We start from the raw sequence: 72,089 nt of genomic DNA, 5'->3' as shown, positions 1-72,089 counted from the left end.
AAGACCTTGGCCCATCAAAGAATATGGATGGCTGGTTCAAAATGTAAGTATGCAGCTGAGTTATATTTACTTTACGGCTAAGTTATAAGTATGGTACAGCTGAGTTATATATTATCTGTGCAGCATATTGCTGCGTATATTAGAGTCCTCATTCAAAGGTCCAAACAAGATCCCAGCCCATTCTGGTCCAAGCGCGTTGCCTTTATAGACTCTTGGTTCCTTGAATCATGGGTTCACGATTATAAGGAGTTCGAAGCCAAACCGGAAATGGTCAAATTCAAAGGAAGTGGTTACGAGGGGGTTAGCAAACGGTTTGATCCCCACAGACATTCAGACAAAGTTGCGGTGGTTTACAGATGTAGATCACTTGTACGGAGTGCTTAATACTGGCGGCAATCATTGGGTGGGTTTTCACGTGGATCTGCATAAAGAGAAGGTTGATTGCTATGATTCAATCGTTGGAGAGCAAACACTCGAAAGTGATCTGAGAATGCTAAATTTCTTTAGGCTGCTTACTGGTATGATCCCTGCGATTCTGAATGCCCTTATTCCTGATGATATCCGAGTCCCTACCAAGAAAGAGTTTGTATTCAGACGAAGAACAAAATGTATTGTTCCACAAAACAACCTGAGAGGCGACTGTGGAGTGTATTCATTGAAGTTCGTCGAGTGTCTAGCGCTTGGTGTAGCTTTTGACGGGATATTAGATGAAAATATTCAAGGTCTGAGAATGAAGATGGCAGCAGATGTCTTCGATGAAGGAAGTTGTAGTTTGGTAGGGTCGTTTGGCGATGAATGAAGATGAGTTTTGTATGACTTATGGCTAGATATTTTGTACTTGACTTAAAGTTATGATTTGTCGTAACTCAGCCACCTTGTTTAAATTACGCTGCCGTTACGTTAGATATAGCCCAGCAAAACCTCAAACCATACCCTAAAATAGGAAAATATTTAATAAGTCAGCCGATTCGTCTTCATAAAACAGCCGTTAAAGTAGATATAGCTCAGCCAAACCTCAAACCATACCCTAAGATAGGAAAATATTTAATAAGTCAGCCGATTCGTCTTCATAAAGCAGCCGTTAAGGTAAATAAAAGTCAGCCATACCTCAAACCATACCCTGAATTAAAATAATTGATATGTTTATACTTCAAAATGTTATAACATTCCCTAATAAGTGAATATATAATCAACTGAACGTCTCTTATTTATTGAATTAACGAGTTTAGAATCGATCATGATCTTGAGGTATATGTATTCTTGCAGTTACTTAAAACTTTACATGTAGATATAGAGTGTGATCATAATACAACTCTCCTAAACTATATACAACGCATTTTATGACTAAATTTATGTTATTTGTTATATTTATCACACCGTTATTCCAAATCCTAAACATAAATCCCTAAATAAACAAACCTAAACTCTAAATACTAAACCCTAAATCTCAAATATTAAATCAGCCGTAATAGGCTATATAACTCGGATGCCACGTTTGTTAAATGTTGTCGTTTGGCGGGAAATAAGATAAATGAATTTTGAGAAATTTCAATTCCCGCCGTTTCACGTTCTATGTTTCTCTATATATAGTGCCCTCTCAAATACCCTTTCTTACGCCTTTATCTCTCTAGAAAAAACCTAAACAATATCTCTCTATCCCCATCAAAAGCCAAGCCGATTGTTCCTGGAAATTCAGAGAGGTTAGAGAACAGTGTTTTTGCGATACTAAGCTCTGCAAATCGTGAAAACCTCCCTGTTCTATACCCTGGTCCGTGTGACTTGCTTGACACAACCAGCCCTACATGGTTTAAATTTTTAACTGATCTCTCCCGGGTCATCCCGACGATTCTTGCAGAAGGATGGGTTCATGCATGGCCGACATACTGCGACATTCCCGATCATTTTAAAGAACACTGGTTTCTTCAACTCGCTGTAAGGCCCGACATTTGTTCATATATATTAATATATACCATCGGTCTGTAATCTTTGTATTTTTTGTTTGCCGTAGCGGACAAACACATGGGATCAAAGCCATCATTTGACAGTTTGGCGTAATTTTAATCTTGTGGCCAGAAGTCTATTTCGTTATCAGATGCGCCATTTAAGGTGGACTTGGTCGGAAGGAGGCGAGAAGCCAACTTGGATGCTAACCAGCGTTTGGCTTGATCTCTGCCACATGTTTGAAGAGTCTGGTCCAGATAATTTTGGTTCCTGAAATTCTTTTCGTGTCTGTATTTTTAACTTCATTATTTCAGCCATAACTTGTTTCAATGATTCAGCCGCAACTAGTTTGAATGTAATCTCGGCCACACATTTTATATAATTCAGCCATAACTTGTTTCAATAACTCAGCCGTAATTGTATTTTGAAACGCATTATTTCTGTTTGTGAATGTTATCTCGGCCACATATCTAATATAATTAAGGTATAACTCAGCCATTATTTTATTTAAATAAGTCAGGCATATCGTATTTAAATAACTCAGTCATCATTGTATTTAAATAACCCAGCATCGATTTAATTTTAAGAGGCGGTATATGGGAAGTTCCATCATTATGCGCGTGGGAAAATTTGGCTGCCATGATAATATCGAGACTCATTATTACGAGTTTTTATATATATGTTTCATTTACAATATCGAGACACTGATATTATATTGTATTTTATATATTTAATAGTATTATTTCTGTGATGTCGTATCTCTTCTTACAAAGTAAAACAATTTTTAGTTTCCAAGGACTTTGAAATCTATTTTAACAATGTCTTCCTCATCCTTCACCTCAGGAAATTATTACAGACGACGTAGGAATACGGAAAGAGAAACGCCGAAAGAGGGTTGGTGTGGTGCACCATCTGACATTTTTACATCTGGAAGCGAAACAAATCCAGGAAGATTGTACTATTGCTGTGCAAAAGGATATCATAAGGTTAGTTCTGGTTCTTATTTCCCATGTTCGGAAACGTAATACTTAGATCTGATTACATTGGTGAAAACAAAGTCATTTATTCAAATGGGCGGATGAGTGCTTGGTGGAAGAGGTTGAAGATATTAAGGCAGTGATAAATGGCATGAATAAAGACATCTCGGAGTTGCGAGTTAACGTTGCTCGGTTGGCGAATGGAGTAAAGACAGAATCTGAGAGAAAAGGAGGCGAATGTTTGAGTGAGAGTCGGTGTTTGAGGAATGTGGTTGTTTGTGTGGCTGGAATGGCGATACTTTGCTACTACTACTTCTCTGTTTAGTCATGTTTTGTCATCATAAGTCAGCTTTCGCGTGTTATGTAACTCAGCCTTTATTAACTTTTAAGTTGTTTTAATTCAGTCGTATGTAAACAAAACTATGTGTTTATTAATATATAACTCAGCCGTTAAATCAAATTGATAAAAGCGAGATGTCCGACGAAAAGCTTGAAACAGGTCGCTACGCAGCGACCGAGCGATCGTCCCACGCGGTCGCTACGTAGCGACCGAGCTCGAGCCAAAGCTCGGTCGCTACGTAGCGACCGAGCGCTCGTCCCGCTCGGTCGCTAGCTCAGCCAAGCTCGGTCGCTACGTAGCGACCGAGCTCAGCCAAGCTCGGTCGCTACGTAGCGACCGAGCTTCGCTACGTAGCGACCGAGCGATCGTCCCGCTCGGTCGCTACGTAGCGACCGAGCTCAAGCCAAAGCTCGGTCGCTACGTAGTGACCGAGCATTCGTCTCACTCGGTCGCTACGTAGCGACCGGGCTCGAACCAAAGTTCGGTCGCTGTGTAGCGATTGTACCTTTCCGAACATCGATACGACACCAGTCCATGCATTCTCGTCAAACCTTCGAATGCTATCTCCCGAAGACCGTAGCAAGCTCAGTCCATGTTTCCCGCTATTCTAATTCATCGATCAAACTTCGCGGATTAGAAACCGCGGAAAACTCATAGTAAACGTGTCGAGTCGGAAGACGGCCCAAAGGGACCTAAAACACGATTCGAAGCCCATCCTACGATTTTCCTAACCAAAAGCCCGTAAACCACAGCATGGTTTACGCCTGGCCCACGAAGAAGGATAAATGTCAAGTTTCCGCGGATAAATATGGAAGTTTTGAAGATAATTATGAAGATCGGGAAAAATGGAAAATCTCCATTTTATGCTATGACGGCTTAAGGGCAGAAGAGTAAAAGCGTAAACCGACCTTGGAGCTAGTATATAAGGAGTCCTAGGCGAGGAGCAGAGGGAGAATTTTTTCAGAGCAAACTTAGCACTTAGAGCAATTTAGGCAATTTTCCGTTTTTGTTATTTCGAGCTGCGACTCAATTAGGTTTAGCCGTCTTAGGGTTGCTAGAACTAGGAATCTCGCCGACAGCTCTCGAGCCCAGACTTATACCTTGTTGTAAACGCTCATACGCAGATTCGGAATAAGATCTTCTTTGCTCTCTTTTCGATTTCTTATTTTTATCGTTGTTGTTCTCGTGTTCTGATTGTTTGACGTGTGGTAATTAACAGATATCCGGGTCCTCTGGGAAACTAGGGTTTTCTTAGTTTCCTTATTTAAACGGAAATCGACAGTGTGAATTTCGGTTCCCACAGTTTGGCGCTAGAAGGAGGGGGACTTACGGATCAATCTAACCCGTAAAAGCCACTCAACGATCAGGAACGATGTGCGAGATTCGACGTGCGCGAACGTCATCTCATTAAAGGGGGGAGACACGATCGATCGGGCCAAACCTCAAAACGATCTCCTTGTTATCGAGTTGACGATTCGAGATATCGACGTCGCTAGAGTACTAATCGATACCGGAAGCTCGGCCGATATCATCTTCAAAGACACTCTTGAAAAGATGGGGGTCAGTCAATCCGAAATCGCGAAATACCCAAGCCCATTGCTAGGACTTTGGGGGGAAACGACCATGGCCTATGGATCGATTAGACTAGCTGTCAAAGCCGGAACCGTGACTAACATCACAGAGTTTCTAGTCGTTGACCGCCCCGCATCTTACAACGTTATCATGGGGACACCATGGCTAAACACCATGCGCGCAATCCCATCAACCTATCATCTTTGCCTCAAGTTCCCGACCCCTAACGGAGTCGAGGTAATCTGGGGAAATCCAAGAGTTTCACAGGTTTGTTTCGCCGCGGAACTAAAACGAAAGAGACCGATCCTCGAAGTTACTCCTAAGAAAGCGGAGAAAAAGACCTCCAGCAAAAATACGCAAAGTCAGGATTCAGCGGAATTCTTCTGGCAGTCTCGCAGCATCGCAGCTCTAGATGAAAAACGCGAGCCAACATGCGAACCCGTGGTAACGATCTGTCTCGACGAAGCCTTCCCAGAACGCTGCGTCGAGATTGGAGCCAATCTCCACGAGCCTTTAAGGACAGAACTCATAACCTGTCAAAAAGAACCTTAATACTTTCGCATGGGCTGCGGAAGATATGCCAGGAATCGACATTAACATAACATGTCACGAGCTGAATATCGACCCGACATTCAAACCCGTCAAACAGAAAAGACGGAAGCTGGGACCCGAACGTGCTACCGCAGTAAACGATGAGGTCGAAAAACTGCTTAAAGTTGGGTCGATAACGAAAGTAAGATACCCGGACTGGCTCGCCAACCCCGTAGTAGTCAAAAAGAAAAACGGGAAGTGGCGAGTTTGCGTAGATTTTACTGACCTAAACAAGGCATGTCCAAAGGATAGCTTCCCTCTACCACATATCGATCGATTGGTAGAAGCAACAGCGGGCAACGAACTCTTATCCTTCATGGATGCCTTCTCAGGTTATAATCAAATTAGGATGAATCCCGACGATCGTGAGAAGACTGCGTTCATTACCAATCGCGGAACTTATTGCTATAAGGTAATGCCCTTCGGCCTCAAAAACGCTGGAGCAACTTACCAACGACTCGTAAACCGAATGTTCTCCAAACAACTCGGAAAAACGATGGAAGTTTATATCGACGACATGCTCGTCAAATCCCTCAGAGCAAGAGATCACGTATCACATCTCGAAGAATGCTTTTCACAACTAAACTCCCATAACATGAAGCTCAACCCGACGAAATGTAGATTCGCCGTGGCATCAGGAGAATTCCTCGGCTACTTGGTCACCAACCGCGGCATCGAAGCAAATCCAAAACAGATCAACGCACTAATCGAGATGGCTTCACCAAAGAACAAGCGGGAGGTCCAGAGACTGACCGGCAGAATCGCAGCACTTAACCGATTTATTTCACGATCAACAGATAAGTGTCTGCCCTTCTACGACGTCCTGCGAGGAAATAAAAAATTCGAATGGACGGAAGAGTGCGAAAACGCCTTCCAACAGCTGAAGTGTTATTTAGCTACTCCTCCAGTCCTCGCAAAACCCGTGGAAGGGGAGCCTTTATTTTTGTACATCGCGGTGTCGGCAACGGCCGTAAGCGGAGTCCTGATCAGGGAAGAACGCGGAGAGCAGAAACCTATTTTTTACATAAGCAAAACCTTGTTGGATGCCGAATCTAGGTATCCGTTGATGGAAAAATTGGCATGCGCGGTCGTGACATCGGCCCGAAAACTAAGACCATATTTTTAATCACACACGATTGTCATCCTCACGACTTTTCCCTTACGGACAATTCTGCATAGCCCAAGTCAATCAGGTCGATTGGCTAAGTGGGCGGTCAAGTTGAGCGAGTATGACATCGAATACCGACCAAGGACGAGCGCAAAATCACAAGTGCTCGCAGACTTCTTGGTCGAACTCCCGACGGGAGCAATAACCAATGAGGAACCAAATTCCACCTGGCTCCTCCACGTCGACGGATCCTCATCCAAGCAAGGATCGGGTATCGGGATCCGTCTCACATCTCCAACGAGCGAAATCTTGGAACAATTGTTCAGACTGGAATTCCATGCCTCAAACAACGAGGCCGAATACGAAGCATTGATCGCAGGTCTACGTTTGGCTCACGGCTTAAAAATACGTAATCTCCCGCTTACTGCGACTCCCAGTTAGTGGCCAGTCAATTCAGCGGAGAATATGAAGCCAGAGACGAACGGATGGACGCGTACCTCAAACTGGTCAAAGGTCTAGCTCAAGACTTCGACTGTTTCACCCTTACCCGGATCCCCCGTTCCGAGAATGTTCAGGCGGACGCCCTCGCGGCCTTAGCATCAAGTTCCGATCCAGGACTCAAAAGGGTAATTCCGGTCGAATTCATCGAACATCCGAGTATCGGACCGCCAGTCGTTGTCAATCTCATAGAGGGACAAGAAGACGAGGAAGAAGAAATTACGATACCACCACCATCAGAGCAATCTGATTACGGCTGTGATACCCCATGGCTTCAGACGATTCGAGACTACATTATCGACGGGCAGCTGCCCGCCGAAAAATGGACGGCTCGCAAGATCCGAACACAGGCCGCACGCTACGTAACTGTGGACGACGAAATCTACAAATGGAGATTCTCCGGACCACTCCTGACGTGCCTGGAAGGAGAAAAGGCGAGGAAAGTAATGGAGGAAATACATTCCGGCTCATGCGGCAACCATTCCGGTGGAAGATCACTAGCCGTGAAAATCAAACGCCACGGATACTATTGGCCAACAATGATCGGAGATTGCGAGAAATTCGCACGAAAATGCGAAAAATGCCAAAGGCATGCGCCAACCATCCGACAACCGGCCGAAGTTCTTTCTTCCATCACATCGCCTTATCCTTTTATGCGCTGGGCCATGGATATCGTCGGACCTCTGCATAATTCAAAGCAAAAGCGTTTCCTTCTAGTCCTTACCGATTTTTTCTCAAAATGGGTAGAGGCGGACTCATACGCAAGTATAAAAGAGGTCCAAGTCGAGAATTTCGTATGGAAAAACATCATCTGTAGGCATGGAGTTCCTTACGAAATCGTAACCGATAACGGGTCTCAATTCATTTCCACCCGATTCGAGGCATTCTGCGAAAAGTGGAAGATACGACTCAACAAGTCAACTCCCAGATATCCGCAGTGCAACGGACAGGCTGAAACAATCAACAAGACCATTCTCGACGGGCTAAAGAAACGCTTGGAGGCCAAAAAAGGTAGATGGGCCGACGAACTCGAGGGAGTCCTCTGGTCTCACCGTACCACCCCAAGACGAGCAACGGGAGAAACTCCCTTCGCCCTGGTATACGGCATGGAATGCATGATTCCCGCAGAAGTAGAATTTCCCGGTGTTCGAAGAAGGTTCTTACCTGAACGAGAGGAACTCAACAATGCTATGCTCTTGGACGACCTCGACCTCATTAACGAACGCCGGGATCAAGCGCTCATCCGAATTCAAAACTACCACGCCGCTGCAAGATACTATAATTCCAACGTACGGAATCGTAGGTTAAATCAGGGAGATCTGGTCCTTCGAAAAGTCTTCCAAAACACCGCTGAACGAAACGCGGGAAAACTCGGAGCAAACTGGGAAGGTCCCTATAAAATCGAAAAAAGTCGTCCGACCGGGTTCTTACGAAATAGCCAACATGCAGGGCATAAAAATCCCTAGAACCTGGAATGCGATGCATCTCAAAAAAAACTATCACTAAACAAACCAACTCGCAATCACTGAACTACGAGACGGCTTGATCTCCGCAAGGAGTACGTAGGCAGTTTGCCGAAAGGCAAATTCAGCTGTCCCCCCTCATTAAAAAAGGGGGGGGGGGGAGTGGGTACGTATACTCATATACTCCCAAAAAATCGAAAAACGTCTTACCACACTTTTGGTGTTTTCGACTTACCAAAACATCCTCACCCGCAAAATCGCGACAAGGTCTTCGGAAATCAGCCGGCCGCTTGGGAGAATCAACCTTTAGCATCGCGAGACGTCGCAAAAGATGCCTCAAAGCTGGTTTCTTCCGAGCAAACGAAATCTCCGCAAAAAGACACACACATGCACACATTAACATTTATTTTGCGCAAAATAATCAAAACAACAGCACACGCCACCAAGTCCGATGCTGATCACATCGAACTCATAAACGTCCTAAACAGACATAGACATCTCATGGAGATGACTCTCTTACATCCGACACAAGGATAATAGTGCTATAAAAGAAATCCGAAATTTTGGTCTAGCACTTTTGGTCTCCGGAGAGATGCTCGATTCGCATCAAACAAGTCGTGTAAGCCGAGAACTTTTCGCGGACTTTACATCGATACGAATCAGGAAGAAATCGCGACAGGAAAAACGATAGCCGGTTAGTCACCGCAAAATCCTTAAACCGAAAGTAAACCTAGGTCTTGCCCTAAACCCAGCGCTCTGGTCTCTAACATCTCAAAGGCATGATATCGAAAGATAGGAGATTCTTAAACCACGCCTCTATGTTTACGTTCGATACCTTCAGCACCCCCGCAGAGTTCACATCTCGCGGAAGAACTCTCGAAACAGGTCTCGAATAAAACATTTCGCAATTGAAGAAGGATATGAGACGACAACTCATCACCTTCCTCCCCACTGTTCACGAATTCGCATTAAAAGCATTATCCGATTATCGTACCATAAAAATAAAGCCGCGGAGCGGCAGAGATTCAAAGCCACACACGGCCAGTCCCGAAATACAAACAAGGCCATTCAAGGCCGAAACATAAAAACATAAAAAAATCTCTCGCAAGAGATCTAACCCAAGTCACCCTCAGAACTTACGCCCCCTCTTCACCCGCTGCCTCGTCCGAGCCTGGAGCCGCGTCGCTTCCGTTCTCTCCGACCATCGGATCTTTCCCCTCTGGGTCTTCTGAACACGTCGGAAGGAAGCACGCGGATTTCAGGTCGGCCAGGATAAGATCGAAATCTCCATCCTCGGCCTCCATATCTCCCTTGCAGCCGGACAGCCGGCCTCTTCGGCCTCCAAGGTCGGGGGAGTCTCACTTTGGAACGACCGAACTACGGCCATCCCGCCCTCAATCGTCGCCAAAGAAAAATCCCTACTCCGGATACACTCGAGGGAACCCAGGGAAGCAGAAATCTTCGCCAAGCGAGCTTGAAACTCCACGCGAAGGGCATCCGTAGCCTCTTGGATCCCGCGGCGCGCTAGTCCAGCATCACTCTCGATCTGACGCTGGAGTCGACGCACCTCCGAGGATTTGGCCTTCCTGGCCTTCTTTTCCTTAAGCAAGGAACTCGCCGTCTTCCCGAGGTCCCTCTCAAGCTCTCCTATCGCAACCTCGACCTTCGACACTTTCGCAGAGTGAGAGTCCTTGACAGCCGTCAACATAGCCTCGGTTTCGGACCATCTGCCCTGAAGCTCCACCAACTCCCCGGAAAGGCGACTGGTCTCAGAACCACATTCGCTGATCATCCCATCGATCAACGATATGAACTGCAAACGGTAAAATTGGTTAGACTAAGTCCGTGAAAAGAATACACGAAAGACGATCGAGAATTCAAACAAGAAACAAACCTTTCCGCGAAGTCCCGACGCTAGGCTCGACCCACCTCGCTGCGAAGTCTCCCCGTCACCGCTCTTGGCAAGTTTCCTCTTCCGACTCTTAGGCTGAGTAGCCAGGACAGCACTAGGAGCACGCAATGCCAGAACGATTTCTTTTCTGGCCGGAGGCGGAGGCATAGAGTCAGCGGCTTTCTTTTTGTCTTCGACGAGGATCGGAGTCGTGGAAGATCCCGCAGGTAGGACTTGCGGGAGAGGAGCCGCGACGTCGGTCCCATGACACGGGGCAACGACCTGCACGGAAGAAGACGGAAGCTCGGACCCAGTTTGAGCTAGTTCTTTCTCGGCTTGACGACGAACTAGTTTCTCTCGGAAAGAAAGATGACCGGCAACACAAGCCGGCACTTCCGCCGGAGAAGTTGGAATCGGAGCCGGAGAAGTGGCCTCGCCCATCTCGACGTCGGAATCTTTCTTATCACCTTGGGAGGAAGACATGTTGAGAGGAAAGTTATGAAACTAGAGAGGTTTTTGAAGGAATGAAGAAGGGAAGGTGTGAAGAAAATGAATGACAAGAGCTCACTACTTATAGAAGTATGGGTTCGGAATGTCGTCTCGACAACTTTTTTCCGCGGAATTTTAAATATAAATTTCGTCTAATACACTTAAACTTGTCAAAATCACCTATCCGCCCGCTAGAGTCACAACTCTAACGGGCTGGGGGGCTAACTGTTGGGGTCAAAAACGGTTACGACAAATTTAACATTCAAAACGTCCGAGGAGGAAAATAAGAATTTCTCTGAAGAGTATTTTTTGGAATAGACTCTTTCTTACGAAAAAGCTTTACGGAAGAAAGAATCGAGATGTCCGACGAAAAGCTCGAAACAGGTCGCTACGCAGCGACCGAGCGATCGTCCCGCTCGGTCGCTACGTAGCGACCGAGCTCGAGCCAAAGCTCGGTCGCTACGTAGCGACCGAGCAATCGTCCCGCTCGGTCGCTACGTAGCGACCGAGCTCGAGCCAAAGCTCGGTCGCTACGTAGCGACCGAGCGATCGTCCCGCTCGGTCGCTACGTAGCGACCCAGCGGTCGGTCGCTACGTAGCAACCGAGCTCAAGCCAAAGCTCGGTCGCTACGTAGTGACCGAGCATTCGTCTCACTCGGTCGCTACGTAGCGACCGGGATCGAGCCAAAGTTCGGTCGCTGTGTAGCGATTGAACCTTTCCGAACATCGATACGACACCAGTCCATGCATTCTCGTCAAACCTTCGAATGCTATCTCCCGAAGACCGTAGCAAGCTCAGTCCATGTTTCCCGCTATTCTAATTCATCGATCAAACTTCGCGGATTAGAAACCGCGGAAAACTCGTAGTAAACGTGTCGAGTCGGAAGACGGCCCAAAGGGACCTAAAACACGATTCGAAGCCCATCCTACGATTTTCCTAACCAAAAGCCCGTAAACCACATCATGGTTTACGCCTGGCCCACGAAGAAGGATAAATGTCAAGTTTCCGCGGATAAATACGGAAGTTTTGAAGATAATTATGAAGATCGGGAAAAATGGAAAATCTCCATTTTATGCTATGACGGCTTAAGGGCAGAAGAGTAAAAGCGTAAACCGACCTTGGAGCTAGTATATAAGGAGTCCTAGGCGAGGAGCAGAGGGAGAATTTTTTCAGAGCAAACTTAGCACTTAGAGCAATTTAGGTAATTTTCCGTTTTTGTTATTTCGAGCTGCGACTCAATTAGGTTTAGCCGTCTTAGGGTTGCTAGAACTAGGAATCTCGCCGACAGCTCTCGAGCCCAGGCTTATACCTTGTTGTAAACGCTCATACGCAGATTCGGAATAAGATCTTCTTTGCTCTCTTTTCGATTTCTTATTTTTATCGTTGTTGTTCTCGTGTTCTGATTGCTTGACGTCTGGTAATTAACAGATATCCGGGTCCTCTGGGAAACTAGGGTTTTCTTAGTTTCCTTATTTAAACGGAAATCGACAGTGTGAATTTCGGTTCCCACAATCTCCAACCTTAGAAGAACCTCCTCACTCTCTTTAGACCCGCTCATCAAGAAGTTCTGATATATCTTCTTGGGAGGTATCGTTGGTGACTCTTCGTCTTCTAAAGGAGACTCACCGTATGAGCTGAAGTTATCATCTTCAGATGACGCACCGTCCGAGTCGTCGAACATATCAAATCGGCTATCAAATTCATCATCTTCTCCGCCTACGTTCTGATTTTCTCCTTCCACAATACTAGAGCAATCAATCTCATTGTCCTCTTTTTCCTTCTCTGAACTGCAACCATCGTAACTCCCACTGTAATTATCGTCTTTGGACTCAACTTCTGACGCTTCTACTTCTGAGCTAAAACTGAAGTTTGTTTTAGTCTTCTATCTTTCTCTGTCGTCCTTGTTCTTTGTAATCTCAACACAAAGACGTAGTTGTTCGATTTTTTTAGGGCTACAAAACCTTGCAACTGCCGAGTCTTGGACACGTACACTGGTGGAGTGTCGTGCGCCATTGTTTTCAATGATTTATTCGAGAACATGTAGCTTAGCTGAATATGATCACTCATTTCATTCAATCCGTAATCAACGAGAACAGACTTTGCGAAATCTTCATGTGTAGAGTTCTCATCTAAATGGAGAACTCTACACCCTCTACTATCAGCGTTGAATACATATTTGTTTTTCTTAATCCAGTTACCAAAAACAATAATAACTAGATCCATAACCAACTGAGATAGATGAAGAAGAGAAATAACGGGTATGAAAGGGGAGGAGAGGAATATGAACAGGCTGATTAAAACCTAGTTTTGAAGTTCTTTCGTTACTGATGACATGGCAAATCCGAATTGATGACATGGCAGCTGACATGGAAATTTGGTTTTTCAGCCACCAAAATAATATATAACTCAGACACCCTAAGTCAGTCCACATGTAGTAAGTAAGTCTGCCGAAACGTGGATACTAGTTCAGTAATTAATCTTTTTCGATAACCCAGCTGTGAATAGGATGAAATACAATAAGCCAACCATATCGTTTAACAATTCAGCCGTAAAACAATATTATTCTAGTAATTAATCTTTCGCTAATAACTCAACCACAATATAGCTGAGTTTCATGTTAAACCATCCAGTTTCGGCTGATTTAAGATAATCCAGCCGTCAAACATCCCATAACCCAGCCATTCGGTGTTCATTAACTCAGCCGTGGGTATATAACTCAGTCGTGTCTTTACTACGACTCAACCAAATTTTCCAGAAATCAATCCATCGATGATTAAGTCAGCCGTAACGTCAGTACGTAAGTCAGCCGTTGTCCAATAACTCAACTAGATTCATATAACTCAACTCTTACGCGTGGTTTACTTATCGTCTTAAATCAGCCTTTTTTACTAAGTCAACTATTTTATTATAAGTCAGCCGAAACTTATACATATACCAGCCGTAACGAAAGACGTATTCTTTTACGGCTAACTTAATGAAAACACGGAAGCGTATTCCTATGTGTCGCCGGATTTTTGCTTACGTGGCGTTAAAAAGTAATGGCATTCTCGTAAATACGTTTTTTCTCATAACGTGGATAAAGGGCACGCTTGGCATTTAAAAAATGCCAGTAATAAAAAAAAGATTTGTATGGTTCTGGTCATAAGTCCTAAAATATATAATATCTGAGTCAACTTTCCATTTTTTTAACTATTATCTATGTTGCCAAACAAAAGCTTAAAGTACTTCTACTTTAATAAGATAGATTATTATACGTGCAATTCTTTCAAATTACCCATTTATAAGTTTTTATCATAAAATAGTCCTCAAAAAATAAAATGGCTAAAATAGCACCTTTTTTGTTTTGAAAATTTTAATATTTATTTTTTATTTTTTGAAATTTGAAACTCATCCCCAAAACTCACCCCTTAACTTTAAACTATAAGTCAAGATTAGTTAATCCAAAGGATATAAATGAATATTTTACCCTTTAAATAAATAAAGTAAAAAAGGGCAATCCAAGTGAATTTCTCTTATATTATATTAGTAATAAACAATTAGATAAATAATAATAAATATTCATTTTTTTAGTTTTCATAGGGTTTTTATGGGATCATATGAAGCAAAATTTTAATCCTCCTTCATCTGACACAAAGTCAGATGAAGATTTGGATCTCCTGAAGGAACATTTCAATGTTTGTTTCCGTTAATTTTGGTATATATATATATGCAGTTTCTGTTTCAAAAAAAAATGCAGTTTTTGAAGTCGTGTTCAATAATAACAAGTAGACTTTATTAATGGGTCAGGGTTAGTACTAATCAGGGTTACAATTTCTCTATCCTCTCTATATAGGAAAAATCATCTCTCTAGTTTTAAAAAAATATTTAATAGTTTGCGGATAGTTGTATTGTTGTGCATCCATAAATTCCACTTGACTATGCTTTAATTTTGTTGCGTCTTCACCAGTTAAGCAGTATTATTCCATTTATTCTAATGTTTATGATCATACCATCCAAATGGGAACCATGAAAGCTTTTGATATCTTTGATTTTGTCCAATTAAATAAATTAGATGGTTGTATTGTTGTGCATCCATAAATTCCACTTGACTATGCTTTAATTTTGTTGCGGCTTCACCAGTTAAGCAGTATTATTCAATTATTGAAGAACCTCTCTCTTGATTTCTCTCCACTTTCTCTCTACAGAACAACCCTTTCCGATTTGATCTTCGTTTTTCCGGCCGACGATTGTGGGCTCTCACAGTCACGTCTTTGGTTGGGCTTTGTTTTCTTCTGTCTCTTTTTTTTTGTGTTTCAAAACTTCAGGAGTCTACAAAATCAGATCTTCATCTTGATTCCCAGATCTTCTTTTGGTGGAAAAGTTTCTAACGGTTTTGGATCAATCGGCGTCTTGCATGGCGATTCAATTTCGTTGATCTCTCTCTTTGCATGTTGGATCTGTAGCTGTTTCAAAAGTTCGCTTTTGTCTCCCGCTCTGAACTAACTTTAATCTGGGATGTTCGCTCCGTGTTTGCTTCTGGTGGTAGTTTTCTGCGATCTGAGAATTCGCTACTCCTTGCTTTGCTTGCAATGGGTTTGTTCATTTTGTTTTGTTCTTCATCTTTGGCCTTTTGGCTAGGGTTCTTCGATCCGGCTTCTTCTCAAGGAGTAGAGGCTTCGGCCCTCTAAATATCTTGGCGTAGGTCGGCGAATGGTAAAAACATAAGGTTTTACCTCGTCTTCCTTGGTTTGTTCACATCATCTTTTGACTCGTGGCTTCTTCTGCTTAAGAAGCAATATATGATGAGTTCGTGTGTAGTGTTAACCGGAATAAAGTTTGCCTGAAAATATTATTCGTCTTATCTCTCTCAAATCTCAGTCAAAGCACTTGCTAGGGTGTCTTGTTAATATGATTTAGATCTGTTTATTTTGTTTTCTCTTGTTGTTTTTTATGGTCTCCGGGGATTCTGGTTGGTCCACCGGCTTTAGTTTCCAGGAAAATCTTTTGTTTTCTCTGGCTCTGGACTCTGGGGTTTTGATAAACTCGCCAGCTATGAGATGTTTCCTTGTGTATGATCTTGATGTAATATGGACTCAATATAATCCTTCAGTGTTAAAAAAATAGTATTATTCAATTTATTCTAATGTTTATGACCGTACCATCCAAATGGAAACCCATGAAAACTTTTGATGTCTTTGATTTTCTCCAGTTATATAAATTAGATTTCTTGAATTTTGGGTCTTGATTTTTGAATTGAAATTGGATCATCTGTGTTATGTTTTGATGTTCTTCATTTTAATATTTAATAGGTTTTGATACACAGGTTAAAAGTGCAAAATTATTTTTTATTCACTAATTAATTTTAAAAAAAAATTATAATTTATGGATCTTAAAATTTTATGCATGTACATTATTTATGTAAGATATGTTTTATGTGTAATATATTTGTGGGCCCAAGGAAAACATTATATTTGCACCATGGGATATTTAAAATATAAATATTAAAAATCAGATGTGAAATAAATTATTAAAAGTGTCATTTTTAGTTTTATTTTACCAGTAGATACTTAATATGTTTACTTTTTCGTATGAATTTTACTGATGAAATTGAAAAAAATACAAGGTTGAAATCTAACAACCGGAGGAAACAAATTAAAATCCCCGGAAACATAGCCAACACAAGGGAATCTCGAGTCCAAACAGAGAGCAACACATACAACAATTACAACAATCACTTATATTACACTCCTACATTTGAATCCGTAGACAATCCTTGAAAAAGGAAATGTCAAACAATCATACAACTGCCGGCACTCTTGTGCCAAGAACTAACCAAGCACAAGAGAGAGTAAGCGATTTAGTGGCCAACACAACAACAAGACCAAACATACATGAACCATCAGTTCAAGGTACCAAGCCAGAACCAAAACGCCTATGCCTCTCTCCTTTTAATGAAATGCGAAATGACAAAACTGGCCTTTTGAAAAAAAAAATTAGAAAAACAGAAAATCGGGTGGAATTGATTTCAATTGGGTTTATGAATTAGAATTGCGGTATGATTAAATCCACATCGGTTTGGTTGGGTATCGAATAATAAAATTATATAATTAAAAGGGGAGGAAAAGGAAATTCCGATTGGAAATCCCGTAGCTCCTCCTCCATCAATCCATCCCGCAGATCAGCGTGGACTGATCTCTCTTGAAGCTTATCGACGGCGTAGAACAATCGTTTCACAACGTCTAGCATTTCGTCGGTGCCAATCAATACAACCCGCCCGTGCGGGTCGGACCAACCAGCCTGCCTTCGTCCCATACCCGTAGCTCCCTCTTTCGTGATCAGATCGAACTAACTCTCATCTTGCCTCGATCGGAGTCACGACCGAAACTTTATGGCTTAGAAACCACAAAGATTTGTTCTCTCGTAGAACATTCGGATCGATCATACAAAACGGCAACAGTTAACTGAGCACCTCGAATTGCCAACGCCATACGAGGAATCTGAATGTTCCCCGGAATTGACGTCGTTTCGAAAGCGCTCTTTCTATAAAATCGCAAAAGCGCCTAAAGTCGGAAGACGGCCCGAAAGAACGCAGCTAAAATCCCCCATACGATTTTATACGAGATCGAGGCAATCGTTATGATGGTTTACCATTTATTTCGCAAGAGAAGATAAATGTCAAATTCAGAAGATAAATGCGAAGTTTCCAAAGATAAATATGAAGATTGAAGAAAAATGGAATATTTTCGCGAAGTGATTGACTTGACCGAGGGCAGAAAAGGGAAAGAGAAAACCGCCTCTAGAGGAGTATATAAGGATGTCGAGGCTGAAGATGCAGGGGGACGCAATTTTTCTACTCAGACCAAAACTTAGCACTTAGGACATTTAGGCAATTTTCCCTTTTTTTGTTATCGAGCTTGTTGGGGCAAAAATCAGTCACGACGGAATCAATATCTGAAAGTCCGTAAAAATCGGCATGAACGTTTTTACGAAGAATCTTGCGGAGAAAACACATTCACGAAAAATTGGAGAAAGACTCGAACAAGGTTGCCGCGTAGCAACCAGTGCACAAGCTGGTCGCTACGTAGTGACCGAGCTCTCCCCGAAGCTCGGTCGCTACGTAGCGATCGAGCTCTCCCCGACGCTCGGTCGCTACGTAGTGACAAAGCTCTCACCAAAGCTCGGTCGCTACATAGCGACCGTGCTTTCTTAAAAAAATCGATACAACACGAATCCATGCATTTTCGTCTACTCTTTAATGCTATCTCCCGAAGACTGTAGCCAACCCATTTTGTGTTTCTCGTCATTTGAAGTCATCAATCGAACTTTACGATAAAAACCGCGGAAAGTTCATTTTTATCGAAAGAATCCGTAATAAACGTTTTGAGTCAAACAATGGCCCAAAGAGACCTAAGACGTGACTCTAACCCACTTACGATTTCTTAACAAAAATCCCATTATGCTTGGTTCGCAAGGAAAGATAAATGTCAAGTTTCCGCGGATAAATACAAAGTTTTCGAAGATAATTACGAAAATCGGGAAAACGGAATATCTTAATTTTTAAGCTATGACGGCTTAAGGGCAGAAGAGGAAAAAGCGTAAACCGACCTAGGAGCGAGTATATAAGGAGTCCTAGGCGAGAGGCACATAGGGAACTTTTTAGATTCAGAATTTTCTGCACTTAGAAACTTGAGGCTTTATTCTCGACAAGTTCGGTTTCTATGACTGACACTCAATTACTAGACGAACTCGCCCAGGCAGTTCAATCTCTTGTCCAACTCTATCAATTGAACTACTTTCGGCTTGATCCTCGAAAGGGGTACGTAGGCAGCCTTTAAAAAGGTTCAGTCTGAAATCAATCAAAAACCTTTTCTGTATCTTTTTCGTCTTTTGTTATCAAGCTGCGACTCAACTAGGTTTGAGATTTTAGGCCGCTAGAACTAGGTAACTCACTGACAGCCTTTGCGGCCAAAGCTTTTATGATCTCTTGTAATGATCGCAATGCTCTTACGCGAACTCGAAATAAGATCTACTGTTTTCTCTAAACACGTTTGTTATCTTTTCATGATTTCCGCATATATTTGGTCACTTATCGTTGGCTCTCGCAGAGATTCGAGACCTATGTGATATTAGGGTTTTCCTAGTTTCCTAATTTAAACGTTAATCCACAGTGCAAATTTCAGTTCCCACAGTTTGGTGCTAGAAGGAGGAGGGGGGGGGGGCTACGGATTACTCTAACACATAGCCGCAAAACGCTTGACCAAAACAATATCTGGAAATACTAAAGACAAATCGCAGTTCGGAACAACGCTGGTAAGAAAACTCCAGCCGCCACTGCGTCTATGGCCAACGCTTACGCAAACGCCACAGTTCTTGACAAAATCGAAAACCTTGCCGCGACTTTTCGCCAAAGGAAGTGCAATAAAACGAGCTCGCGATTTCTCTTTTCAAAAATAAAGGGAAACGATAAATCGTATCAAACCCCATAAGTTTGGCTCATTACTGAATAAAATAAATCTCAATGCGTAAGGATTTTACCAAAAAAACGTTTTCCGAAAACATTTCGGAAGGGTAAAACTGGTTCTCCCAAAAACCGCAAAATCCCCCTAGGTTAATCGCGGAAAAAGGAAGCGCAACGAATCGATTACATAGCTTGGTCGTTACGTAGCGACCGAGCACCCACACAGCTCGGTCGCTACGTAGGGACCGAGCACGCACACAGCTAGCGACCGAGCATGCATGATACCACTCAAATTACCCTAAGGAGTGTTACTCTCATCAAAAGAGGTTCAGATGTAGTACTTAGGGATCGAATCCACAAGGAGCTAGGGAACAATTAAATCTAGTGATCATTAATTCTAGGAGTTGTAAATGTTTAAATGAAATAGCAATAGTAACAAGTGAAGTAAATAGTAAATGTAACTTGGTTGGAAATGATATTAGATGCATGGCCACTATTCAGGTGTTGGAGATATAATATATATATATATATGCCTATTTGTTGCATGCATGATATGTTAGAGCTCAACCGCTTAACTCAGTGATCAGCGGTCGCATGTTTCACTGGTTAACAAGCTAGATCTCGTGTCTCAACGGTTAGTATGTTGACAACGAAAGAGTATCGATCGATGGTCCTATAGGGACGTCGACCGATACACCTTTACCTACGTCGACCGATAGTCAGTTGAGGACATCGATCGACGGGTTCTAGCCAGGCCTATGCGCGAGTATGATATGCCCTATTAAGATATTAAATTGGCGGTTAGCCCTCTCTAGCAAGCCTAATATGATAGATAGATAGATGTCAGGATGGAATAACAAGGGTGCTTGAGTATTCAATCCTATGATCATGTTCTAGTTAGCAAGGCTAAAACAAGCAATGAATACAAATCTATCATGAATATCACAACAAGGCAGATCTATAGTTTGGGGCTAATCCCACAAACCTATCTGAACCCTAGATCTAATAAATGAACTACTCAAACATAGCAAAGCAATTCACGACAATGAAGAAATGAGAATTCATAGTATATATGAAAAGAAATGAAAACAAGGAGTTTCAATCACCAGTGATCTTCTCTCCAAAACTCTCTCTCTCTCTCTCGAAGTAAAACTGTAACAAAAAGCTCTCTCTGCCATCAAAACACTTAGGCAGTATATAATCTACTAGGTTAAAAACTCGTCAGGGCATTTTCTTAATTTAGCTTGGACTTGGGCTTCAAGTCCGCTGGATCCAAAATGTCGCATGTCCAATGTCTCGACATCGATCGATGGTACTTGTGTACATCGATCGATATTAATCTTCATTTGTTGAGGCATCTCATGGTTTCGATCGACAACACTGGATGTGCATCGATCGACAACACTGGATGTCAATCAATCGATTGTTCTTCCTCTCGTCGACCTCTACATGGTCAGCTCGGATGAAATGTCCTTTAAGCTCCAAAATGCTCCAAAGTCATAGCTTTACTCCGAAATGCACCTGAACATGAAAACATACCTAGAAGAGTAGAAAACATAGATATATATATAGTAAAACACCTATATACCATGGATAAAAACGGGTTAAATCCAAGGTATATGAATGCACACAGCTCGGTCGCTACGAAGCGAGCAAGCACACACACACCTCGGTCGCTACGTAGCGACCGAGCACACACACAGCTCGGTCGCTACGTAGCGACCGAGCTCAAGCTAACTCTCCACTCGCTATGTAGCGACCTGTAAGGCTTCAGAAAAGTCCTCCTCTGCGTTCTATTTTGAATCCTCATCGGAACGCTTTTCGTTTCGTCTCAATCGGAGTTTCCGTTGAGATTTTACGACGAAAACAAGTAGGACTTTTCTTGTCTTGCTTCTACTCGCTACGTAGCGACCTGTCAGATCTCCACTCGCTACATAACGACCTGTCAGGCGTCAGAATGGTCCACCTTTGCGTTCTCTTTTGAATCCTCATCAAAACGCTTTTCGTTTCGTCTCAATCGGAGTTTCCGTTGAGATTTTACGACGAAAACAAGTATTACTCTTCTTGGTTTGCTTCTACTCGCTACATAGCGACCTGTCAGACCTCCACTCGCTACCTAGCGACCTGTCAGCCTCAGAAAGGTCCTCTTTCGCGTTCTATTTTGAATCCTCATCGAAACGCTTTTCATTTCGTCTCAATCGGAGTTTCCGTTGAGATTTTACGACGAAAACAAGTAGGACTCTTCTTGGCTTACTTCAACTCCCTACATAGCGACCTGTCAGACCTCCAGCTCGCTACATAGCGACCTGTAAGGCCTCAAAAAGCTCCTCCTTTGTGTTCTCTTTTGAATCCCTATCGAAATGCTTTTCGTTTCGTCTCAATCAGAGTTTCCGTTGAGATTTACGACGAAAACAAGTAGGATTCTTCTTAGCTTACTTCAACTCGCTACATAGCGACCTGTCAGACCTCCAGCTCGCTACATAGAGACCTGTCAGGCCTAAAAAAAGCTCCTCCTTTGTGTTTTCTTTTGAATCCCGATTGAAACTTTTTCGTTTCGTCTCAATCAGAGTTTACATTGAGATTTTACGACAAAAACAAGTAAGACTCGTCTAAACTCCTTCGCTTGCTCCTACTCGCCCTTACCTCCATCTTTGTGTTCTCCTTCAAATCTCGATCGAAACATCTCTTGTTTCGTCTCGATTGGAGTTAACATTGAAACTTTACGATTAAATAAAAACCCGCAAAGACTTGTTTTCTTGCATGGATTCAGATTAATCGTATAAAACGGCAACGGTTAACTTAACACCGTAACCGCCTCAACTATACGATTACGTTGAACATTTTTATAAGAATTGACGTCATATCTAAGGAGAAGATAACAGTCATGTTTGGAAGATAAATGTCAAGTTTCAAAGGATAAACACAAATATCGAAAAAAGGCGAACATACACGAGAAGAAGAAGGGGAAATGAGCAAGCAAAACTGGGAAGAAACAAAACTGCATCTTCGAGAGAACTAAGGTATTTCCGACTTGAAATTTTTGAAATCAGACTTGGATTTTTCGTAGGAAATTAGTAAGAAATAAAAACGCCTTTGAGACTGCCATAGAAATTTAGGGAACGTAAAACCTAGGTGGATAGTCTAGTGAACTAAGTCTTAGGCAATTTTTCCTGTCTCGATATATTGTCCCATAACTGTTCATCCAGATCTTGCAAACTGACCTAAACTCTCCAAAAATCGAGAAATGATCGCCACACATATCAAGCTTGCTTCCTAAAGAGAGAAAACACTAGAGACATGAACGTCATCTTAAAACCGATTTGTTTCTAGCGATTTTCTCAAAACCAAATCACAGTCCCAGCGTCGTCTTTAAATCGACCCGGATTATTGATCATTCTAAACCTCGGAAGAAGAAACGTACACAACCCTTCGAAGTATCGGTTCAAACGTTTTCTTTCGTTAAAAAAGGGGGGGTAGGTACATATATTATACTCGTATACTCCCAAACTTCAAAATTTTTTGCCTTGTCATCAAGAAAACGCTTCCGTCAAAGCAAACTCTCGCAAACAATAGGCAGAAAAACATTTAGGCAATACGATGCCTCCATAAAATCGTCCCAAAAAGGCAAACAGCAATCTAAAATTCGTCTAAACGCTAGCAACATATCCAGACGATCATGAACATAATCTCAAAAACTATACAACATTTCTTGTCGCAATCATGCGTATAGAAAACCTGTACCAATATCAAATTGAAACTCGACGATTAGCCAAAGCCTTGAAGCCCTTTCCGGCTTTATAAAGCCAGTTTCGTATAAAAATTTCTACGAGAAATCTTCAAGCATCAAAGCATTTCGTTCAGTTTCCTTTGAACCAAGTACGTCACAGAAAAGCATCGAAAACATTTGCGACGAAGAAAACTCGATAATAAATGTAGCATCGAGCACATTAAAGGGAACACTTTCTTCCCAATCGTTGGCTAGATCTACCTCTTGGTTACCAATTCGTTCAAGAAACGAATGTGTCATGAAAATCCTCTCAAAAAACCTATGACAAACATTCTGCGACTAGATCGTAGTGAAATAAACTTCGGTAACAGTCCATGAGTCCAAGCAACTTTCACCTAAAATCAAAATCACAGCAGAAACGTTTCTCGTAAAACCCGCGGAAACAACGCTACTTTGACATGTGTCTACATATCACCGATTTATAATCTTCGTAAAATCGGTCCCCATCACTTTTGAAAGTAAACATAACTGGTTTTACGAAGAAGTATATTTTGTATATCACACACAAAGCTGTAAAATCTGACTTTGGATGACCAATCTAAAGAGAGATCCCTTCGCATTATGATTTAACAGATCTCGTATTTTACCCATGCGGCTCACTCGCTTCTGCGTTTCGTTCCCCTTGTACATCCGAGCAGGCAATCATCCCGCAACTTACTCCGCACTGGTTATGTATCAAACCTCTTAGGCTATGTCTTCCTCAGACAAAAACGAATCAATTTTCATAAGACTATAGGTAAGATTATACGAAACATTCATAGTATAATTGAAACCTAAAGCATAGAATCGTTTTCTACGACTATCCGCCATTTTAACACGGATAACTCTGGCAAACTTGGCCTATCAATCTCGACAAGCGCTCTTTTGCCCTCGATCAATTACGCCTTCCAGTAAAGGCCCAAACCAGAACTTTTGTTGTAGGCACAGGGGGGTAATCCACGAATTGATAGAATGGTGGAACCAAGGTTTAAACCTGAAAACAAAGAGAACCGATTTTTATGAGTTTTTAGAGTTTTATAATGCAAACAGAAACAAATATGAATATGAATCAAAATGATACTATGAATAAAAAACAAATAGAAAAATGATAGATTGATGAATATGGGATCTTTGTTGCTGGATGTGTATCACTCTCAACAAGGATCGATGGATGGAAGATGAATGAAGATGGAACCGGTCTTGCTGGATGTGTATCACTCTCAAGATCGACTGGTGGATAGAAATGGGATTATGGACGCCACAAAGCTCTGTGAAAGGAGGCTTTGATAAGTCTGGATGCTCAAGAGCTGCTTCTCACAATACTCTAAGACTTAGAACAATAGTTTTGAGAAACTAGAAAAACTGTATTTTCATTCATAAAAGTTCAAGGGTGATTTACAATGAAGAAACAAATTGAGCTTTATAGGCTTGACTACTGGGACTCTCTAACAGTCATAAAATGAAATAAGGAAACTAATAAAGTCGAAATAATAAACTTGGAAGCAAAGGAATTGATGGCTCCATGAAAACTAGCCGTTGGAGGCTTTATGATGAGAATCTTGGCCAAATGAATGTAGATGGTGTTCTCCTTGTATCTGGACGGTTTTAGGGGATAACTAAGCTTCCTGGGAACCTTCTTTATGGTTTGGAGGGTGCTGAGGTCGTGCCTAATCTGAAGGAAAAAGAGCTGTTGGAGCTGGATGGCAAGAAGCTCCAAATAAGGCAAGTTGGGGTTAATGAGGATCCTCCTGATCCTATGTGGGCTGGTGCATGGAATGAACTTGTCTGACTCTTCTGGACCATTAGATAGACTTCCTGAATGCATAGATATATCTCCTGATCGCCAATGTCTAGTTTGAAGCTGATTGAACCGGTTAGCTTCCAATTGAGGCAAGTGTAGAACTGGTTTGACCGGTTTTGGAGATTGGATCATAACTTCAAAATTCCGGGGCCATTTCTCCTGATCTTGGGCTTTCTGGAAACCTGAGAGATCCCTCTTGAATCCTAAGATGGGCTTTGGTTCAGGCCGCTCCTTTCTTGGGCTGGAATTGCCTTCTAAAGTCGGATACTCGCAGATGGACGGGCTGGAAAACGTCTGACTTGTAAAATTCATAACTTCTTTCTCCATGAATAGTTTTGCTCGATTCTAATTGGGCTGGACTCCTTCTTTAGTGTAGAATCCAATAAAATTAGTTTCATATTTAAATTCCTTCTGGTTGTAGAGATATACGCTTTGGCTGAACCTCGGTCGCTGGTACCTCCTAGATGGCCGGTTTGGACGGTTTGGTGAGACTCTGGTTGAACCATGGATTTCGTGACCACAACATCCCCTCCCTCTTGACAAGGTTTCGACCTTGAAACTATGTAACCTGCACCAAGATAGAGCAAGTCAGCTTTCATCCTCTTTTGAGATTCTAAAACCTTACCTTGGAACTGTTTCGGTTTGGGAATGGAATTTGTATCAGGTGGTTCTCCTTTGAGAAAATAGGAATGGATCACGCCTCTGCTCTGGACATGGTCATTTCTTATCCTCTGGAGTTGATGGTCCTTCAAATTTTTGGTGGCCACGTTTCTGATCATCTTTGGAGTTGATCCTCCTAGCAACATAAGATAATCTGGTGGGATTTCTTTGAAGCTTTCTTCTTTGCAACCTGAAAAATTCTCAACATTCTGGACAAAAAGCAAGTGCATTATATCTGTCATTGAAATATTAAGAACATTCTGATCTAAAAGGAATCTTACCATAGGTTTTGGAACTTGAACAATGGATTGTTCAGATTTCAGTTTCCACTTAGAAGTGGGTTCATGGCTGAGCTTAGGGTCTGGTTCTTTCTTTGGAACTACAATAAGCTTATAGCTTTCATTTTTTCTCCCTGTACCAAGAACACACACGTCAGTACTAGTATCCAAAGGTGGTGTTAGAAACTTACCTTGGTGGGATACTTTTATGACCGGTTTTGCTTCTTTAAGCAACATGGACAGCTTTGTGTCTTGAGCCATCTTCTGGTCTATCACAAGGGTGACGCCTGGTGATTTCTTTCTTTTGAATTCTTGCTCCTTAAGTCCTGTTACATCACCTTTTGACAAAGACAAGTGCATTACACAAGATCTTGGTACCAATAAATCAGATTGAATAAAACTATCACTTTTCATAGATAAATCTGTTTTCTCTTCTAGTGATGTTTCTATCAATGCTTGCTTAGTAGGACAAACTACAGCATAGTGTCCTTTCTTATGACATCTATAACATGTCTGATATTTCAAATTCTCAGAGTTAGAAGACTTACCTTGGCTTGTTGGCTCTTCTTTATTTGTGTTTAAAATTTCCTTGTCTTTTGGACTTAAATCATGGACAACTTTTGATCTCAACAAGGATGTTGAGTTCGTCTCTTTCTGGACCTCAGGACCTGTCTTAACATTCTTAACCTTTACTTGGACAATAACAGGTTCTGGCTTTTCTTTGGAAACATGAGTTAGATACCTCCTTGGGTATATCTTTCAGATCTTAGAACTTGTGAGTTCTGGTGAAAATTCATCCCTCATGACTTCCTTAAGATCTCTCCACGTTTTGATAGCTGGCTCCTTGTAAAACAATCTATCATCTTCTTCTTGTACCCACCATTTAAAGGCATTACCTCTTAGTTGATCAATGGCATAAGATAGTCTCTCTTCTTTCAGAATGTTGTTGTAGTGAAACCATTCATCAAGGTTCCTCTCCCAAAATAGGTAGCTTCTTCCTCCTGAAAATGTAAAGAGTGCAATTTTATCAGCAAAAGATTTATGATCAAAACGAGAATTAGCAACATGATGAGTATGGGTTTGAGAAGTTGGATGTTGATTGATCCTTGAAGGATCTGGTGGCTTGGGCTCAACATAGACAGCCTCTGGTGCATCTCCAAATCTCCTTTCTCCTTGCTGTGGACGTTGGACTCGTGCCTTGTTTCTTTTCCTCAACTGAGCAATCCGATCATTGATCTCTTGCAAAGCTGTCAACTGTTGGTTCTGTTTGGCCATCTGACTTTGGCCGTGTGTTTTTCCTACCATGGCTTCCTGAAAACACTCTCAAAGATCAAGTGAAGGTATGGAAAAATCCTGGTCGAATCAAAATAAGAACCAAAAATGCAAGCTAATTAAAATTAAACCGAAAAAAAATTGCAATTATGAACCGAAATGAAATAAACTATGCTAAAATAATTTTTCTTTTGGTTTTCTCAATGCAAAAACGAAATGAATCAATATGAAATGACAATTAACACAAGTGAAAAGAAAATATGGAAAGAAAACTAACACTTATTTTTTTTTTGAATTTTCTTTATGCAAGAAACAAATATGGAAATGCAGATTGTTTTTTTTTAAATGAATGCACAAAATCTAAATATGGCAAGTGGAGCTGGGGGAATGAATGCAAACAACTAGACAAGTATTTCAAAAGAATTTCGTGGATCAAACTAGACAACTCCTTCTTCTTTAGTTTTCTTTTCTTAAGAACAACAATAACAATGCAAAAACTGTTTTTGTTTTTTAAATGAAAACAAATGCAAACAAATATGAATGATGCAAGGATAGAGTGACCTGATTCAGGAGCTTCAGGTCTGATACCAAAATGTTGTAGGCACAGGGGGGTAATCCACAAATTGATAGAATGGTGGAACCAAGGTTTAAACCTGAAAACAAAGAGAACCGATTTTTATGAGTTTTTAGAGTTTTATAATGCAAACAGAAAAAATATGAATATGAATCAAAATGATACTATGAATAAAAAACAAATAGAAAAATGATAGATTGATGAATATGAGATCTTTGTTGCTGGATGTGTATCACTCTCAACAAGGATCGATGGATGGAAGATGAATGAAGATGGAACCGGTCTTGCTGGATGTGTATCACTCTCAAGATCGACTGGTGGATGGAAATGGGATGATGGACGCCACAAAGCTCTGTGAAAGGAGGGTTTGATAAGTCTGGATGCTCAAGAGCTGCTTCTCACAATGCTCTAAGACTTAGAACAATAGTTTTGAGAAACTAGAAAAACTGTATTTTCATTCATAAAAGTTCAAGGGTGATTTACAATGAAGAAACAACTTGAGCTTTATAGGCTCGACTACTGGGACTCTCTAACAGTCATAAAAGGACATAAGGAAACTAATAAAGTCGAATTAATAAACTTGGAAGCAAAGGAATTGATGGCTCCATGAAAACTAGCCGTTGGAGGCTTTATGATGAGAATCTTGGCCAAATGAATGTAGATGGTGTTTTCCTTGTATCTGGACGGTTTGAGGGGATAACTAAGCTTCCTGGGAACCTTCTTGATGGTTTGGAGGGTGCTGAGATCGTGCCTAATCTGAAGGAAAAAGAGCTGTTGGAGCTGGATGGCAAGAAGCTCCAAATAAGGCAAGTTGGGGTTAATGAGGATCCTCCTGATCCTATGTGGGCTGGTGCATGGAATGAATTTGTCTGACTCTTCTGGACCATTGGATAGACTTCCTGAATGCATAGATATATCTCCTGGTCGCCAATGTCTAGTTTGAAGCTGATTGAACCGGTTAGCTTCCAATTGAGGCAAGTGTAGAACTGGTTTGACCGGTTTTGGAGATTGGATCATAACTTCAAAATTCCGGGGTCATTTCTCCTGATCTTGGGCTTTCTGGAAACCTGAGAGATCCCTCTTGAATCCTATGATGGGCATTGGTTCAGGCCGCTCCTTCCTTGGGCTGGAATTGCCTTCTAAACTCGGATACTCGCAGATGGACGGGCTGGAAAACCTCTGACTTGTAAAATTCATAACTTCTTGCTCCATGAATAGTTTTGCTCGATTCCAATTTGGCTGGACTCCTTTTTGAGTGTAGAAGCCAATAAAAATTGTTTCATATTTAAATTCCTTCTGGTTGTAGAGATATACGCTTTGGACTGAACCTCGGTCGCTGGTACCTCCTAGATGGCCGGTTTGGACGGTTTGGTGAGACTCTGGTTGAACCATGGATTTCGTGACCACAACACAAACCAGAACTTTCCATCCCCTTTAAGGACAATCGTAAATTTACGTAACCTTATATGTTAAAGTACCATGGTCTAATCCTCGACCTACAACATCCTTGGCTATCTGAGTGAACACATCCTTCACGCCAAGCCAAACTATTTGAGAAACCATCGCTCCATCACTTAACGGCTAAACGACAATCTACGATTTGTATAAAAACGTCGTGAGACTATTAAGAGAATAATTATCGTATAACCCACGGTCGTAAATCATATGAAAAATTCTTCGTAACGAAACTCAGTCCTAACAACCAAACAGTTAACGGAAAACCAAAGTTTGACACATCCCACAATACACTTTAAGCCCGCTATGTTTTACCCATAATACGCGGTATGTACGGAAAAATTCGTAACAAAGCTTCTATAGCTATACGAAACATCCTCAAAAATGCACGAAATATATCTCGGAAGGCCAACACTTCACAAAGAACTATGAAGGAAAATGCATCTTCCCTCGGACAAATTTACGCGACACCTCAGTCCTAATTTCTCGATCGTAAATCAAATTATTGGCATCCAAACAGGAACAACAATTTTGGCTGCGAACATCCATAGTCAAACCAGAATGTTTCTCAAAAGCAGGGCTAAGACGAAACCCTTGCAACATCACGAAACATCTTCAAGCCCGCGAACATTTCAACACGAAACGCGGCATACGAAAGAATAACGAATCTTCAGCATTGCAAGACGTCGCAGACGCCTGATGATTCATTCTTCGACAAAATTTCCTTCCTCGATAAAAACACCTTCTTGGAAGACCAGACAGTCATACGCACTAACATCTTCTCAAAACATATCCTTCGCAAAGACTCAAATTGGTAATTTTTACCATTAAGTTTGTTGCTGATCACAACAAATTCTTAACGTCCTAAACAGACTTAGCCATCTCGTAGAGATGACTCTCGTACATCCGACACAAGGATAATAGCGCTATAAAAAAACCCAAAATTTTTGGTCAGCACTTCCAGGAGGCTTAAAAATTGTCCTTGGAGAGATGCTCGGTTCCAACCATACAAGTCGTAAGCCGAGAACCTATCGCGGATTTTAAATCGGTATGGAATCAGGATGAAACTGAAACGGAATACATAAGTCGAATTAGTCATCACACCCTCTAAAACCAGGAGTAAACCTAGGTCTTGCCCTAAACCCAGCACACTTGTCTCTAATATCTCTAGGCATAGTATCAAAAACCTTGATACAAGATCCCAAAATTTGTCTCTTTGCCAATATTCGAGCGTTTTCAGAAATCCCGCAAGTTTACACACTGCAGAAAACTCTCTAAACAGATCACAAATATAGCAGTTCACACAGAGTTATATTACGAGATGACAACTCGTAGTCTTCCTTCTACACCCATATAAAATGCCATAACACACCTGATAACCTCTACATAAAAACTAGACCGTAAAGGTCTCGCTGGAAAACTAGTCATAAGAACCTTAACTCTAAGACGAACTACGAAAGGCGTGATCCCTTCAACAAGGGTACGTTGGCAGCTGTCGTAAGGTGCAGCCCCAATCTTATCGCGTTCTACTTTTAGAAGAGCGAGAAGACCACTTACCACAGACCTTTTCGACATTAATTCCGCCTAGCTCACCTAAACTTCCCTAACTTGCCAAGCCACTCGCTAGAACCTCACGCTAGAATCTCATGGTTCTAACGAGCTGGGGGGGCTAACTGTTGGGGTCAAAATCGGTCACGACGAAATCAATGTCTGAAAGTCAGTAAAAATCGGCATGAACGTTTTTACGAAAAATAAATCTTCGAAAAATATTTATTTTACGGAGAATCTTACGGAGAAAACACATTCACGAAAAATCGGAGAAAGACTCGAACAAGGTTTCCGCGTAGCAACCAGTGCACAATCTGGTCGCTACATAGCGACCGAGCTCTCCCCGCAGCTCGGTCGTTACGTAGCAATCGAGCTCTCCCCGAAGCTCGTTCTGTGACACCCCCGATCGTAGATAACCGGAAATGACACGGTCGATGTTCCTCGATGGTCGATCCGAACTTCTCAGAATACCTCCGATCACCTTAGACCAACAGTCAAAGAACACCAACGCTCCTATCGAATATCACTCTAGGCTTTTCAACCCGAAAAAGAAATATCTGATAGTTAGTTCATCCGGACAAGGACTAATATCATATGGAACTCATACTTTACAAACAATCTTTATATATATAATTTAAAAGCATCTTACAAAATTTGTTATAACTTAACTTCGAGGTTTTCGGTCAACAAATCTTATACCTAAGAAATATCAAAACGCCTTTGCAAGAATACTAAAACTACCGCTGGCTAATGTTGTTCCTTCTCGTCCTAGAGTAAGGTCTCATGTCTACTGGTTAACTGCATCACAAATGAGTCATGAGTAACTAATTTACTCAGTGAGCCTAGTCCCTCACCCCAACATATATTAATAATATTCTCAAGCAATCAGCTTTATTTGTATGCAGTGGAAATATATTCCATAACTGAATATTTATATATAAGGCCTATCCTTCCATCATAGTGAATCTAATCATATACCTCACTTCCTATTCTCGTCTCTCATATCATTCATATAATCATATATATATACATATATATATATATATATATATATATATATATATATATATATATATATATATATATATACCAGACCCGATAAACCACAAATGCTAAAAGAGTCTAGCGAGTTAGCATCACCATCATCGCCATCAGATATTCAGAGATCGAACATCTAACGCTGCATGCAGTTACGCGGCCTCCAGGGTGCGACCCCATCATCGTGTCTTCGTGACCTTGTTCCATGTTATCGGTCACGACGGAATCAATGCCTGAAGGTCCATAAAAATCAGCATGAACGTTTTTACGAAAAAGTAATCTTCGTAAAGATATCTTTACAAAGAGCCTTGCTGTAAATCTTGTTCAAATCTCAATCGAACCACTAAATACCGATTTTCCGAAGGAAACAGACATGTATCCAATTCGGCCGCGGACACGCTCGAGTAAAGGCAATCAAACCACGGACAAGCCAACCTCGATCGATACGCGGCGACCAAGCATGCACACAGCTTGGTCGCTACGTAGCGACCGAGCGTCCGTCCCGCTCGGTCACTACGTAGCGACCGAGCGCTCGTCCCGCTCGGTCGCTACGTAGCGACCGAGCTCGAGCCAAAGATCGGTCGCTACGTAGCGACCGAGCGCTCGTCCCGCTCGGTCGCTACGTAGCGACCGAGCGCTCGTCCCGCTCGGTCGCTACGTAGCGACCGGGCTCGAGCCGAAGTTCGGTCGCTGTATAGAGATTGAACTCTTCCAAACATCGACAAACATCAATCCATGCATTCTCGTCAAACCTTTGAATGCTATCTCCCGAAGACCGTAGCAAGCTCAGTCCATGTTTTCCGCTATTCTAACTCATCGATCAAACTTCGCGAATTAGAAACCACGGAAGGTTCGTTCTTTATCAAAAAGATATCGTAGTAAACGTGTCGAGTCGGAAGACGGCCCAAAGGGACCTAAAACACGACTCGAGGCCCATCCTACGATTTCTTAACCAAAAGCCCATAAACCGCAGCACGGTTTACGCTTGGCCAACAAGGAAAGATAAATGTCAAGTTTCCGCGGATAAATACGGAAGTTTTGAAGATAATTATGAAGATCGGGAAAAATAGAATATCTCCATTTTTATGCTATGACGGCTTAAGGGCAGAAGAGTAAAAGTGTAAACCGACCTTGGAGCTAGTATATAAGGAGTCCTAGGCGAGGAGCATGGAGGAGAACTTTTAGACTCGGAATTCTCTGCACTTAGAAACTTTAGGCTTTATTCTCGACAAGTTCGGTTTCTATGACTGGCACTCAATTACTAGACGAACTCGCCCAGGCAGTTCGATCTCTTTTCCAGCTCTATCAATTGAACTACATTCGGCTTGATCCTCGAAAGGGGTACGTAGGCAGCCTTTAACAAGGTTCAGTCCGAAATCAATCAAAAACCTTTTATGTATCTTTTTCGTTTTTTGTTATCGAGCTGCGACTCAACTAGGTTTGAGCTTTTAGGCCGCTTGAACTAAGTAACTCGCTGACAGCCTTTGCGGCCAAAGCTCTTATGATCTCTTGTAATGATCGCAACGCTCTTACGCGGACTCGAAATAAGATCTATTGTTTTCTCTAAACTCGTTAGTTATCTTTTCATGATTTTCGCATATATTCGGTCACTTGTCGTTGGCTCTCGCAGAGATCCGGGACCTCTGGGAAATTAGGGTTTTCCTAGTTTCCTTATTTAAACGGAAATCGACAGTGTGAATTTCGGTTCCCACATTCCATATCGCAGGACCAATTCACGGTAATCATCATTCATACGGGAATATTTCGTGACCTTGTTCCATACAGGTTTATAATAAGACTTCACATGATTAATACTTCCATACTTGATTATATTATATACTAGTACTTGAGAACAAGTACTGTAGCTCGGGAGTAAACCTCTATGAACATTCATGAATATTAAATAAGCGTTTACCCTAAGTAAACACCTCACCAATTCAATATTGATCAAGAGACAAAGCCTATCAATCTTCTACAATCAGTACGTTCAATCAAGAAATATTCATTCACTACTCATCAATCATCTATATAGACTCACCTTTGATTCCATGAGATTGGCTAGGGAAGACTAGACTCGAGCTCAACTAATAACACTCCATTTCACTCCTGATTCAGAATGTGTGGATACAAGATCAGTCAGGTCGATTCCAACAGAAACTCTACTCAGCTTAGTTCAAAGCAGTTCAGTTTGGTTGAAGGATAATTCAGTTCACCTAAGCCTTTAATAAAATATCTAAGTGACATAACTGAACCAAAATCAATCCACATACAGGTTTAAAAACTAATCTGGACAGGAAGCTTAACAAATCAGTCCACTTGTTCCAAACAAAACTTCTCTGAACTAGTAGCTATGGCTTACCGATTTCCTCAAGCTTTAAGATGAACTTGGTTGATATAAACTTCAAGCTGAACACACGTCTAACCTGATCAGGAAAAGATATCCATGATAGGTTCAAGATCAGAAACAGACCAAATCGTTTTGGTTACCTAACAAGAACTGAAGCTCAAGCAAAACTGATCTCATCAAACCCATATGTTCTTACCGATAAAATCCAAGGCTAAAGAATTTGGGTGATTCTAAACTCTTGGACGCCAAACTTTCAGCTCTTAACCATACTAGAACACACTGGATAAAGTCACAGGATGGTGAGAAAGGTTCGTCCATGCTCAATTCTCTTCTCTGAATTTTTTTCTGAATTTTTCAACTAATTTTTCTCACAGATTTTTCTCTCTTCTTTATCTCTTTCTCTATGAATTTTCTCTGATTTTTCTTGCAGTAACAGGACGTCCAGAGGAGAGAAGAAGATGTTTTATAACATATGGGGTTGCTTCAGCTCAGGATTTTCTCTTTACACAAAGCAAGGCTGAGAAAGGACATATAGAGAGCAGCTTCAGCACTTCCAACAGCAACCTGCTGTCCTTTCCCTCCCAAGAAGAAAGCTGCAAGCAGCTGGTGACAATCATGTGACTGAATCAATTAGCAAGCACAAAAAGCAGCTTGTGACTTGCATGTGCTGTTACTGAAGGAGCTAGGCAAGCAGGCAGGTGCATAACATGTGATTTAATACTGAGCAAGCAGGCTGGTGGAGAATATAACTTAGTTCTGAAATTATTTAGAATGTTGGTCGATAATTTTTAATATTTTTCAACCAAATATTCCTTGTCTTCGGCCCTCGTTTTGCTCTCGAAAAATCTTGTCCAGTTTAAATAAAAAGAATTCGACCAAATATTTAAGACTCGACCAAAACTATCAAGGGATGGTCTTTCGACCACAAGACAGTCCCGTCGAAGCATTAATTTACTGGTTCGATTTTTATTTTTAATTCTGGTCGAACCAACTCCGAACTGGTCGAGCGGGATATTTCTCGACCAAAATCCTATCCGCTCGTGAGGGTCTTTACATTCTTCCCCCCTCAAAAGAATTCGTCTCTGAATCCTCATAACATAGATGTACACACTTTCCTGAACACTGGAAATTCTGCAAAGATTTTGGATATCAGCTCTGAACTTATCTTCACTGCCTATGTTTAAACAACTGACTGTCGAATCCCCAACTCTTACAATCAATCATTTCTTTTCTGAGCGAACACCTTGAGGAAGAAACAAATTCATTACTGCTACACAACTCTTGTCAACTGCGGTCTGGATACTTTTCTAACAGTCACGAGTAGCTCTAAAGACTATAACTTCTGAAACTTTTCTATTTGGCTTTCCCTCATAACAACAACATGAAAATGTGGAACGTTAGGCGATGTGCCATACGTGATGGTAACATCTCGAGTCTGGTGAATGTTAACTTGATTAACCGTGCAACAATCAAACAAGAACATGCACAATCAATCACACCAACGTGAATCAGACCAAGCGTGCTACTCTCAAATACACACACTCACCCATTCCAAGATTGATTTCCCTTGCAATATTCTATACACTGCTGATCTAATTGAGACCCTCTTCATAATCTTCTGAACAACTTAATCTCTCCTATGTTTCCCATTACCAAGTTTGGTTCTATAGCTTTCTGATTTCTTTCTTATGCCCATCAACCGAGGATTCAACAGGTCCGTCTATACCAAGCTCGGGAGTAAACCTCTATGAACATTCATGAATATTTAATAAGCGTTTACCCTAAGTAAACAACTCACCAATTGAATATTGATCAAGAGACAAAGCCTATCAATCATCCACAATCAGTACGTTCAATCAAGAAATATTCATTCACTACTCATCAATCATCTATCTAGACTCACCTTTGATTCCATGAGATTGGCTAGGGAAGACTAGACTCGAGCTCAACTAAGAATACGCCATTTCACTCCTGATTCAGAATGTGTGGATACAAGATCAGTCAGGTCGATTCCAACAGAAACTCTACTCAGCTTAGTTCAAAGCAGTTCAGTTCGGTTGAAGGATAATTCAGTTCAGCTAAGCCTTTAAAAAAATATCTAAGTGACATAACTGAACCAAGATCAATCCACATACAGGTTTAAAAACTAATCTGGACAGGAACCTTAACAAATCAGTCCACTTGTTCCAAACAAAACTTCTCTGAACTAGTAGCTATGGCTTACCGATTTCCTCAAGTTTGAAGATGAACTTGGTTGATATAAACTTCAATCTGAACACACGTCTAACCTGATCAGGACAAGATATCCATGATAGGTTCAAGATCAGAAACAGACCAAATCGTTTTGGTTACCTAACAAGAACTGAAGCTCAAGCAAAACTGATCTCATCAAACCCATATGTTCTTACCGATAAAATCCAAGGCTAAAGAATTTGGGTGATTCTAAACTCTTGGACGCCAAACTTTCAGCTCTTAACCACACCAGAACACACTGGATAAAGTCACAGGATGGTGAGAAAGGTTCGTCCATGCTCAATTCTCTTCTCTGAATTTTTGTCTGAATTTTTCAACTAATTTTTCTCACAGATTTTTCTCTCTTCTTCTCTCTTTCTCTCTGAATTTTCTCTGGTTTTTCTTGCAGTAACAGGACGTCCAGAGGAGAGAAGAAGATCTTTTATACCATCTGGGGTTGCTTCAGCTCAGGGTTTCTATTTACACAAAGCAAGGCTGAGAAAGGACATGTGGAGAGCAGCTTCAGCACTTCCAACAGCAAGCTGGTGTCCTTTCCCTCCCAAGAAGAAAGCTGCAAGCAGCTGGTGACAATCATGTGATTGAATTAATGAGCAAGCACAACAAGCAGCTTGTGACTTGCATGTGCTGTTACTGAAGAAGCTAGGCAAGCAGGCAGGTGCATAACATGTGATTTAATACTGAGCAAGCAGGCTGGTGGAGAACATAACTTAGTTCTGAAATTATTTAGGAAATTGCTCCATAATTTTTAATAATTTTTCAACCAAATATTCCTTGTATTCGGCCCTCGTTTTGCTCTCGGAAAATTCCGTCCAGCTTAAATAAAAAGAATTCGACCAAATATTTAAGACTCGACTAAAACTATCAAGGGATGGACTTTCGACCACAAGACAGTCCCGTCGAAGCATTAATTTACCGGTTCCATTTTTATTTTTAATTCTGGTCGAACCAACTCCGAACTGGTCGAGCAGGATTTTTCTCGACCAAAATCCTATCCGCTCGTGAGGGTCTTTACACGGTCGCTGCATAGCGACCGAGCTCTCACCGAAGCTCGATCGCTACGTAACGACCGAGCTCTCCCCGAAGCTCGGTCGCTACGTAGCGACCGAGCACGAACACGGCTCGGTCGGCTCTCACCAAATCTCGGTCACTACGTAGCGATCGAGCACGTACACGGCTCGGTCGCTACATAGCGACCAAGCTCTCTCCGAAGCTCGGTCGCTACGTAGCGCCGAGCACGAACACGGCTCGGTCGCTACACAGCGACCAAGCTCTCTCCGAAGCTCGGTCGCTACGTAGCGCCGAGCACGAACACGGCTCGGTCGCTACGTAGCGACCAAGCTCTCACCGAAGCTCGGTCGCGACGTAGCGACCGAGCACATACACGGCTCGGTCGCTACATAGCGACCGTGCTTTCTTAAAAAATCGATACAACACGAATCCATGCATTTTCGTCTACTCTTTAATGCTATCTCCTGAAGACCATTGCCAACCCATTTCGTGTTTCTCGGCATTTGATGTCATCAATCAAACTTTACGATAAAAACTGCGGAAAGTTCGTTTTTATCGATAGAATCCATAATAAATGTTTTGAGTCAAGCAACGGGCCAAAGACACCTAAGACGTGACTCGAACCCACTTACGATTGCTTAACCAAAAGCCCATAAACCGTAGGACGGTTTATGCTTGATTCGCAAGGAAAGATAAATGTCAAGTTTCTGCGGATAAATACAAAGTTTTCGAAGATAATTACGAAAATCGGAAAAAACAAAATATCTCCATTTTTAAGCTATGACGGGTTAAGGGCAGAAGAGGAAAAAGCGTAAACCGACCTAGGAGCGAGTATATAAGGAGTCCTTGGCGAGAGGCGCAGAGGGAACTTTTTAGACTCAGAATTCTCTGCACTTAGAAATTTAAGGCTTTATTCTCAACAAGTTGGGTGTCTATATGTTACCACTCAAATTACCCTAAGGAGTGTTACTCTCATCAAAAGAGGTTCAGATGTAGTACTTAGCGATCGAATCCACAAGGAGCTAGGGAACAATTAAATCTAGTGTTTATTAATTCTAAGGGTTCTAAATGTTTAAATGAAATAGCAATAGTAACAAGCGAGTAAATAACAAATGTAACTTGGTTGGAAATGATATTAGATGCAGGGCCACTATTCAGGTGTTGGAGATTATAATATCTATAGATGCCTAACAGTTGCATGCATGATATATTAGAGCTCATTCGCTTAACTCAGTGATCAGCTGTCGCATGTACCACTGGTTAACCTACTAGATCTCGTGTCCCAACGGTTAGTATGCCGACAGCGAGAGAGTGTCGATCGATGGTCTATTAAGACGTCGACCGATACACCTTTGCCAGCGTCGATCGATTGTCAGTTGAGGACATCTTGGTAATTTGGCTTGGCCTTGGTTTTTAAGTCTGATGAATTCAAAATGTCGCGGCTGGTGTCTCGACATCGATCGATGGTACTTGTGTACATCGACCGATATTAATCTTCATCTGTCGAGGCATCTCCTGATATCGATCGTCATCACTGATGTGCATCGATCGATTGTTCTTCCTCTCGTCGACCTCTATGTGGTCAGCTCGGGTGAAATGTCCTTTAAGCTCCAAAATGCTCCAAAGTCATTGCTTTACTCCAAAATGCACCTGAACCTGAAAACATACCTAGAAGAGTAGAAAATATAGATATATATATATAATAAAATACTTATATACCATGGATAAAAATGGGTCAAATCCAAGGTATATCAACTCCCCCAGACTTACCCTTTTGCTTGTCTTCAAGCAAAACATACAGGCAGTCTCTCTGAAAGAGGTTTGAAAATATTGGGGACTTAAAATTTTAAAGCATAGAAATCTTTCCTCAACAATTTTGCAACCACATTTAAAAAGTCATAATCACAAAAGCACACTATGCAATATCCTAGCTTAGCAACCATTTCTAACATAACAGAACTCATCAATTCACGTCTGACATCCGCTCTACTGATTTCATTTCTTAGCATAAATATAAAGTGAATGCTTTACCTTGGGAGTATCGATCATAGGATGCAAGGATTTCAGACAGGTATCTGGAGCTGCAGGTAAAAGTTAGTTCCTAGTTTCTCTCTCTCTAAATTTCTCTCTTGAGTCAAAGTCTGCTTCCATTGCAAGATCAGTGACCAAGATTGGACAGGCTTCCATGAATCAAAACTTAATGGTGGTTGCCACCAAGTTATGTTCACTTTTTTTTGACCTATATCCAAGAGTTCTTTGCGAAAGCGAGCCTTGAAGATTGCCGCCTCCAAGTCCCGTTTCGAACTCTTTTATTTGACTCTTTATGAATCAAGCCTTAATGGTTTTAGCCACCAAGTCCTGTTCAGACTCATCCTAATTAAACAATAGATCTTATTTATTATTATTATTTTTTTTAATAGACTCACTAACGAATCTAGGGTCGAAATTTAGAGAGAGAAAATGTGATAAATAATCTAAACCAGCCGTTACCTTCCAGACCTGTCTGAAGAATCCGATCCCATGTATACCAAGCCCCAAGACAAGCGGTTATGTCAGGTTTAGTGTTGGAAATCAGCTTTGGTTACTTCATACGGTTCAAGGCAAGTGTGTAGTTGATAGGTTGATCCGCTTTAGCATCTTTAGTGCTATCTGCAATCAGTAAATCTAAAATGGTGCTAAAGATTGGTTAGATATTCATGTTTAAATGAATATAAGGTTATAGTCCTTATTTTCAATAGCTAAGCATAATTTATTAAAATTCCTTTTTATATAAGAATAGAATAAATTATATCAGTAAATCTCCTCCCAGACTTAAATTACACTGTCCCAGTGTAACTCAGCCGGAGTTATGATGAATAGTTCATGATGTACGAAATGTAACAAGTAAGAAAGATATACCTGACCGGATTAGATATCGATCGATGTGTAAGTGTTACATCGATCGTCGTGTGGTTGTCTATGTCTAGCGATTTCGACATCTCGTTGTCGGTCGATATTCAGGTCCTCCTACTTAGGTCTCCTAAATCTGAAAGAAATAGAACGAAAGTAAATAAATTCTAGCTAATAAAACCTAAATAAAATACCTAATTGTGGGTTGCCTCCCACTCAGCGCTTGGTTATAGTCATTTAGCTTGACTGTGGTAGTGATTGGCTATTGGGTGGAGAAACAGCTGCTTGTTGGAAAGCAAGCATCCACGTCATCTCTGCACATTCTGGACCAAGATGCAATGAAACTTCTTGTGGCTTCATCATTTCTTGTCCATCTGTCATCCATCTTCTCAAGTACATTGGAGATGTTCTGTAGCCTTTCTTGAACGTTGTCAATGCTGACCTGGTGCCAGCCTATGTTGTCATAGGCGTATGCTGAAAGATCTGTCAGTTCCTTTTGCATTGACTCTATCGTCTTGTGTATCAGTTGCTCGTTGATTGGTGTAGACTCGGCGTCGATCGATGCGATTATGTGTTCGTTGGTCGATCTCGGCGAGTTGCCATCGATTGATTTCGCTCGTGTCCTGTCGATCAATGCTGATATCTGGTGGTGAGCTGCGAGTTGCCTCTGAATGGCTTTGACTTCTGTCTGTAGTCATTCTGCGTGGCTGTCTGTCTAGTCCACTGATTTTGTTGTCGAATGGAAAGTAGATGTCATCGCAGCGTTTGTCAAGTCGTTCCTCTATGGTGTCTAGAACAGTGTAGATCTTGGATGTGATCTTGTCAACCTCTTCTGCTGTGTAAGGAAGTAACTCCACAAGTTTCTTGCCATCGATCCAAGGCCCTCGTAGCCTGTCGATCGATGCTGATTTTGCCTGCAAAAAACTTTGATTAGTAATGTTCTCAATATCCTTTTGGACATGAAGCAATTGACTAGACAATTTGTTTAAATCTATCATGACTGGTGATATAAAGCGGTCATGCATGTCCTCGTAAGTCTTCAGCCTCTCATTCATGGCTGAGACTTTAGCGTCGAGCGATGTGAAGGTACACATGTCGATCGATGTGGCTGGTTGTTGGTCCTTCTTACGAATGGTGTCCAGATCTTGCTGTAGTAGCTCGATTTTAGTGCTTAGCCAGTCCACGTTGTTGTTGAGAGGGCAGTAAACGTCGTTTATCCTCGTGTCGACGTATGAGACTTCCCATTCATCCCTTTGTTGTGTTGAACATTGCGGTTCTGCAGGGATCTAGGCTGTAAGAAGACTGACGTCGATCGATGCTACATGTGGTGCATCGATCGATGATGAGGTCGTAGCTTCCTTCTCAAGTTGCTGACGTAAACTCTCAATTTTTGTCCTCATTTCTGCCATACTTCTTAAAAGCTCGTTGTAGCCTCTATCCAAAAGCTGATGTGTATCTTCTACCAATGTTTTGAACTCCCCTCCCAGTTTCTCCTGAGCTCCACAAATACCAAACACCATCTCATCGATTTCATCTTTGGTGTAGAGTTCTGGTGCCAGTCTTGTGAGTGTGAAGGAAGTAGCATGTTCTGGAAGACAGATGTGGCTCTCTTCAAAAAGAGATGCTCTTTCCAGTAATTTGCTGATGTCGTCCTTTGTGACAGGTATCATCTCACCAGCTACGCCTCGTGCGTGTCCACACTCATCTCTGTAGACTCCATACTCGTCCCTTTGTTCCCAAGTGAACTTTCTGGCTCCGTACATGTCAAAAGCGCGGGTCCCAAATTCATACCGTCTGTCGATCGACGTCGGGTCATCTCTATCGATCGACGTTGGTGTTACCCTCTCGATCGATGTCTCGGTTGTTCCGTCGATCGATGCTTTCCCTTTTGGTTGGCGTGATAGATCTGGATTGATCTCTGTTGTGGCGACTCCTACGTGGTTGTTAGGATCTCTTTGAATGACGTCGGGAGTGCACGTTGCTGTGAGAATAGATTGTCAGGTCCATTGGCTACCTGAAGGATGTCTGCTATGTCCTCTCTGGACACTTGTAAGATCCTTCCATCTATTGCACGTGCGTTGCCATCTGGGTCCCTGAAAATACCAAATTCATCAGGTGTTAGAAAACCGTAATCATTGTTTGCATAATTATTCAATTTAGAAATAGAAAGATTAGGGTTTAGAGTAGTATCGATCGATGTAGATACAGTTGCATCGATCGATGGCAGAGTAATTTCTGCAGAACTTGTGTTCTTGAGATGATTGCTCTTCATGGATTTTTTTGTTGATGTAGATGGAAGAGTGTTCATCTTTTTTGCTTGTGTGTCTGCTCTGATGTGTGTAAGTAGTTTCGGGGGTGCAAAACGATTTATATAGGTATCTATAAACCTAGTTGGAGAGGGAATATTCTCCTGCTCCTGAATTTTCGCTGAGGTGCGAATATCGATCGATTTTCCTTTGTGGGTGTCGATCGATGTGAGCGGTTGTTTTGCTGGACGAGGGTGGATATCGACCGATATGGAGTGCACAGCGTCGAACGATGTTGGAAACGTGTTTGTGAACTCATGTGTTTCAAGTCTTTCATCCTGCAAAGACATCTCTATTGCACGTTCTTTCCAATAATCCTCATCGTATCCTTCTGTATGTTCCTCAGTAGGTGAAGTAATTACAGTGTCAACTACAAAACTTTCATGGAAACCACTGTCTGCCCAACTGCCTATGGAATAATCATCATTTCCTCTCTTGCTTGGAGGTTGGAAGGCAAAATGTTGGTAACAATGATTAGGTGGAGCGAAATGGTCAACTGGGTGCATTGCGTCGAGTGACGTGTTGTTGCGGTCATCGGTCACCGTTGACTCATTGGAATCGATCGATGGAAAGGTTGGGGTGTCGATCGATTCCGAGTACTCTGTTTCGTACTCCGATTCATACTCTGCTCCACAATGGCATGCGCCAATGATGCCAAGTTCTTTCCCGTAATCCACAGAATTAATGACCTTTCTCTTAGGTCGGATGGGGTCGTAGTGGATGTTTGGGTCTATGAGCGTTAGACACAGTTTGTTTTTGTTCATGTCACATACAGCTCCTACTGTAGCTAGGAAAGATCTTCCAAGCAGAAGTGAAGAGTTCCAGTTAAGCTCAATCTCTAGGACATAAAAATCTACAGGGACAAGGGCATTACCAATCTGTACCTCCAGATCTCTTATGATTCCTCCTGATCGTTTCTCTGAAAGATCCACGAAGGTGAAGGATTATGTTGAAGGTTCGATGGTCAAACCGAGTTGGTCTGCCATGATCCTAGGGAGGATACTAACTGATGCTCCTGTGTCACACATTGAATGGAGAAATTCAACACCCTTAACTATGCATGGTATTGCAAACTTCCCAGGATCACTCTTCTTCGTCAATGTGATCATGTGTTTCATCTTCTCTCTGACTTGATGAAACATTCTCCTAATGTCCTCCTCAGTTACCTTTGTTTCTCTGAAGAACATCCACAACCGGTGTGTGAAGTAAGCTTCATCAAAAGGTTTTTCGATTGGGAATCTGAGGACTCTTTTAGTTAAACCATCCATCTCCTTATCGTTAGCTTCCCTCTTAATGTTTTTAGGAATCTTCTCCTTTCTTTTCCTTAACCTTCTCCCTTCAGCTTCTTGTTCTTCTTGAACTGATTCTGGTGAACTATTTAAAGGGTTGGATTTTGGTTCGGGTGGGTTAGCCAATGGTTTAGGTGGTGGTCTGAGTGCGTTAATGTAATCATTATCGATTGAGGGTAACGCACTCGGTATGTCAGAGGTGCCTGTCGATCGATGGGAGGTGTGTTGTGACGATCGACGTCGGACTCACTCTGTCGATCGATGGTTGGATCAACCGATCGATCGATTTTATCATAGAAAGGGGAGGGTGGGTGAGAATGCTTAGCTGCGAATTCTTCATGAGTTAGAATTCGAACCGCATTGCATTCAGTCGATCTAGCGGACGACGTCGATCGATGACTGGAGTAATCTGTCCATCAATCTTCATCATGGTCTGTCGGTCGATGCGGGTTCATCGACATCGTTCGACACCATTGAGAACCACCGAGACTCATGGAGCTTTCGATTTCGAAGTCTCCTTCCTCAAGCTTTTCATTTCTCACCACTTTCCAGAAATCATCATCTATGATGGCATTTACGTGGTGTTTCCCTTTGTCGGCTCCTGCCTCTCTAGCGAAAGCTTCTTGCCACTTTATAGTCTCGTCCATCTAAATTACTTGGGTTTCAAGTTTTCTCACCTGAGTCCCTAAGGTCTCGATTTTGGTGTTCAGATTGTTGTAGGCGGAGTCTATTTTACCGTTGAAATCCACGGTGATTTGTTGTTGTCCCAACAGTACTCGATCAAGCATTTCTTCGATCTTGCTTTCCTGAGTCTAGGGTGGTGGATTTTGGTAGTAAGAGTTCGAGTAGCTTTTGCTGTTGTTGAAGGGTTTTTGAAATTGTGAACTTTGGTTACTTCTTTGACCATTTCCAAAGAAGTTTATGTTTCTGGAATCCGGTACCTCCGATGTAGTTCACATTTTCTTCTCCTTCCGTATCTGCTACTTCTCCTTCAGCTGAACAGACTTGCTTCCTAAGAAGCTCGTGCACCACATCTAACTTAGCTCTTACTTCGTCCATCTGTTCCTTCCCGATAGAGGCTACAGACTTCTTCCGTTTAGAGTCAGTGTTTTTTGTGCTGGTGCTGTTAGCAAGGTTTTCGGTAAGTCTCACAGCTTCCAACGGATTCCGAGTAGTGAAGTTTCCTTCACTCGCCTTATCAAGAGCCATTTGATACTATAAGGCGAGACCTCGGAAGAAAGTGCTTAGCAGCTGCACTTCTTTAATTCCATGGTGTGGACAGTTGGCTGGAAGAACCTAAATCTAATCCACGCATCTTTGAAGGACTCTCTAGCCTTCTGCGAGAATGTGGAAATTTTGTTCCGAAGTTCTTCAGCGAGCGCCTCATCGAAGAAGTTTCGTAAGAAAGCATTCTTGATGTCGGTCCAGGATGTTAAAGATCCTGTGGGTTGCTGCCTAAGCCAGTGCATCGCTTCTCCATTCAGCGTGTATCTGAAGAGCTTGCACAGCAGGTCATCTTCGGGGACTCCTTCCATCCAAATAGCAGCGATTAGATCCTCGAACCGTTCCAGATGGTCTATAGGATGCTCGTGCGGTAACCCAGAGTAGGATATCTGCGACACGAGAGTGTAGTATTGAGGCTTCAGCTCGAAATTCTGCTTCTGAATCTCCGGAAGTCGAATAGCTGATCTTTTGGTATCGTACTCATCTGGGCGATTGTAGTCGGCCAGTGGTTTCGATCGAGTGTCCTCATCTACAGGTTGAGCAGCTTCTGTAGCATCAGCATCAGGGATTACAGTCCCCTGAACATCTATTTTCTGACTGTTGCATTACGCAGATGACCGACCTGGTCAAACAGGTTTCCGTTCTCGTCCTGAGTTAGAATAATAATGTTTACCATTTTTGACGACACGGTATCGATCGACGTACGCGGTGTAGTATCGATCGTTGTCGAACGATTGGGATCGATCGACGATGACGGTCTGGTGTCGGTTGACGGTTGGTTGTGCGTGTCGGTCGACGGTTAGTTGTTGCGTCGAGCGATGTGGAATGTTGACCTCTACGGATGGTGCGTTCCAAATGAACAGGATCGTCTGAGAACAGCAAGTCTTTCTCCTTGCTGCTCCTGGTACCGCTGGGCATACACCTGAAAAGATAAGAAAAAGATTATTAGAAAGAGGGTAGAGAAAAGAATAAGAATCAATAAAACTAAATCTAATGGCGATCAAAGCTCCCCGGCAACGGCGCCAAATTTGATACCACTCAAATTACCCTAAGGAGTGTTACTCTCATCAAAAGAGGTTCAGGGATCGAATCCACAAGGAGTTAAGGAACAATTAAATCTAGTGTTTATTAATTCTATGGGTTGTAAATGTTTAAATGAAATAGCAATAGTAACAAGCAAGTAAATAATAAATGTAACTTGGTTGGAAATGATATTAGATGCAGGGCCACTATTCAGGTGTTGGAGATTATAATACCTATAGATGCCTAACTGTTGCTTGCATGATATATTAGATCTCATTCGCTTAACTCAGTGATCAGCTGTCGCATGTACCACTGGTTAACAAACTAGATTTCGTGTCTTAACGGTTAGTATGTTGACAACGAAAGAGTGTCGATCGATGGTCCTATAGGGACGTCGACCGATACACCTTTACCTACGTCGAACGATAGTCAGTTGAGGACATCGATCGATGGGTTCTAGCCAGGCCTATGCGCGAGTATGATATGCCCTATTAAGATACTAAATTGGCGGTTAGCCCTCTCTAGCAGTCCTAATATGATAGATAGATGTTAGGATGGGATAACAAGGTTGCTTGAGTATGCAATCCTATGATCAAGTTCTAGTTAGCAAGGCTAAAACAAGCAATGAATACAAATCTATCATTAATATCACAACAAGGCAGATCTATAGTTTGGGGCTAATCCCTCAAACCTATCTGAACCCTGGATCTAATAATTGAACTACTCAGACATAGCAAAGCAATTCATAACAATAAAGGAATAGAAACTCATAGTATAGATGAAAAGAAATGAAAACAAGGAGTTCTAATCACAAGTGATCTTCTCTCCCAAATGAAACTTGTAATAAAACTAGGTCTAGAAAAAGTTCTCCTGCCGTAAAAAACACTTAGGCAGTATATATTCTACTAGGTTAAGGGCATTTTGGTAATTTGGCTTGGCCTTGGTTTTTAAGTATGCTGAATTCAAAATGTCGCGTCTGGTGTCTCGACATCGATCAATGGTACTTGTGTACATCGACAAATATTAATCTTCATCTGCCGAGGCATCTCCTGATATCGATCGTCATCACTGATGCGCATCGATCGATTGTTCTTCCTCTCGTCGACCTCTACGTGGTCAGCTCGGGTGAAATGTTCTTTAAGCTCCAAAATGCTCCAAAGTCATAGCTTTACTCCGAAATGCACCTGAACCTGAAAACATACTTAGAAGAGTAGAAAACGTAGATATATATATAATAAAACACTTATATACCATGGATAAAAATGGGTCAAATCCAAGGTATATCACTATATCTGGCACTCAATTACGAGACAAACTCGCCCAGGCAGTTCGATATCTTGTCCAACTCTATCAACTGAACTGCGTTCGGCTTGATCCTCGAAAGGGGTACATAGGCAGCCTTTAACAAGATTCAGTCTGAAATCAATCAAAAACCTTTTCTGTATCAAGATGCGACTCAACTAGGTTTGAGCTTTTAGGCCGCTAGAACTAGGTAACTCGCTGACAGCCTTTGCGGCCAAAGTTTTTATGATCTCTTGTAATGATCGCAACGCTCTTACGCGGACTCGAAATAAGTTTTATTGTTTTCTCTAAACTCGGTTGTTATATTTTCACGATTTCCGCATATATTTGGTCACTTGTCGTTGGCTCTCGCAGAGATCCGGGACCTCTGGGAAATTAGGGTTTTCCTAGTTTCCTAATTTAAACGTTATCAACAGTGTAAATTTCAGTTCCCACAGAGCTTTGACTCAACTAGGTTTCCGCAGTCTTAGTTTGCTGAACTAGGGATCTCGCCGACAGCTCTTTTGGCCAAGGCTCTTACCTTGTTGTAACGCTCATACCTAAATTCAGAATAGAACCTTTCTTGCTCTCTTTTCGATTCTCATATTTATTTTCGTCTATACTTTTGGTTCTGATTACTTGGTATGTGGTTTAGCAGATATCCGAGACCTCTGGAAATTTAAGGTTTCTTATCTTTCCTAAATCAACGGAAAATCGAAGAGTGAATCTCGGTTCCCACACCCAATAATTGACAACGAGCCCACTTTCTCACATCAGCTTGTATTAGATAGTTTACAATTGCAGGACAAATTGAGAAAATAGCAGTGAATAGCTTCTTAAAATCAGCAACTCGGTAAGCTTTAGAAGCCTTTGCAACAAAACCAGCGACACATTTACCCTTGAAATATGTAACAACATTGTTCAGCAAGTGCTGAATGCAAATTCCATGATGAGAATGCGAATACACTTTCGCAAGAACTTTAGCAATTAAAGTATTCATGTCAAACACAAAAGCTAAACTCTGATCATCACCAATGACAACATTATGTTGTCTCATAAACCATTCCCACGAGCGGTCATTCTCTGAGTCGATAACTCCAAATGGAATAGGATATAGGTTCGAGTTTCCATCCAAAGAAGTAGTAACCAGTAATACTCCTTTGTATTTGCTATTCAAAAAAGTCTCACATTGCTATCAGTTTCATAAAATGTGTGTGATCCTGGGAATTTTTTCATAACCCTTCTCCAGAGTGCCTCTCACAACATTTACTGCATACTCACGTGCATCCCATGCTAAAAAATAGGATATCTCAACTCCATGATCATTACGCATAAACTGGATGATATCATTAGGTTTCAGCTCAGGAAGGTTTTGGAGATAAGTGATGATTTTGGAGCATTTTTGAGATATTTGGAGCAAGCACCCGAGATGACCATCGAGATCGACAATCGGTCGATATTGGAGAACTAGAATCGATCGATACCTGAGTCATGGTGTCGATCGATAGCGAAGCGCGCAGAAGCCCGTTTGGTCACAGCCGACTTGAAGCCCAAGATTTCATTGTTTTACAAGATTGCCCCTGGCTAGTTTTACCCTAATTATATAAGCTTTAGAGAGAGTGCTTTAAAAAGTGTGCTTTCTTTGTGTTTCATTGTTTTATTGATAGATAGGAGAGAAGATCCAAAGTTGTAGTTTGTGATTGGAACTCCATTGATATTTATCTTATTTATTCTATGAAATTTTTATACTTAACCATTGTTAAGAATTACTTAACCATGTCTGAGTAGTTCTCTTGTTAGATTTTAGGGTTTAAATAGGTTAGGAGGGATTAGCCATGCTGAGTTGTGATAATCAAAATTGTTTATTAATGCATGTGTCTAGATTAGCTACCTAGAACTTGCCCTAAGATTGATTGATAAAAGCCATAGGTAATTCTCATCCTGAAAACATTCTAAATAAACTTTGTTTCTTGCTATGAGCAAGGCGAGAGCTGATCTAGTGAGCTTAGTAAGCATTCATTCAACCTGCGCATAAAGCTTGACTAGAGGGCGTCGATCGATATCATACTTGAATAATCGATCGACGGTGCAAAAGGTGTATCGATCTATACGCCTATTGGAATATGATCGACACTTTCTATAGATCAATATAACGAGAGTTGAGATCATAGATGTAGTTAAAAGTCAACAAGTCAATGCTTGCAAAGGCCGAAAGACTTGTTGATCAAATAGTTGAGCTTTACATTATCATGCATGCAACTCATTAGGCATCTATAGGATTATAATTCCAACTTTCCTGAATAAAAAGCCTAAGTCTAACTATTTTCTTTTTAAGCACCAAAACCCCAAAACTTGCTATTGAACAAATAATTGTTCAATATAAAACTGTAATTACTTACAAAACTCTTAAAAACATCTTACTTAACAACTCATATTAGAATCTTTAGGTTCCTTAACTCCCTGTGAATTTGATCCCTAATTACTACAACTCGACCTCTTATTTGAGAGAGTATAAATTACTCCTTAGGGTAATTTGAGTGGTATCAAATTTGGCACCGTTGTCGGGGAGCTTTGATCGCCCGTTTTCTAATTTTTGGTAAGTATTCTGACATAAATTTTTTTCTTGGATTTTCAGGTACATGCCCAACAGTACCAGAAGCAACAAGGAATCTCAACTGATATTCTGACCAGATCCTGCAAGTTTGGAACGCACGATCCGTAAGAAAGTGCGCTCCCTATCGACCGACAACAACACTTTAGTGTCGCTCGATTCTGCTCAACCACCGTCGACCCAGACACCAGTTCCGTCGACAGATTCTCGCTCACCCTTATCGATCGACAACACATACTTTCCGTCGACCGATACCCTTCAATCGACATCTCTCGACATTCCATCTCGGACATCGATCGATACTGAACCGCGAGCAATGGTTGCGCCTTTGATACTTGTTCGGGACAAGAATGGAGACCTGCATGACCAGGAGTGTCATCTGCGTAATGCAGCAGGTCAGAGAATATATGCTCAGGGGGCTGCAATCCCTGAGCCTGATGCTACTACTATAGGTACTACCTTACATGTAGATGAGGCTGCGCAACCCAGGACGTTGGCTGACTACAACGGTCTAGATCGCTGCTACACCAACAGATCAGCGATCCTTCCTCCTACAATTGAGAGGGATTTTGAGCTGAAAGCGCAGTACTACACACTTGTGGGACAGTTTCCCTACCATGGACTATCCCACAAGCATCCTATGGACCATCTGGAGAGGTTCGAGGATCTGATTTCTAACGGATTCCGAGTAGTGAAGTTTCCTTCACTCGCCGTATCAAGAGCCATTTGATACTGTAAGGCGAGACCTCGGAAGAAAGTGCTTAGCAGCTGCACTTCGTTAAATCCGTGGTGTGGACAGTCTCGCTGGAAGAACCTAAATCTAATCCACGAATCTTTGAAAGACTCTCCAGCCTTCTGCGAGAATGTGGAAATTTTGTTTCGAAGTTCATCAGCGCACGCCTCATCGAAGAAGTTTCGTAAGAAACCATTCTTGATGTCAGCCCAGGATGTTAAGGATCCTGTGGGTTGCTGCCTAAGCCAGTGCATCGCTTCTCCATTCAGCGTGTATCTGAAGAGCTTGCACAGCAGGTAATCTTCGGGGACTCCTTCCATCCGAATAGCAGCGATTAAATCCTCGAACCGTTCTAGATGGTCCATAGGATGCTCGTGCGGTAACCCAGAGTAGGGTATCTGCGAGAAGAGAGTGTAGTATTGAGGCTTCAGCTCGAAATTCTGCTTCTGCATCTCCGGAAGTCGAATAGCTGATCTGTTGGAAAAGTACTCATCTGGGCGATTGTAGTCGGCCAGTGGTTTCGATCGAGCGTCCTCGTCTACAGGTTGAGCAGTTCCTGTAGCATCAGCATCAGCGATTACAGTCCCCTGAGCGTCTATTTTCTGACCTTTTGCATTACGCAAATGACCGTCCTGGTCATACAGGTTTCCGTTCTCCTCATGTGTTAAAATAATAATGTTTACCATTTTTGAAGACACGGTCGACGTACGCAGTGTAATATCGATCGTTGTCGAACGATTAGGATCGATCGACGATGAAGGTCTGGTGTCGGTCGATGGTTGATTGTGAGTATCGATCGACGAAGAAGTTGTTGCGTCAAGTGATGTGGAACGTTGACCTCTACGGATGGTGCGTTCCAAATGAGCAGGATCGTCTGAGAACAGCAAGTCTTTCTCCTTGTTGCTTCTAGTACCGCTGGGCATGCACTTGAAAAGACAAGAAAAAGATTATGTTAGAAAGGGGGTAGAGAAAAGAATAAGAATCAATAAAACTAAATCTAATGGCGATCAAAGCTCCCCGGCAACGGCGCCAAATTTGATACCACTCAAATTACCCTAAGGAGTGTTACTCTCATCAAAAGAGGTTCAGATGTAGTACTTAGGGATCGAATCCACAAGGAGCTAGGGTACAAGTAAATCTAGTGTTTATTAATTCTAAGAGTTGTCTATGTTTAAATGAAATAGCAATAGTAACAAGTGAAGTAAATAGTAAATGTAACTTGGTTGGAAATGATATTAGATGCAGGACCACTATTCAGGTGTTGGAGATTATAATATCTATAGATGCCTATTTAATGCATGCATGATATGTTAGAGCTCAACTGCTTAACTCAGTGATGAGCTGTCGCATGTTTCACTGGTTAACAAACTAGATCTCGTGTCTCAACGGTTAGTATGTTGACAACGAAAGAGTGTCGATCGATGGTCCTATAGGGACGTCGTCCGATACACATTTACCTACGTCGACCGTTAGTCAGTTGAGGACATCGATCGACGGGTTCTAGCCAGGCCTATGCGCGAGTATGATATGCCCTATTAAGATACTAAATTGGTGGTTAGCCCTCTCTAGCAGTCCTAATATTATAGATAGATGTCAGGATGGGATAACAAGGGTGCTTGAGTATGCAATCCTATGATCATGTTCTAGTTAGCAAGGCTAAAACAAGCAATGAATACAAATCTATCATGAATATCACAACAAGGCAGATCTATAGTTTGGGGCTAATCCCACAAACCTATCTGAACCCTGGATCTAATAAATAAACTACTCAGGCATAGCAAAGCAATTCATGACAATGAAGAAATGGGAATTCATAGTATAGATGAAAAGAAATGAAAACAAGGAGTTCCAATCACAAGTGATCTTCTCTCCAAAACTCTCTCTCTCTCCCTCTCAAAGTAAAACTATAGCAAAAATCTCTCCTCTGCCGTCAAAACACTTAGGCAGTATATAATCTACTAGGTTAAAAACTCGTCAGGGCATTTTCGTAATTTGGCTTGGACTTGGGCTTCAAGTCCGCTGGATCCATAATGTCGCATGTCCAATATCTCGACATCGATCGATGGTACTTGTGTACATTGATCGATATTAATCTTCATTTATCAAGGCATCTCATGGTGTCGATCGACAGCACTGGATGCGCATCGATCGATTGTTCTTCCTCTCGTCGACCTCTACATGGTCAGCTCAGATGATATGTCCTTTAAGCTCCAAAATGCTCCAAAGTCATAGCTTTACTCCAAAATGCACCTGAACCTGAAAACATACCTAGAAGAGTAGAAAACATAGATATATATATATATATATAGTAAAACACCTATATACCATGGATGAAAACGGGTCAAATCCAAGATATATCATCTTCAATAAGTCTTCTCGAATTAGCTAGAAATATTAATAAATATGATTATTGGTAACTTCATAATTATCACTATTTAAGTTATGAATTTCATTCAGGAGCCCCAATATCGAATAATATACATGAATGATCAACAAGAAAATGTTAAAAGTCTTTCCTATTTTAGAGAAAATGAAAGTTTATTAAACATTGACGTTGAAGACTTCCACGGGAGTCTTCTAGAACCAATCAAACTTCTGACACAATTCAGTCAACTGAAAAACTAACAAGTTTAACCTAGAAAACTTATCGGGAAGTCTTCTCTGGTATTTTCAAGATTTTTTTTTTAAAAAGTATGCCAATATTTACAAAGGAAAACTTCCAAAGAAGTATGATATAGAGTAGACTTCTCTCGATGGAAGTCTTCTCACTGTCGTTGAAAGTTGTCTCAGGTTAATTTTGAAATTGAAAAATAAAACTTAAATATTTAATTTTAACTAGAAGACTTCCATGGAAGTCTTGGGGCAGAAGTCGTCTTTAAAAAACACACTGAAAGTCAATTGTAAAATGAACTTCTGCATTGACCAAAGACTTCTGTGTAAGTTTTCTAGTTGGAGAAGACTTACACTAAAGTGTTCTAGCGAATAGATCTGGAAAAAAATTCAAAAATCATTCTTAGATCCAATGAGGTTCATGTTTAACTTTTCCAAGTACACATGAGTTCTTAATGAAAATTACTCACTCGTTCTTGAATCATGAACTTGAATAACTCTAATAAACTTAAAAATTTTAAAATCAAAAAGTTATGATTTTGAGATGAAATAAGAGAGGAAGTGAAAGGATATGGTTTGTGTGTGTAAGAAAAAAGAATATGAAGAAGTAGATGTTTATTTTAAGTGCATTTAGAGCTTAAAATTGGTTGTTCATGGTGGTTGATGTATTGATGATAATGGCAATGTTGTAAATAAAAGAGGAAAATAAGGATGATTGAGTAAAACAAGTATTTTTGAAAAAAAAAATAATGATATTTTTGTGAATAATCCGAATTTCTGGGGTGAATAGAGCAAATGAAAGTTCCAAAAAAAGTCATGGGTTAGTTTTGTGTTTGACTTTAAATTTTGAGTCGTTTTTGCAAAAAGTCCTTTTTATTTGTTTAATAAATATTTTACATATTTCACAGAATACTCTACAAAAGTACACTTTCTTAAATAACATAAAAGACTAAATTATTTGTTCCACTCGTTTTGTACCATAAATATTTTTCATATTCGGTAAAATAACCAGCAAAAAAAAGTAATTTTTTTTTATAAGAAAAAGTTACAATTTAAACTTTTAGATATTTATTTATGTGAAATAGTTAGAATTTATTTAACACTGTAATCTTGTAATTGCATATATTTATGAAATTTATCGATGATTAGCCATCTTTAGAGATTATTTTTGTTTTGAGACTTGTTTTTGGTAAGCTACCATTTTATTTCCTTCTGTTTCTATGTCTTTTCAATATAGAAGAAGAAATGGTCTTTTGCTAGTAATCTCTCCAGGGCCAAAATTTTTCTTGTCTCAGCAAAGTTCATTGCATAGGCAAACAAACAAACACATTCCTCATCTGCCCCTTCCAATAAAACAATACAACATGTTACCAAATATTTGGTTACTTTTGAAAACAGGAGTAACATGCACCGATAAACTTCATACAATCGGAATATGATTCAAAAAATTAAATTCATAATTAGCCATAAAAGATCAGTCTTTGAAAACAGAAGATACCATTTTGAATGCTTTATTCTCTTTAACTTTACAACTTCAACCCGCATCTAAAATTCATACCTTGATTATTTATCTAGAGTTACAGACTACAAAATATTTATTTGATTTGTTACATACGCAAACATTAACTTAAACATGTAAAGATTTATTTGGGAGAATCTCTTGCGCACGATAAAAGGGATTGACATCCTTTGTTGTTTAAGTCGAACTCTAGGAAGTCAATTTTTTTATTTTTCTTAGAGTTTCGAGGAAGTTTACCTTACAATCCCTTTCTACACATCTGTTTGATCCAAGAATGGTGTTTACGCTGAAATATTTGTTGAATCAATACAATAAAAGAATTTAAAAATGCTGATTAGATTCTTTGAGGTTTAAGAGAAATCTTGAAAGAATCAAATGAGAAATGAACATGAAAAAGAGTATAAAAGAGATCATATTGATTATAGATTACATTACAAAGGTGTTTGAAGTGTAAAGTGAACCTATGAATCAATTAGATCTCTATATGAAAATGTCTCAAGTCTAAGAAATGGAGAAAGAGATCCTTAATCAAGAGAAAGATCTCCTTATTTATACAAAGATGAAGCCTAGGGCTTCCTAGCAATATGGGTCTAGTTCAATGTCTAATGGGTCTTGAGGAGGATGTAAATTCATCTCCAACAGTAAGTCCCCCAAGTTCGTAGAGAGAGATGGAATCGATCTCTGCGAAGTTTACGAATAAGGTTTATTAGACAATGAACTAGACATACTCATACCTATGGCGGTTTAGGCGAGTTTATTTCGAACTTGTGCCTAGTAAAAAGCGAGTTTGCTTTAAATTTGTGCTTAGCGAAAGACGAGTTTACTTGACTCATGCTAAGATAGAGGCGAGTTTACTGAGAACTCGTGCCTAGTAGAAGGAGAGCTTCTGTAAACTCATGCCTAGCCAAAGATGAGTTTTTGTAAACTCGTGTCTAACAATAAGCGAGACGACCGCAAACTCGTGCCTAACAAAAAGCAAGTTCAATTTAAACTTGTGCCTAAAATACAAGTTTACCGAAATATTGCCGACCCGAAGTCTCATGTTGAGATCGTGTGTGCCGAGCAAGTTGTTGGTGTGTACGAGTCGTCAGGCTATGATAATTGTTGTCAAGAGAAACGTGCTGTGAGTTGCGAGGTCCGGTGATGAGCTCGTGATTGGCGACGATGAAGTCAGCAGGAGTTGTGCGGACCGTGATCACGTCAGCTAGAGCTTGTACCAGAGTCTGAGCTTGTCATATGTCTGCCTCACAATTGATTCTGTCTCACAAAGAAAGATATGATGATTATTTTATCCAAAAGAGATAATTAAATTTTTGTGTAATGGATAAGCAAGCGATGGTTTAGCTCATGTTAATGCTCGGCTGTGGCATATGATGCTAGTAATTTATCAATCACTAATCATTATGCACAGGTTGCAAACAACAAAGAAATCAACGGCAATTATCTCATAAAGGTTATAAGATACTTATCTTTTGAGGTGAAGAAGAAACAAGTGTCCAAGGTTGCTAAGCTTTGATTTACACAGAACCTTGCTTTATGAAGAGGCTTGTAGTAACCATTATAGATACGGATGAACTATGATGAAACTGTGTGTTACGAATTGATCCTCTCACAACGTTGCGGCAATCATAGCGTGCCCCGCCAAGATCGTTGGTTTGCTTCGTATTTGATGGCACAACACACGGACATAAGGACAGCGTGATCTATTAGATGTCCCACATCGTTTAATGATATGATCTTTGGGCAATATATATATGTGTATGGGCAATCCTCCACTCTTGAGCTAGCTTTTGGGTGTGAGTTAGGCCCATCACTAATATGGTATCAGAGCCTATGGTTAAGCCCAGCAGATAATTTCCCATATAAATAGTTGTCTACCTATGTAGCCTATAAAAATGGCCCATCTTGCTGTGGTATTTCCGAGATGTTGGACTTGGGCTGTTTCGGATTGGACCGTTTCCCATCCACATCTCGAGAGGGGCTATTAGATGTCCCACATCGTTTAATGACGTGATCTTTGGGCAATATATATATGTGTATGGGCAATCCTCCACTCTTGAGCTAGCTTTTGGGTGTGAGTTAGGCCCATCACTAATATGGTATCAGAGCCTATGGTTAAGCCCAACAGATGATTTCCCATATAAATAGTTGTCTACCTATGTAGTCTATAAAAATGGCCCATCTTGCTGTGGTATTTCCGAGATGTTGGACTTGGGCTGTTTCCGATTGGACCGTTTCCCATCCACATCTCGAGAGGGGCTATTAGATGTCCCACATCGTTTAATGATGTGATCTTTGGGCAATATATATATGTGTATGGGCAATCCTCCACTCTTGAGCTAGTTTTTGAGTGTGAGTTAGACACATCACTAATCTGACAGCAAAGAAGCCAACTCATTCTCTACATCAAAGCGTGTGAAGCTCTTGAGAATCATTGACATGTTAACGATCTCGAATCTTTTAACTTTTAGTTAGAGATCAGTGAGCGTTGAAGGAGCAGGTTGTTTGATCGAAACGTCTTGTCTCTATTGCGCCAAGGTCGAGATCATCGAGAACTCTAGTATAACGGCGACGGAGATCAAACTCTGAGATGAGTCGAGATCGTGTTCTTGCCGAAGTTGCTGCTGATGCGGAATAAACGACGAGATGAAGAGAAGCTTGGCAACTCGACCCGCCGAAGACACGTCCCGTGGTACAAACAAGAGCACTGTGATGTCCCCAAGGTGCGATGCTCTCCGCTAAGAAGGTGTCAGGTGCTGACGTGACCACCCTTCTTAATGTTCTTCTTCAAGTCGTTGAGATTTTGTGATGTAGAGGCAAGAGCTTGAAGCTAAGCTCTTTACTTCCAAGTGTACTCAAGCACCAGTTAAGACACGTCTTGTGACAGACATCAAGCATGGACCTGCTAAACTCAACTCGAGCAAGCTTGTGAAAGACGCACCGTTGGTGGAGGTCTCGACATGACAAATAACAGAGCTCATGTCGTAAACAGCACCCTCAGAAGCAATTTGGAGCTCTGTTAGGCTTTAACCTCCTTCTGAAGTTTGGTGATATATTTGAAGCGCGAGGGTGACGTCATGACCCTCCGTTCTGTCACCGATCGAACCCTCGTGAGGAGGTGCCGCCGTGATGAGATGATTGACTGTTCCTCACGGCCACAACCAGAAATCTTCGAAGTTGACGAGTTCGTGATCCTCACGGCTTTGAAGTTCGTTGGTCCGAAGATGTTGAGCTGACCCACTCGCTTGATGTTCGGTGAAGGCAGGAGATGGAGATCGCAGACCACTTCTCCCCGAAAGCTCCTCGTTCGTTTCGAAGTCAGATAAGCGGTTGCCACCGTGAAGAGACGACAAAGTGACGAGATGATTTGGTTTATCGTTACGGCTTTCTTCACGGACTGGAAAGAAGCTCGAGCAGTGATTGAACTCGACGTGGTGGTGGAGAAGCGAATTGACGAGTTTTTCATCCATGAAGACGAGATGCCCAGATCGGAATTGACGAGTTCGTCACCAAAGAAACGAGACTCAACCATCGCGAGATCGCCATCGCCGCTCCGAGCCATCTCCGTAAGCCGAAGGACCAGATGACGAGCTCTCTGAGAATCAAAAGAAAAGCTTTCACCTTGGTTCAAGAAAGCTTCAAACTGTCCCCTCACGTGTATTGGTGAAGAAACAAGACGACATTTTTGATTTTTTTTTTTTTTTTTTTTTTACTAGATCTAAAATTTTCCCAAGTTCTCCTTAGCCCCTTCCTTTTAGCCCCAACTGTTTGATCCAAGAATCGTGTTTATGCTGAAATGTTTGTTGAATCAATACAATAAAAAAAATCTAAAAATGCTGATTAGATTCTTTAAGGCTTAAGAGAAATCTTGAAAGAATCAAATGAGAAATAAACATGAAAACGAGTATAAAAGAGATCATATTGATTATAGATTACATTAAAAAGGTGTTTGAAGTGTAAAGTGAACCTATGAATCAATTAGATTTCTATATGAAAGTGTCTCAAGTCTAAGAAATGGAGAAAGAGATCCTTAATCAAGAGAAAGATCTACTTATTTATACAAAGATGAAGCCTAAAACTTCCTAGCAATATAGGTCTAGTTCAATGTCAAATAGACCTTGAGGAGGATGTAAATCCATCCCCAACAACATCCTCATGTTTGGATTGTCTTCTTCTTAGTTCTATACATCCATTTTTTACCTCCCACTACCTCAACATTTTCTTCTACCCTCCCCCTCCCCCCAACCTCGCGGTCCTCACCGTCCCCATCCCCAGCATTAATCAAGACCTACTGCTAGTGATGAAGCTCAATGTTTCCTAGAAAACATATTCATGGAGACTTTCAATGTTTCCTAGAAAACATATTCATTGAGACTTTCTTCATGATCAACATACATGGATATCTTTTCAGACTCTTGCTCCTTTCCCTCCGTATATGGGGACCATTTATCCACCACCATTTTAAAATCCTCTATATTCCATATTTCTCCTCAGCATTTTAGCTCAAGTAAGTGGATTTTGAACCCAAATCATTTTGTGGTGTACCCTCTGCTGCCATACTTTGTTACGATAATGAGAATCTTATCCACATGAGGTGCTGTAGAAAGGAAAAAACCTACCAGAAATTCCTTCCGAAGAAGACGGCGCCAATATGCAAGGTTGATCGAAGTCAAAGCTGAAATCCTAGAAATCCTTCTAGCAAATATTTTCGCTCAAAAAAAAAAAGAAAAAAAAAAGTTTCGTTCACCTTAGCAAAACTCTGCGTTCTAGTGCATGTGGTCCGTAGCTTCAAACGTAAATGACATTCGGCTTTATATAATGAGTGTTTTACACTCTGGGTCAGTTTTTGAGATTATATAACACTGTAGGTATATTTAAGCTACTGAGGTAGTTTCTGAGGATGGAAAGACTACTATGTCCCGAACCAACTTCAACACTCACCCAACTAAATTATTTCTTCCTTTGTCACTCGTGGTGACTTGTCATGAAAATTAAAATTATATCTTCACTTTATTGCTTTAAATTACAGCCACATAAACTAAATATCCTTTTATCTTTACTCATTTTTTCTATCATATCAATAGATTCAAATGTGGAGGTTTCTTCCCCATCATTTCGTCGAATTCACCGACACCAATCTCGTCGGACCTTTACATAAAATCAGTGATGAAGGTCGTAGTTGAGGTTTGGAGGTCGAGCATAACGTTGCTGATGACAAACTCACCTCGGCTCAACGACAATGGAAACATGGGTTTGTGGGTTCATGCGTTCGACTTTCATGTTGTCTCTCACCTAGTGTTAAAATTAGGAAATTATAAGAAAACTTGTTTTTTTTCTTGTCTTTTGAGTATAATCGGCTAATCTATACAACATTTGTAAGTTTTTTGAGGTAAAATCGTAAAGAAATGTAGATTTCATGAAAAATCAATGGCGGCTCCGCGATGTAATTGCAGAAATCGTAGGAAACCCTAACTTCAAGATGACGATTTTATTACAAAATTGCCACACATAATTTTTTTTACAATTAAGCAAAACGAGCAAACGCGTGATCGAACCCGTACTAGAGAGACTTATAATGATTCACATAAACATTATATTATGTTAGTTATAACTTTTTAAATTAAACATTACATATAGTTCTATTTTAAATAAAACAGTATATATACGTATTGCATTTGGGTAGTACTTGAAATGATGTTGTTTGTCTAAAAATCAAACAACAAAAACGCATGGTAAGTGTTCAATAAAATGCATGGATACAATATGAACTTCATCTTTGAAGTGTACATGTGGTTGATGACAAACTCACCTCGGCTCAATGACAATGGAAACATGGGTTTGTGGGTTCATGCGTTCGACTTTCATGTTGTCTCTCACCTAGTGTTAAAATTAAGAAATTATAAGAAAACTTGTTTTTTTTCTTGTCTTTTGAGTATAATCGGCTAATCTATACAACATTTGTAAGTTTTTGAGGTAAAATCGTAAAGAAATGTAGATTTCATGAAAAATCAATGGCGGCTCCGCGATGTAATTGCAGAAATCGTAGGAAACCCTAACTTCAAGATGACGATTTTATTACAAAATTGCCACACATAATTTTTTTTACAATTAAGCAAAACGAGCAAACGCGTGATCGAACCCGTACTAGAAAGACTTATAATGATTCACATAAACATTATATTATGTTAGTTATAACTTTTTAAATTAAACATTACATATAGTTCTATTTTAAATAAAACAGTATATATACGTATTGCATTTGCGTAGTACTTGAAATGATGTTGTTTGTCTAAAAATCAAACAACAAAAACGCATGGTAAGTGTTCAATAAAATGCATGGATACAATATGAACTTCATCTTTGAAGTGTACATGTGGTTGATGACGAACTCACCTCGGCTCAATGACAATGGAAACATGGGTTTGTGGGTTCATGCGTTCGACTTTCATGTTGTCTCTCACCTAGTGTTAAAATTAAGAAATTATAAGAAAACTTGTTTTTTTTTCTTGTCTTTTGAGTATAATCGGCTAATCTATACAACATTTGTAAGTTTTTGAGGTAAAATCGTAAAGAAATGTAGATTTCATGAAAAATCAATGGCGGCTCCGCGATGTAATTGCAGAAATCGTAGGAAACCCTAACTTCAAGATGACGATTTTATTACAAAATTGCCACACATAATTTTTTTTACAATTAAGCAAAACGAGCAAACGCGTGATCGAACCCGTACTAGAGAGACTTATAATGATTCACATAAACATTATATTATGTTAGTTATAACTTTTTAAATTAAACATTACATATAGTTCTATTTTAAATAAAACAATATATATACATATTGCATTTGCGTAGTACTTGAAATGATGTTGTTTGTCTAAAAATCAAACAACAAAAACGCATGGTAACTGTTCAATAAAATGCATGGATACAATATGAACTTCATCTTTGAAGTGTACATGTGTACCTTTCTTCAATAAACTTGTAACAATCACTTGCTCGAAATCGTTGTGACTTTCTATGAGAGAACAAATGTCACATATAGCTATCATATATAAATTCTGAGTTTTTAAGATGATATTGAGCAATGATTTGTAGATTTATAGATGTGTGTTTCAATTATGTACACTAATTTTTATGCAAAAAAAAGAAGCCATGTACACTAATGACATCTACACTTATTTATATATCGACATGTACACCAGTCTATAGACCAAAGTCCAAAGATTAACTAGTCATCCTTAATGTAATCTTAATCCATACATTACAGAATTTATGCTAATCTCAAATTCCAAAACGAAAATGAAAGAACAGTATTTTCTCAACTCATATCTACAATTTTGTCTTTCAATATTTGTAAGATCTCTTTTTGCAATTAATATTTCATAATTTAATGAGTTTTAACACTTGTTTTACTTCATTTAAATCACTTTAGAATGTATTTAAATATTTTTAATACATATATGTGTTTATTTGCATATGACAAGGGCTAAAGTACATTTTCTGAAAGTTTGGGAAGAATCAGAAAGAAAATCTGCAGATTAGAAAACATTTGGGGTAAAGTCACAATTAACCACAAGTCGAGGGACCATTTGTGAAATTATGAAGAAGTTGGGTCAGACAGATGAATCGATCCCCGTAACCCAGATTGTTCGATCTATGTTCCGAGACAGTCGTGACGGAGCACGAAACCAGCGGAGCTGAGCACGAAACCAGCGGAGCTGAGCACGGCGACGTAGTAGACGTACGGCTTGGACAGTGCTCTCACGGTGGCTTGGGCTTTGATTTTCGGTGGAGAGATTCAACGGCGAACGGAGACTCGCGACGATGAACTGCGACGGAGAGACGGCCACAGCTGTCTTCGTGTTGCAGAGGAGCACAATCCCGGCGAGAGGAGATCATGGTGTGGTGGTCAGAATCAAGCTAAGCCGTGGGTTGAAGTGAGCAGATAAGGTCACGATTCAACAGAGGGCATGGCAACTTTATGGTCTCCTTTTTTCTCTGTGGATATTAAAATTCCAGAAGGAACCGATGATGATGATGATAGAAAACAATTTTTTTTTATCGATGTGAAAATTAAAAAAAAGTTGTTTTTTTTTTTTACGTCAAAAAAAAGTTGTTTTATACAACTATGATTTTAATAATTAAAATTTATTTTCTTGTTAGAAAGGAGAAGGGCAGGATTGAAATTTTACATTTCCTCTCTATGTGCAAAGAGTTAATAGAAGTGTTTGAGGAGAAGAAACTGACCTATAGTAAAATATTAAAGAGGAAAAGTGTTCTTGAGTGTAATACTTTCATATAAATGATATGGTAGAATCTCACTATACACAGACAAATGGCAAGTACACTGAACACGAGATGTCCGTTTTTATATTTTATCATAAACTTTTTTTGTCCATACACAGAGGCAATCAAAACCTTTGACTACTATAGATGTGTAACGTTAATCTTATCGTATGAACAGACATGGTTGAATCTAATTATATAAGAAAGTATTACACTCAGGGACACTTTTCCTCTTTAATTGCCTCTGTGTATGGACAAAAAATGTTTTGATTGCCTCTGTGTATGGACAAAAAATGTTACACTAATTATATAAAAAAGTATTACAATCTAATTATATAAGAAAGTATTACACTCAGCTATAGTAGTCAAAGGTTTTGATTGCCTCTGTGTATGGACAAAAAATGTTTATGATCAAATATAAAAAAAAACATCTCGTGTTCAGTGTACTTGCCATTTGTCTGTGTATTGTGAGATTCTACCATGCCATTTATATTATGAAAGACCTTTCTTCTCGCTCTTATAAATGTGACTCTTCTCCTCTCCATTTACACAACACTTAATGAAAAAGACAGCCTACTTCTAACGTTATTTCTCTTTTTCTTGTTTCTTTCAAATATTAAACATCTATTCATTTCGACTTGAGATGGAATACATCACAGAGCTCTCTTTCAATGGAAAGAAAACCGAAGATAACCCTTTGACACTCTTTGGTTCGACTGTCATAAATAATCAACAAAACCAAATACCTCAAGAGTTTGTATGGCCGGACGATAAGAAACCCTCTGCTAACATTCCGATCCTCCAGATCCCCCTCATCGACCTCGCCGGTGTCCTCTCCGGCGACCAGTTTTTGGTCTCGGAGGCAACAAGACTCGTGGCAGAAGGGGCAAAACAACATGGTTTCTTCCTGGTCACCAACCATGGAGTCGATGAGGGACTCATGTCTAGTGCATGTACACTAATGGACAGATTCTTTAAGTCACCGACTTGTGAGAAACAGAAGGCTCAGAGGAACCATGACGAAAGCTGGGGTTACACTAGTAGCTTTGTAGGAAAATTCAAGAAGAATCTCCCCTGGAAGGAAATGCTGTCATTTAGGTTCTCCCCACAGGAGAAGAGCGAGAATCATTCTGAAATCGTTAAAGACTTCATTATTAAGAAAATGGGACAGGGATACAACGATTTTGGGTACATAATAGACACTTTCTTTTTATTTGTTTTTACTACTTCGTTTACGTTTTTATGTTATGTAGTGATTTTTATACGTAAACAAAACGATACTTGTTCCATGTATATATGCAGGAGTGTTTATCAAGAATACGCGGAGGCCATGAGCAATCTCTCACTAAGGATCATGGAACTTCTTGCAATGAGTCTTGGAATCAAAAGGAGCCATTTTGTAGATTTTTTCGAAGACAACGAATCCATATTGAGATTGAATTACTACCCAAAGTGCAAGCAACCGAATGATGTATTAGGGTCAGGACCACATTGCGATCCAACCTCTCTAACAATACTTCAACAAGACCACAGTGGTCTTCAAGTTTTCGTGGACAACCAGTGGCAATCAATCCCTTATAACCCTCAAGCGTTGGTGGTTAACATTGGCGACACTTTCAGGGTAACTTCTCCTTCCCCCTTTAAGTTTAGTGAATACTTTTACCAAAAAGAAAAATTTCAGTGAATACTAATAAGACAGCAAACTTAAACAATTGTTTTTTTGGGATATTTGATCATAAAAACAAATTTAAACAATTTTGTTTAATTGCCCGGGGTGTTTGATGATAGGCTCTAACCAATGGAAGATACAAGAGTTGCTTGCATCGAGCGGTAGTAAATAGCCAAACCGAAAGAAAGACACTTGTATTCTTCCTATCTCCGAAAATGGACAAAGTGGTGAAGCCACCAGAAGAATTAAAAGGCGAAAGAGCGTATCCTGATTTTACATGGTCTTTGCTTCATGAGTTCGTAATGAAACATTATAGAACAGACGAGAACACGCTTAAAGAGTTCACAAAATGGCTTAAAACCAGAAGAATTTTCTTATGAAGAATCGTGGCAATTAAAAAAAAAAATTGAACTGTTGAAAGTGACCTTATATGTTTTTTTTTTTATATATAAAGATGTTAGACAATCTCCCATGGTTGTTTTTATTGAGCATATGTACTATAAATAAATAAAGAGTGAGAAAGAGAGACAAACTCAGTATGAGAGGAAAAATATTACAAGAATCATATTGAATAATACTATATTTTATTCAACGTGTCATATAACTGACCTATTTAAAGACTGAATAGAACGATTTACATAGATCGATTCAAGAACACATAGGTTGATGGAGGGTACGAACAAGATATCAGCTCGATCTAGGGTTTTCGATTGAAAACTCTAAAGACTTGCTTCTGAAGATGAATTTAATTTCATTATATAAAACTCTTAAACCGTCATTAAAATCCTTAACCTAAATAGAAAAGGCAAAACACAAACCCTAAGTAAAAAGGAAATAACAAAAGGAAAGTTTTCGTTGAAGTAACTGCTGCATCAGGTCCCCTGGGGTGAAGAGGATTCGTCTGCGAATTTTGAGGGACGTCCGGCGGAAAATATCGGGACAGGTACTTGAATTTCGGATATCAGAAGTAGTGATATCCGAAAGAAGGCGTAGTTGATAGGCATCGTCATTTATACGTTCGAGAACTTCCACCGGGCCGATCTTCTTTGCCTTGAGTTTATCATATGCATGAGCCGGCATACGGTCACGATTCAAAACCACCCAGACAAGGTCGCCTACGTCAATGACAAGCCGTCGACGATGTGCATCAGCGGCAGTTTTATACTTTGACACCGCAGCTTCGAAATTGGCTTTAGTTTGAACATGCGTCTCCACAAGCTGTTCCATGAATGTCTCTGCATCTCCATGAAGACGCTGGCGGTCGGGTAAGGTAGATAGATCAGTAGGCGCACGAGGAACCAAACTGTAAACAATTTGAAACGGACTGAAGTGAGTACTACGGTTAACAGCATGGTTATTAGAAAACTCTGCTTGAGTCAACTTTGAATCCCAACATTTGATTGAAGTTCCCACCAGGCTGCGCAAAATATTACCAAGCGAACAATTAGTAACTTCGGTCTGTCCATCGGTCTAAGGATGATAAGCAGAACTCATATCGAGGCTTGTATTCAGTAATTTCCATAAGGAGCACCAAAAATGTCCAAGAAAACGTGAATCTCTATCTGACACAATCGACAATGGTAACCCGTGCAAGCGATAGATCTCGCAGAAAAATAATGTAGCGACCTGGACAGCATCGGTGGTACGCTTACAAGGTATAAAATGGACCATCTTGGAGAAATGATCGACAACAAAAAAATTGAATCGAATCCGTTTTGAGTTCGTGGTAAACCTATCACAAAACCCATACTAATATCAGTCCACGGCTGTGTCGGTATAGGTAATGGAAGATATAAGCCTGCGTTTGAAGCTTGACCTTTAGAGGTTTGACAAATCACACAACGCTCCACAAATCGTTCAACATCCCGGCAAAGAGAAGGCCAAAAGTACAACGCTGAGAGCAATTGTAGCGTGCGATCTCGCCCGATGTGACCCTCGTTGTGAAGTTCTGAAATAAGTTGTAAACGAAGACTGCAGTCCGGTATAGATAATCGGTTTTCGTGAAAGAGGATTCCATCTTGTAAAGCATAGGTCGTTGAAGATCCTGCTAACGGGGCAGTCCATATCGAACCAAAGAATGGGTCGGAAGGATACATGTCTGCGAAAGTGCTAAACCCTGGAACGGACACATGAAGAACTGCGAGTAAAGTGAAGCAAGCGAGCCTCTCGATTGAGGGAGACCGATCTGAGTCAGTTTATCTAGTATTTTAGGAAATGTTCGGGATAGATTCACGTATTCCCGGTCTTTTTGATATAAATTAGCGCTTTTGTGGTACGGGTGGTTGTGTCGTCAGCTTAGGACATCTGCAACTCGATTACTAATGTTACGGCCATATCTTGATGTTACATGCTGGTCTTGGTTTGCATCGTTGTTCTCTGCTACTTGCTCTTGTTCACCAGCGTCTAAGGCTTCTTCTTCTTCATTATTGTTTTGCTCATCATGGTGTTGGTGATCTTGATGCTCATCACCATCTCCTTCTTCTGTAACATCGATATGAGAAAGCTTGAATGATCCTGGTTCTTCGTCCACGTTTGTTGATAGTGTACACCAATCCCAACTTTTCTTCTCGTCAAAGATTACATCTCTACTAACAACTATCTTCTTCACGACCAGATCATAGAGCATGTAAGCTTTTGAGCCAGGCTCTGTGCCTAGGTTGATCACTATCCTTGATCGATCATCCAGCTTCTTAAGATGAGGACCGTTGATTTTTGCGAAAGCTACACATCCAAAGACCCTTAGATGCTCAATGTTCGGTTTCTTAACATACAAGCCTTCGTATGGAGTCTTGTTTTCCAAAGCCTTTGTAGCAATGCGGTTTATGAGATACGTTGACGTACTGCTTCTCCCCATAGCTGATTAGGTATCTTCATAGCTTTCATCAAACTTCTAGTCATCTCCATTAGTGTTCTATTTCGTCTCTTGACCACACCGTTTTGTTGCAGTGTATACGGTGCGGTGAGATGTCTAATTACACTGTTTTCTTCACAAAAACGAATGAACTCAAAAGATGTGAACTCTCCTCCTCTATCAGTGTAAAAAGTCTTGAGTTGTAGCTTCGTCTGATTCTCCACGTACTCCTTGAAATTTTTGAACCGATCGAACGCTTCACTATTCCCTCTTAGCAGCATCGTGCAAATATATCTTGAGTAATCATCAATTAAGACAAATACATATCTATTGGTTGCTGGTGTTGATGGTGATATCGGACCGCACATGTAACACCCCCAAACCGTCCTAGGCATAGGTCGACCCACCGGCCAACAATCAAACAAGAACATGACCGATGGACGACCCCCACCAAGGGTTAGAGATGAAAGGCTAACCGGCCAGCCAACAATCAAACAAGAACATGACTGACGTCCAACCCAACACCATGGTTCGGAAGCGCTACATGACGAGTTAACGGGAAATCCGGCCAAGGTCACAAGAAGTGCAATCCGTGACTAGGCCAGTCTACCCACTAACATGTCCCGTCATATTCAGGCCTAAGGCTTTTCAACCCGTACCAGAACCTAACGTTCTGTTAGCTGGACTAGCTAATATCAGTAACAACAAGTTATTTTACACAAAATATTCCTTTATTTATCATATGTGATTCATGTTCGCAAACACAACATATTATACAAGTAGTGGCAAGCCAAACGAGTAAAAGTACATACTTATATTCTGAACAACGTCTTTAGCAAAAAGATGCAAACTCTACACCAGCCGGCCTAACTCCCCGCGACTTCTACAGGCTGACTCGGTCTACTGGTCACCTGAAAGCAACAACGAGTGAGGAGTGAGTAATCTAGTATTACTCAGCGAGTTACAATCCCCAACTAACAAATACAGCCCCTCGCAATCCCACCCCAAACAATCTAAAGCGAGAGATTCACCTAATAGCACAATTCAATAACAATAAGCAATATCGAAAATACGCAGCAGATAATAATAGCTAGATAGTTAACGATATGAAATCATAACCGCTAATGACTTGCTACCACTCAATCTAGGGTTCAACAACCCTCTACACCCTCTACACTATAACTAGGGCCCTTTGTGACTTAGTGTTCCTCCTCTATCCTCGGTAATATCCTATCTCCCTACCACAAAGGCCAGAAGAAGGAACTTTCAACCGAACGCGGCCCAGAGTACAGTCGGGTCACCGCGCGACAGCCCCAGTACAGTCGGGCCACTGCCGGTCACTACCCCGTCCGTGTAACCACTCAGCCATGGGTCATCGTCTCTCTGAGTGTTCTCGATCCAGCGAATAAAGGGTTTCCTTAAACACGCTGGGTACGAGGTCGAGGAAACACTAATCCACCTCAAACATGCCTAGCATTGTGGGTTACACAAATGCTATATGGACAATACATGACTAATACTAAACCCGGTAAAATAACACAAGGTTACTAGTATTAATCGCAAATTAACACAATCAATATATTCCAGAATCTAGCCTAAAGACTAATTCCTGAATACCTAACTATCCACAACTTAGCGATATCATCTAAGCATTCCGCATTCCCTAACTAACCTAACCATTACCATGCTACTACGATTCTCAAGCAATAACAAGCATGCTATCAACTCATGGAGATGGTCATGTTGGTCGTGACCGAACTCTGCATCTCCTTACACGTTCATACTACTGGCCAACCTTGCGTCGCGATGTTGAAAGATTTGTGGAAAGGTGTGTAGTGTGCCAACGTTCGAAGGGTCATGCCACCAATGCTGGCCTTTATTTGCCTCTTCCTATCCCTACTCAGCCTTGGAGTGATATCAATATGGATTTTGTTATGGGACTTCCTCGCACTCAAAAAGGCTTCGACTCTATATTTGTGGTGGTCGATTGTTTCTCCAAAATGGTGCACTTCATCCCTTGTAAGAAGACGACGGACCCACTTCAGGATGCCGTTCTGTTATTCTGTGAAGTTTATTGTCTCCATGGCTTGCCCACATCTATCATTTCAGACCGAGATTCTCGTTTCTTAGGTTACTTTTGGCGTTCCCTTTGGAAGATATTAGGCACCAGCCTTGATATGAGTTCAGCTTACCATCCCCAAACTGATGGTCAAACTGAAGTCACTAACCGTTCCTTGGGAAATTTGCTCCGTTGCCTTGTGGGTGACTCCATCAAATCATGGGATTCAAAAATTCCCCAAGAAGAATTTGCTCACAACCACGCTTTGAATAGGAGTTCAGGTTTTAGTCATTTTCAGGTAGTTTATGGCATGATCCCGCGTGGACCTCTCGATCTTACTGTCTTGCCTGATCTCACTAGACGCCATTGTGTTGCTGCTGACTTTATCGGCGATACTAATGCTGTCCATGACCAAGTGGTCTCCAACTTACAAACGTCTGCGGCTACCTACAAGAATGCGGCTGATGCTCATCGTCGTCGTGTTGTATTTGAAGTGGGAGATCAAGTGTGTGTAGGATGCCGGCTCATTCTTACAATAAGCTAAAAGCTAAGAAGATCGGTCCTCTTGAAGTTCTTGAACGTATCAACGACAACGCCTATCGTCTTCAACTGCCTTCTCATATCACGACATCAGATGTTTTCAACGTTTGCTATTTATCACGCTATGTTTCTCCTGATCCGTTGCCTGATTCGGGGTCGAATCTTTCTAACCCCGGGGACCTAATGTAGCATCTTGATAGCTTTCCCGCCAAGCAACATTCTCGTTAAGATTTGAATTTCCTTTTTGTTTTGTGTTTTGATTTTCCTTTGTGTTCTTAGTTTCCTATTTCTATAAGGGAAAGTTATCATCAACCGACCCTAAGACCGTATATAAAGGCATCGATATGTAATTATATTACTTAGTTTTTGAAAGATAATAAACTAGGGTTTTCTCTAAAGCATTGCATTGATTCGATTCTGTCATCAATACGAGAGCCTTGTATCGAATTTGATTAAATTCTTCGATCCAAGAAGTCAGGTCTCTAAAGGTTAACCTAAATCTTTAAATTTGAGCTGAGTTACCGTTGATACGCTGCGCCAGAAGCAAACACAAAACACAGAAAAAAATCAGAAATGTATCTTAGGTCGGATTCTAAATAGTAGACTCCAAACTAAGTTCAAGCCAAAAACCTCATATTTATAGCTTCAGCTCCACAATATTCATATGAACCAAACTACATAAAAATCTGATTAGAACGAGAAATATGCATTACTATGATTTCAGTATTTCAGACTTAAAAGTTAAACCATAAGAGTCATTATCTGAGGCAATTTACCAAAACGGCTCTGAAAAAATACCTTAATCCTGATTTGTCAGAATCTGCGTGAATTGAGTACCTGCTGAACATAATTGGCGTGCATAACAACGAGGATGCAGAACAAAGTGATGGCAACGAAGAGAAACATATACTCTAGGAAAGCCCTAACCCTAGGCTTTAAGATTTGTGAGAACCTCTCCTGAACCCTGATAAACGTCTGCTCCGGATCCATCTTCGATCTAATATGCACTTCTTCTTCCTCTTCTTAAAATTGTCCGCTTCGACGAAAGGAGGGCGTTGACATCGGATTCGATTTGCTCCGCAGTGAGGACTATGATCGCTGATTGCTTTTCTTCAGAAGAATATCAAACCCACGCAAGTGAAGATTAAAGGAAAGATTGAAAGCACTGCGAAGGAATTGTCTACTTTTATTTTTCGTCTTCTGAGAGGCAATGGCGAGTTTTGTTGAGAGTAGAATCTTGGCTCACGAGGGCGAGGGTTCGAACTTCCTGAATATTTTTTTTTGTTTTTAACGTCTTGTCTTTTACGAGACATCATCTTTCTTGTCCCTATTTGGCAATAAGCAATCTCAAATAAACTCAAGAAAAACACACTAAATATATTTATTTTTAATTTGGAAATTATGTGAATTATATAAAACTAGATTTGGACCCGTTCCTTGCACAGTTTCTTTGATATTTAATTTGAAATGATATATTATTTAAAAACTTAACTATTTTTTATATAATTTATAGATAGTTCAATTTTATTTAAACTAAAAATAATATTAACGGTATGTTTAATTAAAACATATAGAAAAAATTGCTGTAAATCCTCCATCTTGTTTTTAGGGTTTAAAACAAACTAAAAGAAACACAATTCACAATAGGTAATGTTACACAACAACGGAATTAAAATATAAATTAAGCATAAGAATGTGATTTTCTGAAGATTCTCACATGTTTTACTTTAAATTTGTTAACATCATTCTTTGCGTTTGTTTTTACAATTCTTATCCACAAAATTGATTAAATACAAATAAATTTAAATTGAAATATTAAGTTTAGTAAAATAAAAAATCTATAATATGTAGTATATTTATCTTTATGTGTTTATGAATCTTTGAAACTGTA

At 40.7% G+C, this 72,089-nt stretch overlaps 1 protein-coding gene, 1 long non-coding RNA gene and 1 other non-coding gene across 3 annotated transcripts; 2 read left to right on the top strand and 1 right to left on the bottom strand.

Moving 5' to 3' along the window:
* Positions 1-45,056: 45,056 nt before the first annotated feature.
* On the top strand, positions 45,057-45,162 carry LOC117133173. The gene has a single exon (XR_004457014.1). It is a non-coding gene; the product is annotated as a small nucleolar RNA R71 (small nucleolar RNA).
* Positions 45,163-54,710: 9,548 nt separating this feature from the next.
* On the bottom strand, positions 54,711-55,986 carry LOC103849292. Its single transcript, XR_629390.3, has 2 exons — positions 55,809-55,986; positions 54,711-55,474 (listed from the first exon to the last, which is right to left on the bottom strand). It is a non-coding gene; the product is annotated as an uncharacterized LOC103849292 (long non-coding RNA).
* Positions 55,987-63,487: 7,501 nt separating this feature from the next.
* On the top strand, positions 63,488-70,947 carry LOC103849293 (gibberellin 20 oxidase 4). The gene is made up of 3 exons (XM_009126090.2): positions 63,488-64,267; positions 64,382-64,700; positions 64,868-70,947. Exons 1-3 carry the CDS (start codon positions 63,723-63,725, stop codon positions 65,126-65,128), a joined length of 1,125 nt encoding a protein of 374 aa, XP_009124338.1. The 5' UTR covers positions 63,488-63,722; the 3' UTR covers positions 65,129-70,947.
* The last annotated feature ends 1,142 nt before the right edge of the window (positions 70,948-72,089 follow it).

Source organism: Brassica rapa, chromosome A03, assembly GCF_000309985.2.
Source record: "Brassica rapa cultivar Chiifu-401-42 chromosome A03, CAAS_Brap_v3.01, whole genome shotgun sequence".
NCBI classification, from domain to species: domain Eukaryota; kingdom Viridiplantae; phylum Streptophyta; class Magnoliopsida; order Brassicales; family Brassicaceae; genus Brassica; species Brassica rapa.
The sequence above is the reverse complement of the archived record's forward strand: the minus strand, read 5'-3'. Positions and strand labels throughout refer to the sequence as shown.

What these genes read in the sequence shown, in the direction of transcription:
- LOC103849293 (XM_009126090.2), top strand. Translation starts at nt 63,723, where the DNA reads ATGGAATACATCACAGAGCTCTCTTTCAATGGAAAGAAAACCGAAGAT. An exon ending in CAGGGATACAACGATTTTGG is followed by an intron (nt 64,268 to 64,381) that starts GTACATAATAGA and finishes GTATATATGCAG; the next exon opens with GAGTGTTTATCAAGAATACG. An exon ending in ACATTGGCGACACTTTCAGG is followed by an intron (nt 64,701 to 64,867) that starts GTAACTTCTCCT and finishes GTTTGATGATAG; the next exon opens with GCTCTAACCAATGGAAGATA.